General features: G+C 41.2%; 7 protein-coding genes across 13 annotated transcripts; 3 read left to right on the forward strand and 4 right to left on the reverse strand.

Moving 5' to 3' along the window:
- Window positions 1-3761: 3761 nt before the first annotated feature.
- LOC116928080 (filamin-A) lies at window positions 3762-31473 on the reverse strand. Of its 3 annotated transcripts, none has more exons than XM_045178812.1 (28): window positions 31455-31473; window positions 28974-29578; window positions 23254-23395; window positions 22989-23098; window positions 22784-22881; window positions 22579-22706; window positions 22333-22347; window positions 21778-21916; window positions 21631-21714; window positions 20804-21557; window positions 20511-20701; window positions 19748-20132; window positions 19455-19679; window positions 17930-18112; window positions 17515-17852; window positions 16129-16415; window positions 15897-16053; window positions 15636-15803; window positions 15441-15571; window positions 15212-15347; window positions 8225-8330; window positions 8014-8154; window positions 6856-7944; window positions 6496-6771; window positions 5711-5904; window positions 5410-5635; window positions 4922-5338; window positions 3762-4853 (listed from the first exon to the last, which is right to left on the reverse strand). In XM_045178812.1, exons 2-28 carry the CDS (start codon window positions 29431-29433, stop codon window positions 4669-4671), a joined length of 6765 nt encoding a protein of 2254 aa, XP_045034747.1. In that variant the 5' UTR covers window positions 29434-29578; window positions 31455-31473; the 3' UTR covers window positions 3762-4668. The 3 variants fall into 3 exon arrangements, with proteins under 3 accessions (XP_045034747.1, XP_045034741.1, XP_045034750.1); XM_045178806.1 differs by lacking the exon at window positions 31455-31473 and adding an exon at window positions 30702-30967; XM_045178815.1 differs by lacking the exons at window positions 22333-22347; window positions 31455-31473 and adding an exon at window positions 30702-30966.
- Window positions 31474-32655: 1182 nt separating this feature from the next.
- LOC116928092 (sarcolemmal membrane-associated protein) lies at window positions 32656-38698 on the reverse strand. Its single transcript, XM_045178821.1, is given in 17 exon segments — window positions 32656-33835; window positions 34769-34906; window positions 34967-35192; window positions 35268-35391; window positions 35455-35739; window positions 35950-36015; window positions 36288-36354; window positions 36416-36640; window positions 36701-36935; window positions 37004-37028; window positions 37031-37145; window positions 37278-37445; window positions 37506-37587; window positions 37648-37714; window positions 37781-37928; window positions 37995-38132; window positions 38201-38698. Coding segments are annotated over 17 exon segments (2373 nt in total). The 5' UTR covers window positions 38363-38698; the 3' UTR covers window positions 32656-33733.
- Window positions 38699-44475: 5777 nt separating this feature from the next.
- Window positions 44476-46386, forward strand: LOC116928100 (IST1 homolog). Its single transcript, XM_032935183.2, has 6 exons — window positions 44476-44644; window positions 44736-44849; window positions 44913-45019; window positions 45080-45471; window positions 45530-45955; window positions 46033-46386. The coding sequence occupies exons 2-6, from the start codon at window positions 44803-44805 to the stop codon at window positions 46216-46218; spliced, it is 1158 nt and encodes a 385-aa protein (XP_032791074.1). The 5' UTR covers window positions 44476-44644; window positions 44736-44802; the 3' UTR covers window positions 46219-46386.
- LOC116915629 (ras-related protein Rab-39B) lies at window positions 46382-48117 on the reverse strand. 2 transcript variants are annotated; one of them, XM_045178833.1, is made up of 5 exons: window positions 47717-48117; window positions 47337-47430; window positions 47230-47276; window positions 46930-47152; window positions 46382-46866 (listed from the first exon to the last, which is right to left on the reverse strand). In XM_045178833.1, exons 1-5 carry the CDS (start codon window positions 47822-47824, stop codon window positions 46694-46696), a joined length of 645 nt encoding a protein of 214 aa, XP_045034768.1. In that variant the 5' UTR covers window positions 47825-48117; the 3' UTR covers window positions 46382-46693. The 2 variants fall into 2 exon arrangements, with proteins under 2 accessions (XP_045034768.1, XP_045034772.1); XM_045178837.1 differs by having other exon boundaries at window positions 46930-47116; window positions 47266-47276; window positions 47717-47978.
- Window positions 48118-48157: 40 nt separating this feature from the next.
- Window positions 48158-49956, forward strand: LOC116915613 (nicotinamide N-methyltransferase). 4 transcript variants are annotated; one of them, XM_032920729.2, is made up of 5 exons: window positions 48158-48288; window positions 48742-48916; window positions 49095-49323; window positions 49388-49622; window positions 49688-49956. In XM_032920729.2, the coding sequence occupies exons 2-5, from the start codon at window positions 48775-48777 to the stop codon at window positions 49895-49897; spliced, it is 816 nt and encodes a 271-aa protein (XP_032776620.2). In that variant the 5' UTR covers window positions 48158-48288; window positions 48742-48774; the 3' UTR covers window positions 49898-49956. The 4 variants fall into 4 exon arrangements, with proteins under 4 accessions (XP_032776620.2, XP_032776628.2, XP_032776638.2 ...); XM_032920737.2 differs by having other exon boundaries at window positions 48199-48288; window positions 48722-48916; XM_032920747.2 differs by lacking the exon at window positions 48158-48288 and adding an exon at window positions 48319-48655.
- A 170-nt stretch (window positions 49957-50126) lies between these two features.
- LOC116936661 (luciferin 4-monooxygenase) lies at window positions 50127-52649 on the forward strand. Its single transcript, XM_045178845.1, is given in 14 exon segments — window positions 50127-50308; window positions 50368-50575; window positions 50640-51021; window positions 51090-51111; window positions 51113-51253; window positions 51323-51406; window positions 51408-51437; window positions 51439-51498; window positions 51568-51652; window positions 51718-51779; window positions 51841-51942; window positions 52007-52129; window positions 52196-52365; window positions 52437-52649. Coding segments are annotated over 14 exon segments (1662 nt in total). The 5' UTR covers window positions 50127-50167; the 3' UTR covers window positions 52489-52649.
- On the reverse strand, window positions 52643-57363 carry LOC116936660 (ATP-dependent translocase ABCB1). Its single transcript, XM_032943874.2, has 6 exons — window positions 56788-57363; window positions 56587-56722; window positions 56426-56526; window positions 55044-56367; window positions 54562-54987; window positions 52643-54501 (listed from the first exon to the last, which is right to left on the reverse strand). Exons 1-6 carry the CDS (start codon window positions 57096-57098, stop codon window positions 52927-52929), a joined length of 3873 nt encoding a protein of 1290 aa, XP_032799765.2. The 5' UTR covers window positions 57099-57363; the 3' UTR covers window positions 52643-52926.
- Between the last annotated feature and the right edge of the window lie 11649 nt (window positions 57364-69012).

The following is a 69012-nucleotide window of genomic DNA, read 5'->3' on the forward strand; positions in this document are numbered from 1 at the left end:
ACTCCTTCGTCGTTCAGCCGATAAAAACGGGTCAACCGGGAGCTGCTGAGTTATTTCCTCTACAAATGGAGACCAATCTCAGCGGCACAGCATCTAAAAAAAAAAACGAACGAAAGATTAGTGCGGACACCCCTGAAATCACCGCGCCATCAGCGCCATCTCTGGGGTACAGTCTCAAAAAAAGTGTCGGTCGATCCACCGATCGTTGTAGAAGGGTAGGGGTTCCTGTATCAGGGGGTGGGAAATGCGAGTATTGATAGAATCCCTATCGGGAAACTTTGATTTCTTCTTATTAAAAAATTAAAATAGGGGACTGCCGTTCAGGAAGTTTCCCGATAGGGTACGGCCTGGTCGCCAATTCGCCAATAATGACATCTCGGAAACGTTTGCTCTTCCGGCAAAAACAGACTCTTTATACATTGTCCTATGAGGCGTGTTTTGATCTAGCCGTTTAAAAACCATAAACAAATGACAGTTCTGTTAGCGCTAACACAACTGTTTTCGTTAATTTTTATGGTTTTTAACATGTAAATGGAAAACTATAAGACCAATAGAAAAATAAACCTGATTTCCGTGATTTTCATTCAATTCTGAATCTAAATCATGTATTTTAAGCCAAATTTGAAATTTGGCCAAAAATGAAAAAGTGGGAAGGGTATAGCCTTTCCACTTTTGCCAAAATCGGCCAAAAATGACATCTCTTGAAATTCTCCAAAAATCAGACGGTATAATCGAAATTGAACGCCGATTTCGATTTAGTCATTGGTTTTCTCTTTAGACTAGCCGTTTAAAAAATTAACGAAAACAGTTCTGTTAGCGCACCAACTTCATTTATGGTTTTTAACATGTAAATGAAAAACTATAAGACCAATAGAAAAATAAACCTGATTTCCGTGATTTTCATTCAATTCTGAATCTAAATCATGTATTTTAAGCCAAATTTGAAATTTGGCCAAAAATGAAAAAGTGGGAAGGGTATAGCCTTTCCACTTTTGCCAAAATCGGCCAAAAATGACATCTCTTGAAATTCTCCAAAAATCAGACGGTAATAATCGAAATTGAACGCCGATTTCGATTTAGTCATTGGTTTTCTCTTTAGACTAGCCGTTTAAAAAATTAACGAAAACAGTTCTGTTAGCGCACCAACTTCATTTATGGTTTTTAACATGTAAATGAAAAACTATAAGACCAATAGAAAAATAAACCTGATTTCCGTGATTTTCATTCAATTCTGAATCTAAATCATGTATTTTAAGCCAAATTTGAAATTTGGCCAAAAATGAAAAAGTGGGAAGGGTATAGCCTTTCCACTTTTGTCAAAATCGGCCAAAAATGACATCTCTTGAAATTCTCCAAAAATCAGACGGTATAATCGAAATTGAACGCTGATTTCAATTTAGTCATTGGTTTTCTCTTTAGACTAGCCGTTTAAAAAATTAACGAAAACAGTTCTGTTAGCGCACCAACTTCATTTATGGTTTTTAACATGTAAATGAAAAACTATAAGACCAATAGAAAAATAAACCTGATTTCCGTGATTTTCATTCAATTCTGAATCTAAATCATGTATTTTAAGCCAAATTTGAAATTTGGCCAAAAATGAAAAAGTGGGAAGGGTATAGCCTTTCCACTTTTGCCAAAATCGGCCAAAAATGACATCTCTTGAAATTCTCCAAAAATCAGACGGCATAATCGAAATTGAACGCTGATTTCCATTTAGTCATTGGTTTTCTCTTTAGACTAGCCGTTTAAAAAATTAACGAAAAACAGTTCTGTTAGCGCACCAACTTCATTTATGGTTTTTAAAATGTAAATGAAAAACTATAAGACCAATAGAAAAATAAACCTGATTTCCGTGATTTTCATTCAATTCTGAATCTAAATCATGTATTTTAAGCCAAATTTGAAATTTGGCCAAAAATGAAAAAGTGGGAAGGGTATAGCCTTTCCACTTTTGCCAAAATCGGCCAAAAATGACATCTCTTGAAATTCTCCAAAAATCAGACGGTATAATCGACATTGAACGCCGATTTCGATTTAGTCATTGGTTTTCTCTTTAGACTAGCCGTTTAAAAAATTAACGAAAACAGTTCTGTTAGCGCACCAACTTCATTTATGGTTTTTAACATGTAAATGAAAAACTATAAGACCAATAGAAAAATAAACCTGATTTCCGTGATTTTCATTCAATTCTGAATCTAAATCATGTATTTTAAGCCAAATTTGAAATTTGGCCAAAAATGAAAAAGTGGGAAGGGTATAGCCTTTCCACTTTTGCCAAAATCGGCCAAAAATGACATCTCTTGAAATTTCTCCAAAAATCAGACGGTATAATCGACATTGAACGCCGATTTCGATTTAGTCATTGGTTTTCTCTTTAGACTAGCCGTTTAAAAAATTAACGAAAAACAGTTCTGTTAGCGCACCAACTTCATTTATGGTTTTTAAAATGTAAATGAAAAACTATAAGACCAATAGAAAAATAAACCTGATTTCCGTGATTTTCATTCAATTCTGAATCTAAATCATGTATTTTAAGCCAAATTTGAAATTTGGCCAAAAATGAAAAAGTGGGAAGGGTATAGCCTTTCCACTTTTGCCAAAATCGGACAAAAATGACATCTCTTGAAATTCTCCAAAAATCAGACCGTATAATCGACATTGAACGCCGATTTCGATTTAGTCATTGGTTTTCTCTTTAGACTAGCCGTTTAAAAAATTAACGAAAACAGTTCTGTTAGCGCACCAACTTCATTTATGGTTTTTAATCCAGATCAGCGCACGCCTCATAGGACATGTATACGGAGTCTGTTTTGCCTTTTTTAGCAAACGGTTTCCGAGATATTATGGCGAATTGGCGACCAGGCCGTACCCTATCGGGAACTTCCTGAACGGAGTGAGGGCCCCTAGTAAAAAGTGGATCAAACGGCGTTCCGTAGTTGCCCCTTTTTATGTAGACGACCATGATCGAAACAATGGAGCTCACACGGCCTGTGAAATAACCTGTCCGTTGCCGGGCGACGCAACAAGCCTCGCCTTGAAAAATAACTTCGCGGCCTGATTTTTCCCTATCTTCATGACCGACGCGCCATCTCTCTGAAAAAAATCTCCAGAAATGTCGAGTCGCTCTTAGATTGCTCCGCATTCCTTTATTGTTGAGCCGATAATTGACAGGACCCCTTCGTTAATCTCCGCGTTATCTCCTCTACAACACGACGTCAAGTTTTGCGACGCAGCATCTAAAATAAGAAAACGTATAAAGGATACGTACGAGACCCTGAAATCGACTCGAGTTGGCTGACTAAACTGCTCCACACTCCTTCGTCGTTCAGCCGATAAAAACGGGGACTCAACCGGGAGCTGCTGAGTTATTTCCTCTACAAATGGAGACCAATCTCAGCGGCACAGCATCTAAAAAAAAAAAACGAACGAAAGATTAGTGCGGACACCCCTGAAATCGCCGCGCCATCAGCGCCATCTCTGGGGTAAAGTCTCAGAAAAAGTGTCGGTCGATCCACCGGTCGTTGTAGAAGGGTAGGGGTGCCTGTATCAGGGGGTTGGGAAATGCGAGTTTTGATAGAATCCCTATCGGGAAATTTACGCGAGAACGATGCACAACTATCAAAAATAAAGCATCAAATGTTTTATGGAGAACGGGCATTTTTACATGTAAAGTATTTATTTTTGAAGTTAACTTTCAGGTTGAAGATTGTTCTACATTTAGCATTTCCCTCGGTGGCAAAAGTCGGCAATAAAGTAAATTCTGGCCGATGCGGTCTGACACATTTTTCAAACCGTGAATGTATTTTATTTATATTCTCATACAATAAAAAGGGCGAGGGCTAGATAGATATAAAGACGAGGAGGGAGAGAGCCAAAAAAAGAGGTGAGTTCTATCAAAAGCAAAAAAGCAAATAATCAAAGGTGTCAAGATAAGTAAATAAAGAAGATTGACAACCGAAAATAAGAGTCTGAAACGGAAAAACGGGTGTTATCATGATAGCGATAGCTCCCCTTTTTTCCCAAAACACCGTTGAAAAAGAAAACAATAAACAAAAAGGAAAAAGAGAGATGACAAAGTCGTAATTCAAGGCAGTTTTCATACAAGACTAATCTTTGAAAAACAAGAAACAAAATCGTTTCAGAGAGTTTTCGCTACCATGCTCTAAGACTCCGAACTGGAGTTGAGAAGCACTACAATGGTCAAGCTATTGAAGAGAGAGAGAGAGAGAGAGAGAGTGGGCTTTTCATGGATATAGATAGGGCACTCAAAAGGCTGGCAAGGATTTAGTCCGGATGTGTTCGTTAGACAGTAAATATTCACGCGTCTTCAATCACTTATTATTTTGCTTTTGTTTTTTTTTCATCTGTTATGCTCACGATGGTGACGGGCTCAATAAAGTCCCTCGTTTTCCACCTCTGTTTTGTGTGCTATTTGGCAGTGTCTATAGCCAGTCGTTCCTGTATTCTTGCTCGTCTAATCAGCAGGTGAGTTGGCGATAAAGGAGGATTGGGGAAAGGAGAGGAGTAATTTAATTTTTTTTTTTCAACAATTTTTTTTTTTTTGTGCTTTTTCTTGGGCGAAATCTACTTAGAAATGATTTTTCGAATTTCGGGAAATTTCTCAGCAAACCAATTCAAATTCAATGTGCTTTTTAAAAACTCTTCCTACACTTCGACTTTGAAAGGCGATCCGGGAATATGATCTTCTCCCCACTTGACGATGATGACGTAGTCACCTCGGTCGCGGACGGCGTAAGTAACTTGGTAGCTGTTGTGGCCCAAGTGTTTAACAAAGACTTCCTCGCATGGGCCTTTGGGTCCGTAAACAGCCACGAAGAGCAAGTTGGCACCTATTCAAGAATGAATTTTGATTATAGTATTTTATGCTAACCGACTGGTAAACGAACGAAAGAATTACCGGCGTCAGAAGCTGAAATGCTGAACGTGTTCTGTTTGTTCATGTAGGCCTTCTTGAGACCCATGCCCTTGCTGGTGACTTTGGAGGCGTCAGACTTGAAGACGGGCAATGCCGCTTGAGCGGATTTCTTGGACACTTTGGTCACCGTTTCCACCATAACCGAAGATGTTTCTGTAACGCCCTTCGAAGCCAATAGTTCGCCTGTGCAGGGTACTCGGAATGGCGAACCAACAATATGGAAACCGTTGTACTTGACGGCGATAAAGTAATCGCCTGGTACCAATGGGGTGTAGCGGACTTTGTAGCCTTCTTCAACATCGGTGCAATCCATGGAGGCCTTTGACGGACCGTCGATGGTAACTGCTAATGTACCGCAACCGGCGCTGCAAGTGTTGACGATAAAGTCGGTCTTATGACCTGCGTTGAATGAAGCAGAAAAAATTAGTTTTTTTTTAATTTTTCGTAACGCTACATTTTCAGTGACGTACCAGTCAGTGACTTAATGAGTCCAGGACCAGCAGCGTGCACAGCAGCCGGATCGGCATCTTCTTTTCCGACTTTAAGGGGAAACGGAGAGCCAGGGATATGGACGCCGTTGAATTTAACGTGAACGTAGTGGACGCCGTTATCGCGCGGCAAGAAACGTACAGAGTAGATGTCAGTGTCGATGGCCGAGATGAAGCAATCGTCTTCGCTTCCGGATGGGGAAACCACCTAATGGCAATTTAAAATGTAATTCTTATTGCTCATTATTCAATTAGAGATACAAGGGACAATTTTTTTAGTTACCTTAGCGTCGAATTCTCCCTTAGCGCCGTTCTTGCGGACAATGAAGGCTTGCGGTTTGTTGGGGGCACAACCGGAATCAGGGAACTGTCCGATTTCAATTTTGTGTGCGTCACCCTGTTCCGGGCTGATGTAAACGCGGAACGGCGAATCGGGGATGTGCTTATCGTTGAACTTCACACCAACACGATATTCACCTGGAAAAAGGGGAAGCGATGTAATTTAGAAGACTAAAACCACAAAGGTCCATGGCAAATTTGTAAAAATAAGGGGGAGGTTTGACCATCATTTTCCCTTGGTATATCGTCTTGTTGAATGTACAGCTGGTGAGTGGTGCAATGACGAAACACTGACATGATTTGTGGTAAATAATAAACGCTCACTCTTCGTCACGAAGTATCACACAGTAACTGGTTCGTTTGAAGCAGAGGCCACGACTGATGTGGCCAATCAGATTGCAGCTCACTGTTTAGATTTTGACTCTCTTCGCTCGTTTTCAAAAACCAATGAGAAAAATGGCCCAAGTTTTGCACCTGGACTCGCTGGAGCGACGGACAGTATCTAATTATGGCTCACGAAAGAAAACGTCTAAAAAAGCCACAGTGTATAGAACGCTTGGCTCCATATATGTCGTCTGTTGCCGAGCTGAAGCCCGGATTCGCTTTAGATACTGTGCAGGGTGAGTCACCTGTCATAACATTTCAACCCCCTCCTCAATAACTACGTCGATGACCTCATTCAGAACGGAAGACGGACCCAGGTGGGATGTAAATGACGTTCGGAATTACCTGGTTCGGAGACGTTGTAGACAACGTAGCACGAGCCATCTTTACGATCTTTGAAGTCAATCTGAGCTTTGCTGGGTCCTTCCACCGAAATGGCGAGCGATCCGGCTCCAGCCTCACGGGTCCAGACATTGAACTCGCATGGCTGTCCTTGCTCACCACGTTCCAGACCTGGACCACCAGCATGGACCCTGTGGGATCCACCATCACGGAGCGGTCCTACAGTGAACTGGAACGGAGAGCCGGGGATGTGAACGTCGTTATACTTAACGGACACGGCTAGTAAAGAAAAGATGGTATAAGTTTAATTAAAAATAAGATGCCAATACGTATGTGTGATGAATGAAGGCCAATATGACTTACTGTGCACGCCCAACATGGTGGGAACGAAAGAAACTCCATAGCTTCCGTCTTCAGTCTCGCCGATGTCAGCTCCTTCCGTAACGCCGGATGGTGAAGTGACACAAGCAGACAAATCCATGGTCGAAACGCCCGGAATCTTGAAAGCCAATCTGCATTTGCTGCCCACCTCCGTCTGAGGCACAGCAGTCCTCTCACGTTTGATACGTTCGGTCTGGGTGTTGGATCCTTCACCGGTGACCTTCATGGTAAACGGCGAGCCATCGACGTGATGGTCGGCGAATTTAAGATTCATGATGTAATAGCCAGGCTCAGTGGGGCGATAAGAGATGTCCAGGGTGCCGTTCTCATTATCTTTGCATTTAATTTCAGCCTTGCTTGGGCCTTCGATGGACAGTGACAGACCACCATAGCCGGCCTTGCGGGTGTCAACATTGAAAGTGTTGTCCGTGTGGGTTTTGCCTTCGAGCAGAGCTTTTCCGCTGACCAAGACTTTCTTGGCATCACCAACCTCGCGTTCGCCCACTTTGATCTTGAATGGCGAACCCTGGATCTGTTTGCCCAGCTTCTTGACGGAGACGTAATGGTCACCGATCTCACGTGGGGTGAATGAAATACCAAGATTTCCGTTGGGAAGCATTTTCAAGAAGCAAGGCTCTTCAAGTCCTGAAGGCGCTTGGATGGAAGCGTTCAAAGCTCGGAGTTCCGCATCGGCTACTCGGCCAGCAGCGGGCAGCGGTACTTCGCTGTTGGAACCAACCGAAATCTGGTTACGTTTACGGCCTTCACCGGTGATTTTGGAAGTGAATGGGCTTCCGGTGATGTGTTTGTCGGCGTATTTGACCGATACTTTGTATTCACCGGGAGCTAGCGGCAAGTAAGAGACGGACACGGTTCCATCCTTGTTGTCGGTGCAACCAATGTCCGCTTTGCTGGGACCTTCAACGGCCAGTGAGAGACCACCAGAGCCGGCATTCTTGGTCGAAATGGTAAAGTTGCAGGCCTCACCGCAAACACCGTGAGTCAAACCGGAACCGTAGGCAGTTACCAAGCCGCTTTGCAATGAATCCACGAAAAACTTGAATGGCGATCCTTTAATTTAACGTTAAAATGTTACACAATCTCAAACAATCAATGAAAAGGGGATGAGATTATGCAAACCTTGAACGTGCTCCGAGTTGTAGTGGATGTGCAACTCGTGTAGACCCTCTTCATGGGGTTCGTACTGGATGCTAACCGTACCATCACGGTTATCCTTAATCAAAGCTTTGTCAACTTTACCGCTTGGCATTTTAACTTCACCTATACGTGTCAATCAGTTAGAGAATAATCTTTGCTTTTAAGATTAACAGTTATTTTTGATTGAGTATACCTGTTACTTGGCCGCCGGTGGTTGGCAAGGGGATATTATGTAGCTCGACCGGTCGATATTGTGAATTGCTTGGGCTTCTCTTGACCGGTTCGTCTCCGGATTGAGCCTGTTGAAAGCATAATTTAATGAGACAATTAGATTCAACTCAAAATAACAAAGTCAAATGAGTCCTTTTCTTTCGTCAAAAACAATAACATTGCAACATCAGGAAAACAACCATAAACAAAGCGTACTGCGTGCGTCTTATTTTTCCTCTTTATCTTATCACCATAGAGCTATAGTGTTAATATGTACAGTTTATATCTTTACGCGTCTATGTTACGATATCACATCCTTGTCCAGGTGTGGCATTGAGGTGCACGAGGGGAAAACGGCTTAACAAAGGCCTAACTTTAATGCACTTGTCAACAGTAATCAAGAAGTCAAGAGATGACTGAGTATAGCAAGTGCACAAGGTCCGTGAAATAGAACAACATAATTGTTTTAAGCGATTAGGAATTTTCAGGGCTCTAAAAAATCCCAATGAAAACCGGGTGGCCTTGTCTCGACTTATCTTTCGCTCTTGGGCCTATCTCAGTTTTTGATCTCTAAATGTATGGAGGTGAGGCCTTGAAGATGAAGGGAATAGGGTGGACACCATACTCGGCAGTGTGTGCGTCAACTCAGATGACGGGCAAGAAAGAAAAAAAAAAGGGAAAACACGACAAAAACAAACAATGAAACAGCCGTATGCAGTCAGCTTGTGCCTTCGTGTGTGTTCGGGCGGATGCCTTGTATGGCTACAGAAAAAACTGGGACGGGGCTGCTGTGTCGTATTTGTTACGGTGGTTGACTTCGTAAGGGTCACGTCATGCACAAGAGAAGAAAAAAAAAATGAACCGTAAGAAGAAAAAAAGAGATAACAGATCCAGAAAGGAGAGAGACACAAGATGTTGGGCACGCCCGATGATATAGTAGTCTCTTTCGCAACGCCCAATCATCCTTCTGCGCTCCAAATCGAGCCATAAAATCAACTCGAAAATGTTGATTTCCATTCCGTCCTCAATTAAGTTATTATTAAAGAAAAACAAATCTTCCTGTATATGTGGCTACACGTTATCCGTATACCTTGGCGTGACCGGAATCGAGTCTGTGAGGCCATGGCGGCCAGCGGATGCGTGAGCGGGCCTGGTAAGTCTCTTCGCAAAACGGGAATGTGGGCGAAGTTTCAGCGTTTAGCAAAAACAAAAGACACCGTCGGTAAATAATGGCATTTGATTGACGAACGGGTGAACGAGGGGATGAATTGACACGACGTCCTGCAGTTGCGGGAGAAGTGGCCGCCGACGGAGTTGGAGTGGCAGTCCGTCGCGACGTCGGTGACGATGTTACACGATTTTTAGACGGGCTGTTCAAATAACTCGATTTTGGCGACGCCACTCTGGCTGACGCCATTTAAGATAACGACACACACACTTAACGAGCAAAAATGAGGAGAGTAGTTCGAAACAAAACCAGCCGGCCTAAACGCCACTTGGGGAATGTGCACCTGGCCACTGAATCTCTTTGCCTATCAGCGCAAACAAAAACGACGGGTTTGCGAGACCGTCGGTACAAACAACTGAGAAAAAGAAAAGAGAAAGAGTTTGAAAAGGCTGTAAAATAGCAACCGAACGACCTCCACCCCAACTGTTTTGCATGTCTTTATAAGGACCGCGAACACAATTCTCGTGTTGCAGCTTTCAACTGACGAATAAGACCGTCACAACAACGTTAAGAGATACAGAGGTGATGTAAACACTCCATATAAAGAAGAAGTATAACCGCATCCTAGTTTTTCCATCAAAGTGAAGATGAACCAATAGGTCAAAGTGGATTCCTTCTCCATTCCACATTGCTACCAATACAATGGTTACTTTTAACGTCCTCTTCCGGGATTCATAGTCTGCCATAAACTCTGTGAATTCCTGACCGGAAAAGAAAAGGCATTACACGCATTTTTATCTTGCACCACTTTCTTTTATCTCAGCATTGCGCAGCCCCAACCTGATAATGGTCTGATTATTTCCGAGAAATGGAGTTGCGTGTTTATTCGTAAATTCTTCCATATCAATTCCACTTTGTTATTTATTTTGGGTAGGCGTCCTGTCAAATGGTGTGAGTATGTTACAATAGCGCAGGAATTCTTCGCTACGAATCGACCTTGAATAGTTTGGCGTCCTCTATCGTTTGCCAGTTTTTCGGCGGTCTCCTATCTGTGTATTTTCAGTCTAGAATAGACACTGTTTGTTTTGATACTGTTCGTCAAAGCAATCAGTTTTCCTTGTAAAAGCTATGCAGCAGCAGGCAAGAGGCCTTTATTTCTCCCACGATCTTTGCCTTCCATTTTATTTTATTTTGGGTCTTTCGACGTTGACGACGCCACTCGATCGATCAACGGCCGGAATGGTGATGGAGCAAAAAAGAGGGGACCATCGAAAGAGGAGGGAAACATTAAGCTCACTGTATATATATACAGCGTGAAAAAACAACAACATAAAAAAATGCCCCTGGCTACTGGTTGATAAAGATCCATCTTCTTTTGGCATACGCTTCAGATAAAGAAAAGGGGGAAAACAAAAGATAACCAGGCCTCATTTTAATCCTTACGATTAATCAGGTCTCTGTTTGAGCGATGGGCATGCACGGCATTATGACAAAGTAGATATTCGTCATTGTTGCACTTCCAGTGACACCTTTCTGGTATTTGGAATACCAAAGGAGTTCGCCAGATGATGGGGCGTTGGCTGATGGATCGGTATATACAGTGGAAATAAAAACAAGTTTTCAAGCCGAAATGGTATTGAATTCTGCCGTTCTAATGTACTCCGCCCCAACGCATAACCAAATTCGAATTTATGACTGTAGGTCGTACTCCCTTTTATTATTATTTTTTTTCCTTTCTTAATTGTTCCGCACCATCAAATTGATGCATTACAAGTCAAAAAGAGAAAGATGCAAATAGGGAAAACGCCTCCCTTTCGTTCAAAACGTAACAACGGGCTGTAGCTGTTGCTATTAAAAGGTGGGAAGCGCGCACCTTTCCATTTAAGGGGAAGCACGAATAGTCGCCGATGACGAAGCAACGTTTTCTCTTTACATGCACTGCCTATTCTATTTTTCTATTTATACGTTATCATAGATGCAAATAAGCTAAACACGCAACGCACAGTTTTCTTACCTGATCGTATTATAGTGTAAGGTAGCGGGACGGTTTGATCCTTGACCCACTATGGGATGAAATCGAATTGTAAATAATGGTTCCTCTATTCGATTGAATCGAACAAACGTTTTAAGGTTGAGTTTGCGTGAAGAGTCACTTAACACAGCAGCGGCAGCTGTGGAAGAGTGTCGCTTAGCGAGTGATGGCCTCGACCGTGTCTAACACCGACGGACGACTGGCCTTAGCAGCTGCGGATGAGTCGCCGACAAGGATACGTGAGTGGGAGGATCGAAAGTCCTCGGTGAGCTACGAGGATCCTTTCATTTTGACCCAAATGCCCTCCTCTTTTTCTCTTCCTTTTTTTCTATTTTTTTCCCACATCCCCAGATTTTTGTGTCCGCTCCGATGTACACAGCCATATTGTAAAAAGTCCTGCGACTCCTGCGCGTACGCCTCTGCGCAACCCATATGCATAAAAAAGCAACGGTGGTGATAGCATTTTTCGCTTGCCGTTCTGAGCTCCCAATCCTTCTTCCAACACACTATCACAATGCTACTATATATACTGTACATTTACGATCGATATATGCGAGGCGAATATTACGTATAATTTCTACCCCGGAAACGGACGGACAGACGGAATCAGCTGGTTCGTCCTCATCGAGGATATCAGACGAAAAAGGAAGAAAATTGAAGACCCCCCTCTGCTTGTCTATTAATATCAACTTACAACTATTTTCCTTTGGGTCATCAAAGCAACCATAAAAAAACAAGACAAGAATGGTGCCGATGAAAGTATTCGGAGCTCACGAAGAATCTCTGGAAAGAGACTAAGGGAACCAAAAAATGTATCATATCTGACTGTAATCGTGTAGTGTTAGATAAGGTTCTCGAGACGAAGAAGCAGAAGACAGAGATAGAGTTGCTGGTGGCAGACGAAGTCTACTGTTACCGAACGCAGAAGGGGCGGCCGAGGAACGTCGTGGTTCTTCACTGTTTTAAAAGTGGCGTGCTGCGGAAACAGCTGGCCGTACTTTGCCAAGATCTGTCAAGACAACTTGGTCTGAGCAAGGCAGCCGTGACCGTCGAGTTCGCTCTCGCTTGTTGCCACTTCCACCGATTCGACACAGTGGAGAGCCATCAACAAGACACAAAAAGTAATAAAACATGATGACTATCCCTTTCTATTCTCATGTCGGTCTCTTGTTTTTCAAAGTTCCCATTGTTTCAACCGATGCGCTAAATTTGTGCTCTTGCCCACGAAGCGTGAAAATTTAAAGAGATGAATCATGATTTCTAGAAATTGAAAGAAGAGCATGCAAAACGCTGCATTTAAACCATTTTGAAAAACAAAAAAACAAAAAACAAAATAAAACCTATCCGAATCAATCTTCTTTTCAAACCGCCCAGTTGTCAACACTGGGCAACATGGGAATACGGTAGGAAGCATTCCGGATGGTCGGTAAATCAAGCCGGGCTGTTTTAGAATAGCTCCCCGGATCGCCCGCAAGAAATCACGGTCGGCTTATGGTGTAAATATCATTTGACAGCTAAACCAAAAAACAAAACGCCTCGAGGAATTTCCAACGATTGCTGAGCTATTAACTAATATCTATTGAACAAACTACGTGCGGCCGAATCTATTTTGTTCCTATTTAGGGGATTTCGTCCCAAGCCAAATGAAACATACATAAGAAAAGGCAACGGCAATCTCCGTCTTTAGCATCGGCCAACTAATGCCGTAACAGTAACAAAAAGGGAGAGGATTCTTTTAGGGCAATAAAAGAACAAACGGTCACGGCTGAGAGATAAAGGTCGGTCTACAAATAAACTGGTCCAACACCAAGAAGAGAATAGCGTGAGTATTGAAGAAGGGAACGGTTGTTGCGTCCTAGCTGGTCAATGGCGTGGAGCAACAAGAATCCGACGGATTTACGAGCACTTGTCCAAACAGTTCCTGAACTTCTCTACGGTTGCAAGGCTCCGGGTCGCCAAAGAGCATGGGGGATATAACGAAGTCAACAGCAACTGAAGCAGTTTCCGTCCGACGAAGGGAAAGTGCGATTTAGCGCGGTTATTATTGAGATACATATATTACATGTTATTGCTCATTTCCATCTCGCCGTTTGGAAAACCTAAATTTATTGCAAGCGCGCGACCAGGAGGGCCAGTTTCCGTATACATTTGGCAAGAAATCGCTATACTATACAGACTTAGTTTTGTAGGCTGGATAGCGTGACACGGCAAACGAACTAACGTGCGTGTCGATCGAGGGCGGAGGAATACTTCATTTTACCACCGCCAAAGCGGATGAGGTCCGCCAACTGAGCCAAATGGATCGCTCTCTCGAGCCAGCACGACTTGTTTAAAAAAAAAAACAGTTACAAATGTTCTCTAATTTAGTTAAACCAGTAAAAGTGTCAAACAATTCCATCAATATTCAAATGAAAATCGTTCATTTTGACTTAGTTTTCTGGACGACTGGACGTAGCGGATTTTTTTATTTTCTGATTCTAATAGTCTCACAGGACTGGAATCACAATAGCTTGCAACAGAAATACACGGCTTTCCAATCACGGAAAGCAGCGTAAAAATAGACAGACGTGGAAGTTGAATACGGTCACAACAACAACTGGTGCGTGCGCACTAAATTTGCCTGTTATTGGCGAAGAAGGCGCCGGGAATTATTGGCAGTGTACAATTGCGCTGGCAAAAGGACTTACGCGTAAATTTTATTTGGCTTCCTTTCTTTTTTCTTTTTTTGCCACCCTATGTTTATTGAAACGAAAAAGGGAAAAAGAAAAAATGTGTTTTATGGCCACTAGTGCCGGATAGAGAGCTGCAGGGAGCTAAAAACGAAAATAGCCGGCTGACGTTAAGAGCTTCCTTGTGTGCGTGTTTGTGTATATACTTTAATGGAGTGTGGCTTTGCGTGGTGAAACACCCGCCAATGGAACTCGAGATTTTTGTCGCCATTTACCGGCCTTCCTAATGGGACCACAAGAGACAAACAAATCGCACGCGCATGTATAGAATAAATATTTCTTGAGAAGAAGGCAAAAAAAAAAGAGAGATAGAAGAAACCGCAATTGGGACGCACGTAACAAGCAAGTCTAAATTGAATTTTGGTCCCTCTCCAACCTATTGCGTATTCCCAACTTATACATGGCCGCATAGGAAAGATGTAATAATCAGAAAGACTAAACCGAATTTTTCTCGTTTCCAAATCACGTCAACTCAGTGTTAAAGAAAAACCCCCGAGATTTACGCTATGTTTGAAGCATCTCGTCTTGTGCATACAACTTTCAGTCACGTTCTCTTTCAACTACGGGCGTTCGTGACTTTGACTCAAAGATTCGTGCATCGTCCGATAAAAAAAAATTAGACGGTAAAGAACACGAATAGCACCTCATATCTGTTTGAGGTTGTAAAAAAAATGGGGACAAAATCAAATCTGCCTGACACTGACACGTTAGAGAGGCATGTGTTGTAGATGTAATCTCGCTCGTTGTTACGAGCTCATCTATAAATAGACCGCAATACTCTGAGCACCTGTCACAAGTCCTACTTATAAAATTCAGCACGCGAATAACTCCTCAACAACAAAAAAACCAATGTTAAGAAAGTATTGTCTCTAGAAGGTGGAAGGTGAAGGAGGTGAAATGGCAAGCCAACGACTAGTTCCAGGAAAACATTTCAACGACGCTAACGAAATACCTTTTGTTTTGGTTTGTTCGTTTTCTTTCGTCCCGTTCCCAATGACAGTTGAAATAAAGAAAAGAATCATTCCAAAATGTCGGACTTACAGTGAAGTTGTAGACACCATCCGGAACGGGATTGCCGCCAAATTTGATGCTCAGTGTGTACTCCCCAGCGTCTTTGACAGTGTAGTAAACGCTGAATGTGCCATCGCCATTATCGTCAATATCAATGTCCATATCACTGTAGTTAATTATGCACACATAAAGAAAAAAAACGAGTTACAATTATCGCCGTCACGCAGGCAGAAAAAAGTTCATATGTTCCAGTTATTACCTGCCGGATGTCCCGCGGATGCGACAAGTAACAGCACCATTGCCAGCATTCTTGGCGTTGACAGAAATGCAATATTCTTCGCCAATTGATAACGTTTGTTGTATACCCTCAGTGATCTTGCAGCTTTCCGCCTATCAATCACGATATTCATTTATCCTCGTGTATCATTTTTTTCCCCTACAAACGAGTACTCACCCTTCCAGTAGGATGGGCCTGGACATTAAACGGAGCGTGTGGAACCTCCTTGCCGCCATACTTGACGTTCACCTTGTATTGGCCAAGATCATCGGGCGTGTAGGTGGCCTTGAACGTACCATCTCCGTTGTCGGATACCTTGACTTTGCGCGGATATCCATCTGGGCCCTTTTTTTGTTTTTTGTTTTTGTTTCAAAGTAAAAATAGAACCGCAGCCGTTAGATCACGGGACCATAACAAACAAGAGACAGATGGACTCACCAAGACTTGAACTTGTAGATCCCCATAACCAGCTTCAGTCGTATCAACGACGAAATCGGCCGGAATTGAAGCCGGAATGCCCTTGCTGGACACACCTGGACCGGTAACTTTGACGTTTTTGGGCTCAACAGTTGGCCGGACTTTCATTTCGAACGGACTTAAGGAATATGGAATAAATGTAAAAGGCGTTATGAATGACGTAACCCTGATTGAAACATCTCCGTACACACACCTCTTGGGGATATCTTTGCCACCGTAGGTGACACGGACTTTGCAAGTCGAGTTCTCGGGCGGTGGCATGTAGGTAACATCATAAGTTCCATCACCGTGATCGATAATTTCCGGTTTCTGAGCCAACGGTCCTCGATCTGAACGGATATCGACGGCCAAAGGAGCCTTGCCGGACTTGGTGGCGTCGATTTTGAAACGTTGAGGGATGTTTGCACGGCAATTGTTCGGTTCCAGGCCTGGGCCGTAAGCCCGGACGGAATTAGCATCGACGTAGCGATCAACCGGTACCTGCATGGAACGGAAAAAAATAACCAAGAGAGTAAGACGCAAAGTTTTTGGATTCCGAGTTCGTAGAATTATGGAAAGATGTCAATCTGTAATCTCAAACACATCGTTTGAGTAACTCTGCCAACAACACCACCATCTTCTTCCTGAAATTGTTGGCAAAGGAAGCGGAAAAAGGACGAGGATTTTTTGTTTCGAATTACAAGTCCGGAACAAAAATCAAATGATTCGATTCGGTTACAAGAGTCATCCTTCATCGTAAAATCGCAAGAAAATAAAGTGAGAATGAAGATATTTATAGCGTACTCCCTTAAAATGTATACGAATAAAGTCAATCTGTCATTGTCTCCAATGAAATTGAATCAGAAAAGGTTCAGTGGACATAGCTACGAAACGATGCCAAAGACCTTAATTTTTTTTCCCCTGGAAACTGGTTTGCCCAAGTGAATCAGCCTTTCCTGCTTTCCGCTGCGTTCTAAAATTGGCCCTGCCTCCCTCTCGACACGTGTAACTACGTTTCAGACGTTCCTCGACAACACAATAATGTATACTCGATAGTAGCTGTTGGATGAGAGGTACTGAAAGAGACTTGACGAAAGATTGTTCATAGGAGAAATTCTCATTTCCACGAAAGGCGACGTCAGAAAAGTAGAGAAACGTGTTCAGAAGTGAAATTTTTTTGCTAGAAACCAAAACCCTAATATTCAACCAAAGTAGAAACTTTAAAAATCCCATTTGAATTTTCAACTGTCAGACTACAGTTATTCAGAGTTATTATTTTCCAAAACCTTTACTGTACATTCATAAATATGTTGGCAGCTTCGACGTTCCGACCCTGCCCTGGCAATTGGCCTTTTTTAATGAGCCTCCATCACTCAACGAACGTGTTGGCAATAACACCACGCAATTTTCTTCCCCCATTTTTTTTTGTGTGTTCTGGTTTTCGTCGTGAGCTTTGAATTTCCTACACTTCTCACTCGATTATGGCGCAGAACGTAACGCACCTTAAAAACTAGGCGTAATGATGGGCGTGTGTTGACATCACTTGCCATGCAAATGAGCAACGCTAATTGAAAATGGCCCCGTTGACGGGTATGCATACCTTGAACGGTGAGCCGGGAATGAACTGATCCGCGAATTTGATGCTAATGTCGTAGTCACCGGCCTCTGTGGGTATGTATTCGACGGTGCACGATCCATCGCGATTATCACGGCATGTCATTTTAGCCTCAGAAGGACCTTCAATGGCCAGACCCAATCCTCCCGATCCGGCACCTTTCGTTTCGATGGTGAAGATGTTGGGCTCGTTGACCACACCGCGTTCCAAACCTGGGCCGAACGCTTTAACTTTACTGGGATCGCATCCGCGGCGAGCGTTGACAGTGAACGGCGATCCGGGAACTGGGACACCATCGTACATGACATCGATTTTGTGGGGTCCTTTTATGACATTGAATTTAAATTTATTAGTTCATTAATTTAATTTAGGCAATGATTAGGCAAATGTTTCATTTTACCTTCTTCAAAGGGAGTGTAGGCAACGCGATTCTGGCCATCCGGCTGACTGGTGATGACCGGCTCGGAGAAAGAACCTGATGGATTGTGTACCAGGCACGTGACTTTGCCAGGTCCATCGCCAGGCTTCTTGGGAACAGCACGCGAATCCACAGTGAACTCGGTTGGTGAATCCAAGAAAACGGCTGCAAATCAAAACAGAATCGAATGATTAGCAAATGCCAACGAAAACATTGTCATTGATTTCCAAAGATAGATAAGGGTTTACAAAAAAAGTGTAAAAAAAAAAGGAGGGGAATCTAAAAACAACAACAACGGAAAAAACCGGAGACTGCACGCAATTCATGCATCAAATAAAAACAACGAACGACAAGACAAATCCCAAAGTAGAAAAATAATTCTTTGAAGGTTTTGTCATGACGTCTGATTGGAAACATGCTTCGGCTATCGATCAACAACATATTCAAAAAAAAAAAAAAAGAGTCACAATATACACGACGGGATCCATTTAAAGAATAAGATCCAGTCGAAAACAAAAAGGCTATACACAGGACACATACGAGGCTCAAATCAATTCGATGGAGTGGAATAAAAACTGGTTGCATTGAATTTCGAGATAATCACATGAAAAATGAAAGTGATGGGTGTGGTGGGGGGGGGGGACTAAAACAACGGGGATTTTCTTTCCCCCTTGATTCTTTCTCGCGATCATTTTGAGTGCAGAAGAATTTCAAGATGCTTGCTGGATGATCACAAGATGCACGCGGTTAGGGCGTCCCCTACCGTTGTCGCGCTGGATTCCGCTTCCGTAGGTGCGGACCTTGGAGACGGGGTTGTCAATGACACGGGCGATGAACGGCGACCCGTTGATGAGTTGATTATTGAAACTGATGTTGACGTGATAGTCACCGCTGGTGCACGGAAGATAAGCTACGGAACATGGTGCCGTCGCCATTGTCCCGACATTGAATAGCCGCTTCCGATGGACCTTCAACTGTTACACCTAATCCTCCTGGGCCGGCGCCACGAGTATCAACGACAAATTCAGCTGCCCGACCGGCCATTCCGCCTGAAAGTCCCGGTCCGTAAGCGCGCACGATATCGGCGGCGGCTGCGGGAGGAAGAACGCAGCGGACGCGATGGGGTAATCCGCCTCGATTTAATACGAGCTCGCCTCCGTACAGGATGTCGACAAGGTGGTCGCCCAACTCGGATGGAGTGTACTCAATCCAGTAGCCCGGTAGCGATGAATCACGAATCGGTGTAATGCGAGACTTGACTCTTCCTCCCGAAGGCGACGTAATGGCCACAGCGACGTCAGCCAGGTATCCATCGGCGGCCAAATCAATGACCCTGAACTGCTGCGGGCTGTTGACGGGAGCAACTGTACAGGCACGCATCATCTTCTACCTCTTTTTTTGTGTGTGTGTTGTGTGTGCAATATATTGGCATCTGACGGGCTCTTTTGACATCCATCCCCACCCGGCAAAATGAATAGTTTTTTAAAAACAAACAGCAGAAACTTACTTGGCTCGAGTCCGTCGATTTTCACTTTAGATACATCAACGTGAGGCTGGACTTGTACGGCAATCGGTGATCTAGGGATCAGTTTTCCAGCGTACAAGACGTTCACTTTAATCGGGCCGGGTGCCGATGGCGTGTAGGCAACGGAATAGGTTCCATCACCATTATCGTCCACCTGGACGGGTACTGGTTGACCCTTATCATTGGTGATGTTCACATTCAAATCACCTACAAAAAAAAATGTGTCCAGCTATTATCGAATTCATTTAGATAAGGTAGACAACATCCGAGCAGACCTGGTCCAGCATCACGAGCGTCGACATTGAAATGGGTTGGCGTGTTGGATTTAACTCCCTTCTCAACACCAGGGCCAAACACCTGGACTTTGCTGGAATCGGTGGGCGCCGAGACGTAGACGCGGAACGGACTGTTCTTAACGGCCACGCCACCTTGATTGACCTGAACGGTGTGTTTGACTCCTCTTTCGGGTACGTAATTGCATTCGTACAATCCTTTAGCTTTCTCGACTTTATTGACGGGAACCGGATGGTAATCGACGTCCATCACGCTAACATTGACGGGCACTGAAGTGTCACCAGATTTGCGCGTATCCACGGTGAACGGAGCCAGTTTGCCGGTCAAAACGCCCGTCTTTTCCAGACCGGGACCGAAGCATTCAACCTAGACAACAAGAAACGGAAACTGATTACATCCATTTTCGGTTACGATGATAGCGTGCGACTCTCCGTGATTTCCCGTCAATTTTATCCCAATGATTATGACAGGATGTTACTTGAGACAATTGCAAAATTAAAAAAAAAAAAACGAAATTATGTCGATAACATTCGAAACGGATGATTACACACTTGGCGCAGCGTAACATTATACGTCGAGCCATCTAAACATCGTCACATGGCAAACGACTGGGAAAAACATTTAATGACGCAACGCATTTTTTCAAAACACCATTTTTTTTTTCTTAAGAAAAGGAATACGAGATTAGTCAACGTATCAAAAGAAAGAAAAACTATTTACAAAACGAAGTAATGTTTATAGTACCTTATCAGGATAGTAGTTGGACTTTGGTAGAATGTTGGCCATGTAAGGCGATTTGGGGATGTCCTCGTTGTCGCACAGAATGTGAACGGCATATTCACCGGGAGCCACGGGATAGTAACGAACGTCCGCTGAACCATCGCCATTATCGTGGCATTCAATTTTGGCTTGCGATGGGCCTTCAATGCTGAAACCTGAAATTGAAATAATAAGAATCAATGTATACGCGCACTTGATACCTCAAAATGCAAATTGATGCAGTTGAGTGAGCGAGGAGGAGGAAGAAAATCAAGTACCAAGAGCGCCATTGTTGCCGTTGGTTTCGACAGTGAACAAGGCTGGATGATCGACGACGCCGCCATACAATCCAGGACCATAGACGACAATATCCGTTTCCTTGTAAGGGCCGACGTTGACTTCAAAGGGCGACTTTGGAATTTCTTGCCCGCCATAAGATACCATGACGACATGACGGCCCTCTTTGACCGGATGATAAACGGCCTCAGTTGTGTGCTCGTCGATTTTGCGCAATTTGACGGGTTCATTAGATCCGCCTGGACCGATGACACGAATGTCTAGCTGGCCCTCTCCGGCGCCTTCAGTGTGTACGCGGAAGTCGGCCACGTCGCGAACGCGGACGCCGTTCGGTTGAATACCGCGACCGGAAGCGCGAACTTTGCGAGCATCCGAGACGGGCGAAACGCGGACACCGAAAGGGCTTTTGGGGATCGGCTGTCCAGCGAAAAAAACATTAATCGAATGGACTCCCACGCTATTGGCTACGTATTCGCAGCGCCACACTTCCGGGCTGATTTGACGCAACTTGACGGGCACTGTGTTACGCTGGCCAGCCGCATCAAGGACGATCACTTCGGGTACGCCTTTTCCGGCATCTTTAGTGAAGATATCGAAATATGTTGGCCGGTTGACAATGACTCCTTCGGGTTCTAAGCCGGGTCCGGATGCAGTCACTTTGGATGCGTCACCAGCATGACCCTCAACTTTCACTTCAAACGGCGATTTCGGAATATCAAGACCGTTGTATTTAACCTAATGACATGACTTGTTATTTAAAAAAAAACCAAAAAAACTGACGAATTCTTTGATATTTCTCTGAACTTACGACGACGCGGTAAACGCCCTCCATTAGCGGCTTGTATGAGCAAGCGTATGACAAATTGCGATCGTTGTTGAACTTGACTTCAGCCTGGAAAAAATGGTGACACATCAAATTGGATTGAACTCGAATTGAAATTGGAATCAATCTTACTGGGATCTTTTGACCGCGAGGATCTTCCACCAACACTTCAACGTTGCCCTTACCGGCCGAAAACGTTTCGACGGTAAAATTGGCTGGTGCTCCGACAACGGGGCCGGTCGGTTCAACTCCAGGACCGTAAGCACGGACTCTATTGATCGCCACGCCCAAATAAAAAATTTGAATTATTCGACAATTCCAATCAAATAGAAACATGTAGTCATCTGCGACGAAAACAGATACATGCGGTCAATAAAGCCGAGGTATGACATCTATGACTATCAGTCGCAATCGAAACTGCTTTAAAAATGAGTGGTGATGAGCATTTAAAATGTATTAGCTTTAAAATGTTTTTTGTTTTTGTTGGATGCGCTTTAATGTGTCTTTCTTTTTAAGTGAAACAAATCGCGATATGTTGTTTGTGGTTTTTGGTTTGTTTTTGGTTTTCGGTTTGAGATTGGACAGGACGCGGACTATCAGCGGTTTCTACATGCCGATGACACAAGATGATTTCATGTGATTTCACGAGGCAACAGTGAGAATGGCAGACGAAATCATGGTAGGTACCTGGGAGGAGCCGGCCTGTGCTCACGCAAAACCCACGTATTTTCGCATTGTTTTATAAATTGGTTTCGTGTTTACATTTGTGTGCATGACGTGCGTAGCGAACGCGACGTGGCAAAATATCGCAAAAAAAAAGGAGAAAAAGAAAGAAAAAGATCATCAATTTTAACATCAATGGAAAGGAAAAGATCCAAAATGGATCGCGTTTCCAAGTTTAAGTCACTCAAGGCACAAGAGCACGTGATTTACCTGTTGGGATTGGCTTTGGGACGCAGCGGGGCGTTGGGTTGCAGTTTGGCGTTGGGGTACTGCGACAGGTAAGTCATCATGGAGAGTTCGTCCACATTAGGGTTGACCATCTCCTCAGGTTTGACCAACTGTAATTTTATACAGAGAAACGCCATGTTGGTTATGAAGGACGGATGAAAGTCAAGACAAAAGTCGTCTAACTCACCTGAGGGATCTTCAGCCAATCGTCAGCCAAACCCATGGCTTCCGTGGCATTCTGCAAGGCATCTTTAGGATCCCAATCGTTCCAGTCGGGACACAAACCTGTTATCATACGCAAAAAAAAAAAAGAAAAAAGATGAGTGGCTATAAAAACAAAGTAAACACGCAAAAGATTTAAAGGGAAAAAAAGAATGAGATAATTATAGTACCGGGAGCGACGCCGTCAACTAGGGCGCCGATAGCGCGGCCATCGTTCCAATCGTTGGTGAAGTTGGTAATGGGCATATCGGGAATCTTGCTCTGAATCCATCCCATCAGTCTGCCCAGTGGAATTGTTGGCATAAATACATCATAAATTATTAGGTTAATGACAGAGTCACATGATTATGCTTTCGTGAGATCATATTAATGCTAGCAGTATACGTGGAAAAGACAAAATATAACCCGGTTGATGGGACTGGTTTTTATTCGTACCGTTGTTTGGGCGTAGGTCCTTTACCATCTCGACTGCCATCATCGCCTTCCCACATCGGCATCGAGATAGAATAATGCAAGATGAGAGTCCATATTAGGCCAAGGATCAATTTTAATTTGCAATCGACAATGTCACTGGAATCTGAATAACACGAGAGAAAATGGCATTACATAACCACATGTCACCTATATTCTACTATACATAACCGAAAAACGAATAAGCATGTCGCATCACACTCATCCAAATCAAAGCCATTTATTTATTTTTTTTTTTTTGGATACGTCCGACATGCCCATAACGAGATATATAGAACTATCTTTGGGATTCCCATTCTGGAACCAAAGCAAAAAAAGGGTGGGGGGGGGGACCATCTACATATCTGAAGAACTACATCTTGCCCTTGCGATGACGAAGACCTATAGGGAAAAGGTGATAGACGTACACTATGCATAATCTAAGTAGGAATCATTGGTTTTCTTCAAACCCATCTCTACGAATAAATCCAATGCGTGTCGCTGTCCTCCGGACAAGGAAAGAAAGAAAGGTAAGAAAAAGGCAGGCAGTTTCCAAACGCAGTGGGTCACCTCTTAACTATCACCGGGTATAGCCATACAAGGCGAAAGCTGGACCTTTTTTTCTTTCTTTGACGTCAGTCTGTCGGTTAGACGGCCTTGCCATAGAGGGTACTCTATTACCTAATATGGTTTTGTTTCCCCCTCTTCTCGGGAGCTGAAAGAAAATTTTCTCTCCCTGTGCGATGACGGGATGACGACCCATCCCGTCGGCTGGGCTTAGTAAGAATTTAAAAAAAAATCAAGAATGGGAAAAAAAAGGCGTCGATCTCTTCCAATCTAAGGTTACGAAAACTATACACTGCTAGAGGGGTGGCCCTGTCTTGACGTTTACCGAGTGGTACAGTATAAACGCAGTTTTAAAAAAAGATTATCAGCGTGACATGTTGGACCAGCCAAAAAAACAAAAATGCGGACCGTTGCGCAATAACAAAAACACGGTGAACAACTAGTCAAGTGGGTAGTTTCCCATCGACTTCCAAATAAAGGAATGAAGAGTGGGCGAAAAGTATAGCGTTCGAATCGTAGACAGATTCGATGGTGTTATGTATGCGGCCAGAGGATGGTCGAAGGTTCGGGCGGGACCACGCGTACATATTTCAATCTGAAAAGCCGGAAGATGTTTCTCGCAGCGCACAACAAATCAAGAGAAGACAACAACAACAACAACAAAATTAATAGACCGGTATTTTTTAATCGTGTTATCTAAATTGGAATATTTCTTTTTTGGTTCGCCTGCATACATCGAAAGAATAATTGCGGAGGACTCAATCTGAATATGGTCAAGTGAAATTTTTAGATTACGTATTCCAAAGCGACGAATTTGTAAACAAAACCCAAAAATCCAAAAGAGGAAAACCATTTTGCCATTGTCCGATTGTTGTTTTCTTTTACTGTAGAAGTTTTTGGCCATTTTTATTGTTATTTTCAATACAGGTATGGAGTTGAATGGTCCATTGACGGCAAAGGATTGAATCCACGGCCTGTGACCTCGGTCCATTTATTCTAAACTGTCGTGGAAAGGTGGACCGTTGCCTAAGCGGCCCGTTTCTTGCTTAACCCGCAACACTTTCACCCTTTTTCCTGTCCATGTTTGAATGAACGAATAAGCCACTCCTTTTAGGGCAATTCTCTCATCCGCACCATTATAATAATCTTCACCCAACCAATAGATCAAGTTAGCGTCAGTGGAGGGAGGATTGCGCGTCTGGCTGTTTTTTTTTCCGCTGGTCTATCAACGAAGCCGGGCGACGTTTGGGTTTCTTCATTCGGCAACGATTGGAAGAGTAAAAGAAAAAATACCAAGAAACGCGGAGACGAAGAAAGAAAAAAAATGAATAATAGAAAAAGAAACAAGTCGCAGGTGACGTCGTCTACCAGCACACATATGTGCCTGGCAGAGAAAGATCGAATAAGGTCGGTTGGGAAAAAGAATCTCTTGACCTTAAAAGGCGATGGAAACACAAGTCAGCAAAAAAACAAGCCACGAAGTAACGTTTTTCTATTTGACTGTAATTTGTTATTTTTCTGGCTACTCTTCCAAATGCTACTAAAAAAATTACGAGCAATACTCTTCGATAAGCAGACCATCAACAGTGCTGATCGTGACGGGCTTGCTGATGGCCCACTTGAAACATTTTGGCCCGGGCCAACACCCGCCCGCTTCTAATCCAAAAACGTGGAGAAACGCATCGAAACTCGCCGATTTTCCAGTGAACTCGTCTAGCAGGAAACAGAAACTAAAAAAGGGTAGACTGTACTAAAGCGAACGTGACCGGCGACTGGGTTCCATATTTTATTATAGCAACGCGCCATCTGAGATGAAGTTGGTAAAAAACGATTACCACTCGGCGTCCGTTTTCGTGTATAATTCTACAGAGTCTTATATTTCGTTTACGGACAAATAATACACCTGGGCTCGTCTGTGTGACCATACTAGTGGTTCGTGTGGTGGTGTGTTCCATGTAAATTACGAAATCAACTGATGGTGTGATTTTTCTTTTTTCCCTTCCCAAAAAAAAAAAACAGCAAACGAGCTACGCAGGATAAAAAGGAGAAGGAAAATACCGGCGTGACTCGAAGATTCGTTGCGAAAAAGAATGTGTATATATATATATAGATAAAAAGGCAATCGTTTCGGCGCCATCGTTTGAGAAACAGCAGAGAAAGTTTCTAATCTTGCGCTAAACAGTGTCTCTCTCATAAGCGATTTGAATAATCTGGAATAGAGTCAATCGTGCGGCCACATCCCCAACCACTCAAAATGCGAAAGAAATAAATTTGCAGCAATTTCAATGGGAGGCTGGAATAAAAAAAAAAAAAAGAAGGCAGATACCAATAAATTCGTAAACAAAACAAAAGAAGGAAATGAGATAACCCTCCCTTGTAAATAGTCTCGACCTGCATATTACCAGTATAACAATGAAACGAATTGTACAATTGAATGGATACTATGTAAAAGAAGAAACCAAGAAAAGAAAAGAAAAAAAAAAACCAACAAGCAAAACCACCAAACGCAAAATAAAAATGTTTCCTTCGCATTTTGTGGTACTACCAAATGTAAATAATCATGGACCAGCAGGGCCTGTCTGGGATGTGATCACACGACCATAATGGAAGCCCACGCAAGACGGGCATGGGTTGTCCGAAATTACATTCAATCTATTACGAGCCATTTGTCATCATATTTTACTGTTTAACAAGAAAAGAAACGAAAGAAAATTTTCTTTTCCTTCCAATTGATTTTTTTTAATTTTTTTATTGTAAAGCACAGAAGTTGAAATTACATGAGAACGCAGCGCGAGATTGTAATCGACCTCTTTCTGTTTCGCCGCAATCCACGTCGTAGGAATTTGTGGTTTTATTATACGGTGATAATAATTTTTCTTCTTTACCTCAAAAACCACAATGTCATAATCAAAGCTCAAAACTGGGGCTATTTCACGTCTTTTGTTTATTTGGACTGCGGGCTCCATCGTTTAAATCTTTTGTCTCGTCCAGATGCAGAGATGCATTCCGAATTATACGGCTACTGAGCATCTTTCTGGTATTATTATTACGAGCGGGGCAATGTTAAGAACTGACGTTGCGTGCATAACGGGACACGCAAACGAAAGGTGTATGAGCGCCTTAAAGTAGGTTACATGCCGGCCAGGGCAGCTAAAGACAGCCTCCCTTCCTCGCTGCCATAACAAAGTAGACGAGCAAGATATAGAAAAAGGAAAGAAAACCAAAAAGAAGGAGAAAAAGAGAAACATCACGAGAGAGAGACCATATATGGCCAACAGCAAGCGACTCACGCAGCTCTTTTCTCTTTGTTAAACTCCGCCCACTGTACGCAAACTGAGGGCTAAAAGAAGTGGAAGAAGAAACGAAGGAGAATTTTGAAAGAACGAAAAGAAGGAAGGATTAGGAATCTCTCTTCGGGCAATAATTCAATGGCACCATCGAACGCCCACTCGAAAACAAAAAATCGAAAACAAAAACAGAGAAATGCATTAAACCCAGCCAGCGCTGCAGACCGTCGTTATAGGACATAAATGGATGTTTGACAATCTCGAAGGTTTGACGATGCCATACGGGAAGTTTTTTCACACATCAACAGAACGCAAGGCAATTTAAGAAAATCCCGCAGATTGACATTGCAATGTTACCATCGATGCGTCAACTGACCCTTTTTTCTTCTTCTTCTTCTTTACCAAAGGCTCTTGGAACGGTACCAACAGTGGCTAGAGGCTTTCCTCTGTGTCTGTTAGTCCGAAACAGAAACTTTCCCTTTTTTTTTCTTGATTTTTTATTTTGGTTGTTGTTGATATTCAACGGCGTGTGTTTTATTTCCTGACGAGCTTTTGTTACAGGCGCATTTTATAGTGTGTCTTCTTGCGCTCCTAGCAGTCGGACGATCGTGATGGAATAAAAAAATAAAATAAATAGAGAAACAAATTGATACGCCAGGATGATACGGTCCATTTCAACCATCTAGTGAGGTCCAATCACGGGCATACATGACTGGAAAAACTGGTGATGGTAAGAGAAGAACGATGCCAAATTCAGTAGACGGTGTCTAGTCAGAAATCACGCAAGCATTTTTTTAGGGGCCTTAGATTTTTTTTTTCTCCCTTCTCCGATATGGTCGACAGTTGGTTCAGAGACTCCCTTTAGCTCTCTCAGAAGCTGCCATTACAACACTCGATCGGGAAACGATGGTGATGATCTATTCAATGATAACGCTGGGCGTCTACTACAAAATCCCTCCCGTTTTTCTAAACATCCAAAGTTTCTTTCTTTTTTTTCTTTCTTCTGGGTCTGGGTTTTTTTTGTTGTTGCTTCCATTCAAATACCATCCAGTTTTTTCCCCCTTGCAGAATGCGCAAGCGCAAGTCCACCGGGTGACACAAAAGTTGAACAATACAACATTCCACTGGTATTGCGTGGACCCTTCAAACGGCAATCGAAAAAAAGGGCGGACTTGGAAAACTTGTAAAATTGGCGGACTGCAATTAAATTACAGACAGTTCCAAATAGGCCTCATTGCAGCTTAGATAAGAGGTACACTATAAAAATATACAGGCATCCTGATAAGAGAAATTTAGGGTTCTTTGAGACCCCCTTACAAAATATGAGTCGTGTCGTTGCTGTTCTACAAGACACACGTGTTGACGGGACCTTATAAAGTAACTAGTGCAAGAAAGACCTGAGGAGGAAAAAAAAAACGCTGCCATCATCATAAAATACGAAGGAGAAAAAAGGATATGAAGAAGACGTGGTTGAAATAACACATAACACAAACGATGGGAGCGCGTGAAGTTTGGCAGATGTTTCCCTCGGTTATACCCAGTCACGATTTCACCTCTTTTTTTTTTTTTAACATCCCAGAGGGTCAGAGAAATGTTCCGTTTCACTTCTCTTCCTCTCTTTTTTTTCTCTCTCTCTACCTCAACGTTATGGCAGTGGATGTGACATCGGGTACGGATCCTTGTCGAATTGATTAGAAAAACAGTAACAAAAGAACGCAAATTGACGAAATAAACGATGACGCGTTACAAATCACCGACAATATGAAGATGGCCAGCCGGAAACGTCAAGAGAAAAGAAAGTGGGACGAATACACGAGGAAAAATAAATAAGTAGAATAAAATGGGACTTGCCAATATTGACGATGCGGATGCCTTCGTCATGTTCCAGGAATTTCAGAGCCACCGAGACATTCTCCAGTTTTTGTGAACGGAAGGTGGGCTTCTTGGTGTGCTTGGGCAGCTTTTTGCCGGACAAGACTTCGACGAGAGCAATTAGTTTGAGCCCGTCTGACAAGTCCGTCTCCAAACTGCCGATGAATTTATCGACAGTTTTCAAATGCTCGTTGGCCCATCGGGTGAATGTGTTTTGCTGGATGCGCTTCCACTGAGCGTCCTCCGCCAGGTCTCGTTCCGTTGCCACCATGACTTGATCGTCTTCGGCGCTATTGCTGCTCTGCTGTTGACAAACTCCTTCCTGATGTTGAAGTTGCTGCTGTTGGTGCTGCTGTTGTAACTGGCTAATGACGGACGAGACCACCTGCTCGGCCTGGCTGTCGCGGGCCAAACTGACATCTCCTCCCTGTTGACTCATGGTGTAAAGCCTGTAGCTGCCGCTTTGCTCCCGCCCGCCGGGCTATTCAGATAGAGGCCAGAAGACCAGCGTCACATACAAGGACCGATGTTTTCGGTCCCGATCACGTTAAGAAGTTGAGCGATTCAATCGCCACCTGTTGTCTCTAATAGCAATCGATTGTGAAAACACATGTGTTAAAAACATTTTTGGCTTTAGGAATGAAACAAATACGTGATACGTCAAAAACCTATGACAAATGGACGCCAAATGAAGTGCCAGAAAACTAGTTTCGACTTCTGGCACAAATGAAAATTTATTGCAATTATTTGTTTCATTTCGTACGGACGGGAATGGAAGAAAAGATGAACAGATTGACGGGTGTGGTACGGTGGCATTCGTTTATTCGTCGTGAACCGTGCTGTCTGGCTTGTTTTCCCCTACCGAAAGAATCAGAGCAGCTGTTGTAGTGTAGCTCACTGCTAAATTTAAAAATTTCGTCATTGCCGACTACCGAAAACTCAGCATCCGAAATAAGCAAGAAGTTAAATGATCTACTTTTTAATTTAATCACCACCAGCAGACAATAAACAGCTACCACGAGAAGCAACAACAAAGTGATCAATCAATGCCATTCAAAGCCCGTAGGTAAAAAAAAAAAAAAGTTTAGTTTATTTACTACGAAATTATGGTCTCTCCCCGAAGACACCTTTAGCTGGTCGTGTCTGCCCCGCTTAACGATGTTATTTTAAACGGTGTTTTTTTTATTTTCGTACAAGCCTTAAAAAAAAAGAGAACTATTCGTAGGTGGTTTAGACGTCATGAAAATGAGATTTGGGTCATCAGGCAGGATATTGCATTTTTTTGGTCAAATTCTTCGTTTTTCTTTTTTAATTTACCATTACCAACTTGTCTTCATTCCGCTTCCCCCACTTTTCAAGCCAAAAAAGGATTGGAACAAATCAGTTCTCTAAGATTGCGCAGACCCCAAAGCTGTGACATGTCCATCCCTTCCATCTAACTCCCCCCTCCCCCAATATGTAAAAGAAAGGAATGTCCATAGATGGCGTTACCAGTGCCAAGCGACACGAATCCCGAAAGTCGACAGGATCGTCCCAACTGGAGCATATCAACAAACAGCACAAAAGTTGATATGATTCTACTTGCCTTGAACAAATCCATTAATTCCCTTTTCTTCCCGATTAGCTAAACGAAAATCGTAGCGCTTGATGTCACAACAGGGACGATTCGAACGACACGAATGACAAAACAAAATGAAGATGGCTTACGGATTGGTGACGAATCCTTTGTTGGTTTGCTAAGAATATCCTATTTTAGCCCGTTTTTGCAAATCAATCCCCCGTTTTGTTTGGATCGTTAGGTTTTTAGCGAACCAGAACGGCCGTTTGTATACTGGCTTCGGCACGGCTGCGATGCTCCCGACCAACTGGACCAACACAGACGTCGCAACGGCTAATAACGCACGCGTTTACCTTCACGGCACGGCACGATGAGAGCGAATGAGAGAAACAGTGGCGCGTGTGTCTGTGTGTGTCGACGTGTGTTGTAGACGGGAGGAGAGAAAGGTTTTTTGGGGTTTGTAGGTTTGTTTTACGGGGTGGTTCTGGGGGAGGACTAAGGCTGCGCCGTCGTTCTTATAATGTTAGCCGCTCTGGACTGGGCATGGGATTCGTTCGCCTCTAGGACGGATTGTTTAAAAATAGCCCACGCCATCACTGTTTCAAAAATTCTTCGACGTAGCATGCGGCGGCGGAGGAGATGGGAGGACGTCGTCGGTAGGAGTGAAGAGAGACATTCCTCCCACACCGACTGACAACGGGCTCGAGAAGAACGAAGGTTAGTTAGTAGTACACGGGAAGGCGGTCTGGATGAGGCATTTAAAAAATAGGTTTTTAAAGCAACCGGCGGGAGGTGACCCCACAGTCTACTTATACGGGGATGATTCATCACGGTTCGAAATCGTATTGGTCTGACGTGGAAGCTAACAAAAAGAACGCATACACATTCACACAGTCACATACCTCAAACTGCGATGTGAATCAACTGTTGACAAAATCGTTAGAGATGTTTCCAATCATACGCCTTAAATGGTGCACGGAATTCGGCGGACGAATCCTTCTGAACAATATCACAAACACCACGGACGTTTCAATTCATTCACATGTTCACATGCAAGATGCAACAATAGACCCACAGAAGAAAAGAAAAAGGACTAACCGCTTCCAGTCGATCCGTAACGTCTCGCGCACTTCTCACAGCCGACTGCGACAACAACGAACAGCTTCGTCTTTCATGGTGCAGAAGACTATAAAGCCTATAACTTTTGAGCTCGATGATGTGTACCCATTCCACACCTTTTCTTTTCTCTCTCCCATTCTCTACTTTTCCTTATTTTTTTTAAAGCAATAATACATTATTTACGATAGTAGAACTCAGTTTTCAAAAAGAAAAATGGCACCCTCTCCAAAAAGAAAAAGTCTATTCTACCCAGACTCTTTTTTTTTTCTTCTCTCCGATTCTGTCTGCACGCGCTAGCTTATTCTCTTTTTCTTGCCTTCTCTTCCTCCGCTGGAACGGCCGATCCTTATATAGACGCGTCGGAACTACAGAGAGGGAGAGAGAACGCAAACTTCGTTTTTGTTCATGTTTTCTATGTTGAAAAAAGGTGAAAAAAAAAAAAGGTACTTACACTCCACACGCTCCACTGCTTACCACACACACACACACACACTCTTTCACAGCAACAACAACTGTGCACAGTGGGCGGCCAGATTTCCAACCGCGCACGATTGCCCAGCTTTTCTTGGTCATCATTTCATCAAGTACCACCAAATAGGAAAGCAAGTCGAATTCTTGGTAGTAAACGAAAACAAAAACTGAAAAAATTATATGAATAATTTAACAGAATCACACTGCGCCAAGCCGGGACATATGAAACGTGCTCTGCTCGGTTCAAGTAGTAAGAAACAAAACCGACCGGCATCGTTACTATACACATGAAAACAACCAGCATGTGCTGGCACTCACGGATATAATGTGAACAGGCTTTTTTTCCTCTACTCATTTCCATCCTGCACGAGCGAGAAAAAAAATACATTAATAAATAGTTTGACCAGTAGAAATATTGAGCAGCTCTCATACATTACCCTACCCGAATCTGGATTTCATATGCATAGTTTTAAACCAAGAAGAAGCAAAAACAAAAAATAACAAAAAACCAAAAACAAAAAACAAAGTATTGTATTGTCTTGTTAGTTGTTTTGTTTTTTTTTTGCTCTTTCTCTAATTTTGTTTTCTGATTTAAAGTACGAGTTAAATAACAGGACACAGGGCATCGAGACAGGTGGGGTAAAGAAAGAAGTGATGGGGTGTGTACAATATCCGTTGAAGACTAGACTACAAAACAAAGAACATGTTTGTTTGTTATCAGTTTGGAGGGGGAAATAAAAATCAACTCCTGCTCCAGAGTCTGCATCAGTGTAGCGGAATTTTCATGGTTCCGTCTCCATGTTGCCAAAGCCCGGAAGAAGGAGAAAGAAAGGGAGTAGCACAGAATAAATCAGTGATCCATCAATCAATAATATATACGATCCTCTCCTTGTTTCTTTTATCAAATCGAAGACGCGCGAAGCTGAAATGAATGTCGTTGACGAAATTTATACTTTTTTCTCACACGTATAAGAGAAAGATATCGGCGATAATGAGCTCGTGGATAGACAAGAGGTAGAACGCAAGAAAGAAAAAGGAAATTTCATTCGGGAGCCTATTATTGCACCCCCAACTATGCCGTAAAACTATGCAATTGAAAAAAAAAAACAAACAAGAGGAACAACATTCTTCGGAGGGGTGCGTATTTTTGTGTGACAGTGGGAAACCATAGATAGAGACATAGCTAAATGAAAAGAAAAAATAACTCTGCACAGGTCCTGTTAGGTTCAGGTGGAGGATTCCGGCTCTTCGTCCTCACCCTCCCCCATCGACGTTGTACGTGTTACACACAGAAAGGAGACTAAGCCATTTTCTGTAGCGCTGACGAAAACACACACACTAGTTATGACATCACTCTTTTGTCATATTGATGGCACTTGGTAAAATAAAAAGCTGCTGCTGCTAGCAAAATGTTCCAAAAGAGAGAAAGAAACGAAAAGCACATTGTCTGCTTATTCCGCCATTTGCGTAGGAAGAATAAAGTGGGGACAAAAAATAAAAAGAGCTTTCAACGACAAGATGGGACAGGAAATAACAATTGATGATGTTTGCTGTGTTATTGTCTCTTTCTTCCTGTTGTCCGACTAATCTCTCAGGGTTCGAAGGTGGCCGTCAACCGTGAGAAGAAGCGGTAGAAGGCCAGGAAGAACGAGATGAAGAGTACGAGCAAGGGCATAAGACATAACGCCGTCGCCTATAAGAAACGCGCAGATACACGCACAAAAAAAAAAACGAGGCACACGACGAAAAAAAGAACACAGACAGAAAAAAGAATAATAACCAATGAATCAGCTTTTTTTGTTCTCTATGTATCCGCCAATGGCATCAGTTTCTTACGTCAACGCGGTGTTAGTTGAAACGGCAAAATGAAAATTTAACGAATAACGTGAATCGAAGCAACAAAAAGAGAAAAAAAAATGTTCTGAAAGATTTTTTTTGCGTTGTTTTTCTTTTTGGCCACGAACATCGAACTAACAAAACAATAAATTCATCTCTAAAATAAATTTTGAAGGCACATAAACACAAGTCGACGGGCAAGAGAAAAGAAAGCCAATAATAAGAAGGTAACAAATACCGCTGAAAAAAAAAATGAAAACGAAAGCCAAGCGAGAGAGGAAAAGGAAAATTCAAATTAAAGTCGAATCGAACTATTTGAATAGTTCAAATAGCTTCTTATTTGCTTTGTTTTTCCGATTTTTTTCCCCCTCATTCTCACTTTGTTCGTTCCCTTAAAAAAAAAAAAAAAAGTCGACATCGGACCAGAAAAACAAAAATAATGTCTCAAAAGGCACACACGTTTTGTTTTCTAAAGGAAGACAAAAGGAAGAGAATCGGTGTTTCCCCTTTCTCTTAACTTTTAAATCTCAATTTCAATCCGATGGCCTGAAAGCTATGAGGACCGCCAAGACAAGAACGGCCAATGGGACTACATACATCCAGCGGCCAACCTAGAAAATGCATTCGGCATTCAAACGAAAAGAAAAATAAAGAAGAAAAAAGAGAACGAAAGATAGAAATAAATATCAGCATAGTCAAACCAAAGAAAACGAAAGGAAAATTATAAGTAAAACGTGTGCACAAAAGTGAAAGAAGATTTAGATCGAGAATTAAACGATTTTGGACTTACCGTTTTCGACTGAGAAGATAGCAATGAGTAATTGTCCTTTAACTGGGAAAATTCCTCCTCCAGTTGTTTTTTCTCGCTTTGTACATTATCGTAGTGGCGCTTTAATGTTTCAAGTTCCCTCTGTACCTCAGACAACTGCTAGAGATGAAATGAAACACATGTTCGATATTTCTAAGTTTTAGATTTTGTTTCTTTTACCTGAGTGGTTGTGGATTCATCGGCAATAAGGTCGTCAGCCGAATTCAGTTCCCGAATGCCTGAATCTCTCATTTCAGGATCACGGGAGCTAGGGGGATTATTGACTGGACTGCTAAATCCGCTGGCCACACCACTGTCTCGATTCTCGACGCTGAGCGCAAGCGATTGGTAGGCCCGCTGCCATTTCTGGCGTTCCTCGATTTGTTCTATCCTGGACACTTCCATCCTGTCAAGTAAAAACGGCAAATGCAAACATGTAGAATAAGAGCATTCATAGAAGACAATAAAAATGTAATATTACTCTTTTAATTGGATGGTGAGGATAGCGACTTCATCCCTGAGATATTCCATCTCGGACGTCAGACCTTTTTGGTTAGCAGTGTGTTGTGCACGCTGCTCTTCCTTCTCGTAATTGCTCAGCCGCACTGAAATCATAATTTTAACACTGAACATGCAGAATATTTTTTTGAAAAAAAAAAGGGTCTTACGTGTCAGTAACGAAATGAGGTCCTTGTTTTTCGCATTTGTTTCTCGAAGTTCTTGGTACTCATTGTTTAGTGAAACGATACTGGTACGGACGAGCTCAGCCAGCGCGGACGGTTCATCGGTGAATTCCTCATCTTGCTCGGACGAGCCTTTGAGAATATTGTGCAGATTTCTAAAGTATTGTTGTAGGTGAGCAGCAGCGGACCAGCCATCCTGTGCCTCCAGCTGCCGCCTCTCAACTTCTGACTCGAGTACTCGGCACTTGGCGCGCGTTTCTTCCAAAAGCTCTGCAATAATAAAAACACGAAATATTATAGATACAGTCAATATGTGGAGACCAGCAAATATAAAGCTTGGCGTGATCAATTTGGCTGCAAAAAAAAGGGTGGGGATTGAAAATATTCTATGTTAGCAAATGACAAAGCAAAGAACAGATGGCATGCAGCAAGAAAGCATTACAAAGCTGAAATAGTGCCACAAAGGGTTAGTTCAGTCACCTTTTAAAATTACACTACAACATGCCAATTGCCTGCGGTAAAGATAACAATCCCACGTGCATCGACCTACACAATCGCCAAACAAATAAATCAGGTATCTAAACTGGTTACAGGCATATTGGCCAAGCCCTAATACTCCATTATGTGAGGGTTTATGCATTAGTTGTGTAACGGGTACGTAAAAAGAATTAAATAAAAGGTCATGGACATTGAAATGCAAGGTATCACAATGAATTATAAGAAGGGCCATCCAATTCCAGAATGATAAGGCAACGAAATCCAAAACCAACAGAAAGAAGATACGATGAAGGATTGAAAAGGGAGCACGCATTCAATACCTTGTAGACGATCAACTTCTTTTGACTTGTATCCAATAGGATCTGGGACGAATTCTCCATTCAGATTCTGAGCCATAGAAAGAAAGCCAATAAGAAAAGATGCAGGTAAACGGTAGATGTTGATTTACTTTTGCGAGTGATGTTTTAAGTTGTGACTCAAGTTGGACCACACGTTGTCTCAACGTTTCAGTTTGATTTTCTTTGACATTGTTACTCTTATCTTCAACTTCATCTCCGCCGATTTCATTTTCATCTTTCTTTAGTTCTTCTGCTACTTTCATTGAATCAAGACGTAGTCTTAGATTTGCGAGCTGCTCTTTGGTGAAATCGATTTCCGCCTGCCTGCTCTCCACCTGTTTTACAAATAAGAACGTTATACATGAAATTTCAAATGAAAAGATTTTAAAAATTACCTGGGCTAAAAGAACCGTTTCTTTTTCTTGAGCTTCACGAAGTGCGTCTTGTCGCGACTGCATTTCCTGTTCATGACGAAGTTGTTGGTTGTCTGCCTCCTGCAATTTTCTCTTGCACGATTGTAACTCGTCTGATTCCTTTTCGAATTTCTCAGCCAGTTCTAATATTTGTTCATTCAACTTATCATTTAATTCTTTCATATTGTCGCGTTCGTCTTCGGCATTACTCAACGATCTAGTAATTTAGAGAAAAGATATCTAGTGAATTATTATCTCAACTACGAAAACAATCACGCTACTTACCGTTCGGTTTCCTGCAATTTTTTAATGTCTCCATCTTTTCCGTGAGCACTTTCCGCAAAGATTCTTTAGAAACATCCTGATAAATGTTTTTCTCGTCATACAACTTTCGGATCTCCTCTCGTAGTTTATCCTCGTGAAAGTTCTTTAGAAAAAGAACGGCAAACGACAAACTCATTCTTTACGTAAGCTTTATTAAATTATTTTTTAAGTTTTATTATATATCCTAAGAAATTTCTATTCTATATTAAAAAAAAAAAAAAAGGAAAGAACGTACTTTCGATGAAACGACAAGTTGATTTTCAAGCGATTCTATCCGAGTTAATAGTCTGTCTTCCTCCATCAATGCTGTCCAGCCCATTTCAGCTGCTTCACGCGTAGCGCTCACAATACGCTGCAAGGATCCTAATTTCGTTTCTAAAACTTGTTCTCGAATAACCGCTTCCTTGAATTCGATAAAAAATTTTAGAAACGAGATCGTGACAGGCGTTTCCCAGGTAGATACCTGTATCCATTGGTTGAGTTGGTAGAGATCTTGTTTGCCAAGTTCACAACTATCTTCTTCTTCTTGGATGCCTGTTGAAGGACTGGAGGAAGAAAGTATACATTAACTATAAGACTCAATTTGGAATAGGAAACTTACAAACCTGGCTTTGGCTTCTTTGCCATCAGGTAAATATAACTTTACAGTAGCTACAATACAACCATGAGTAACTTAAAAAACAAAATTTAAAATGATTGAAGCAATCTGTGAAAACATAATAGTTATGATGCGAATACCTTTTCTTGAATTTTCCATAACATCTACCCCAAACTGTACTATATCACCAGAGCACACTTCTCTTGGTACTGATTCCTCAGATCCCTTACTTAATCTTTGATTGTTCACAAATGTTCCATTGCTACTTTTGGTGTCTTGTAAATAAAACTACAGAAAGAAAGATATGGGAATTATTAAACTCACTTGGAATGGAGTAAATTACTTGGAGAATACCTTTCCATCTTTATACCACAACAATGCATGATTCCTAGATAATACTTTACAATCAAATATGGCATTGTTAACAGCAGGCTTCACTCTAGCCACTGACCGCCCAACTTTCATGGCACTCTCCAGGCTGAGATTTCTCTCCTGCACAAAAAAAGTTTCTTAATATTCAAAATATCCCAAAGTCCACCTGGCAGAGTTTTATGTTTTACCTGGAAAGGATGTGAATTTGGTCGGCAGATAAGTGTAGCTCTAGGAACCATCTTGTTGGATTCCTGTCCCCCATTTTCGGGGGAATCTTTGAGGGTCACATTGTTTTCGTCCAGTGCGGAGAGAGAGACGGATCGGGGTAGGTCAAATTCGATCACAACCATCCGGCCAGCCTGTAATTAATGAGTGTCGAACTCCGGGAAGAGCCGCCCTTCCTCGTTTCACTATTTTGAAAATAACATGCAGACTACTTCAAGAGAGAGGAGTGTGAAGTTATTTTCACTATCGTTTTTCAACCTGAATATTGTGCACTGGTTATTGATAAAACCTAAAAAATCAATGGGGTTTTTCACCAACACTCAGTTCGACAAGATTTCCTCAAGTACATCCCTAATCATTCTTAAAGTTACGGCCTAAAACTCACGTATAAACCACTCACAACTTTAGTAAACTTGATTTCTCCCTAAAGAAAGTGAGCCCAGAAGGGAGGGGTTTAAGGGGGTAAGGTGGCGCTATCTACTGTAAATATTAATTGAGCGGAAGTTGGTCGTGACATCTCTTGTAAGAAAAAATCGAATCTAACAACTTGAAATATAATATAGCTTACAGATGCTTTTGTTATGATATGTCATTATGTAATTGTTATTTCGACCGCTAGAATGCGCGGGCATGCACTAAGCGCCGAAATTATTCCCATTAAGCCACGCCCCCATTGTATCCCCATAAATAGCGCCCTCACTCATTTTTGGCGGTAGTTGCTGTTAGAGAACCGTTCGGATTAGAGCTACGGTCTAGGAGATCTTGTTTGTAGAACTCAAGTGTAGAATTGCAATACAAATTCGTTACTTTAGAACAGTTTTGTTTAGTGCTTCTTAACACTTTGACTTATTCGAGGCTATTTTGTTCTATATTTTTGCATAATATCAGCTGTTGCTTATCTTTACGTGTACGGGCTTCTCTTTATGAACAAATCATATGAAGCCCATGCTCGATTTGACATTGCAATCTCCAAGAAAATTAACACAAACAACATTTAAAAAAAAAATTTACTTGAAATATGTGTGAAATATCTGCCACAAATGGACAAGCAACAGGAATCTTAAATTTTGTTTTTGCAAAATAGCATTTTCGAGTAAGGGGTGATGGTTTGCTACTAAGCCATAGGCAGCACTTCCATAATGCATATATAAGTAAACTCCAAATTCAGCAATTTCAACTCGCTAACCGATACAAAATACAAACCTTTAAGATGGAGTACTTCAGAGAATTCACAATCTTAAGTTTCTCTATTTTCTTTTGTTATTTGTATTGGAATCAGCGTAGGATTCCATTGTCCTGCTCGTGTAAATGTAAGAAGACCTGCATAGCCGACGAGACAAATAACCCAGAACAACCAGATCAGAACAACCAGATCAGAACAACCAATCAGCGTATTGTCCTGCTCGTGTAAATGCAAGAAGACCTGCATAGCCGACGAGACAAATAACCCAGAACACCCAGAAAACTATGGAATCGGACCCACTGACGACCGAGCACCGTCACCGGAAAGGTGTGGAGCCGAATCCGTTCAGCCGAATCCATCACCAGTACGAGAAAGTTGCGAAACCCCACAGAATAATCGCGAAACGATACCGGAATGTCAGGAAATATACTTGAAATTCCCCCACCCATTATCGACAACGAACTTGGTTTGAACAAGGAGCAAACGGTGGCTATTAGCGAAAATTCAGCGATTCTTCCCTTTCGTCATCGGTTCGACGAAATAACATCAGTGGCTTTTGAAGAAAATGAATTGACGGATGAAGAAAACTATGGAATCGGACCCACTGACAACCAAGCACCGTCACCGGAAATATGTGGAGCTAAATTCATTCAGCCAAATCCATCTCCAATACGAGAAAGTTGCGAAACCATACCGGAATGTCAGGAAATATACCTGAAAACCACGCAATTTAGTCGAATCGACAACGAACTTGGTTTGAACAAGGAGCAAACGGTGGCTAGCCAACGACAGCAATGTCGTTGGCAAAATTCAGCGATTATTCCCTTTCGTCATCGGTTCGACGAACTAACATCAATGGCTTTTGAAGAAAATGAATTGATGGATGATGACTCAAAGGAAGAAGAAAGCATCCAAGAGAGTGCGTGTAATAATTTTAGCGAAGTTTTGTGTCCGGCCACGGGAAAATGCTGGTGAAAAACCAAACCAAAATGATTTTTCGTCTTCAAACATAAAATCAAAAATGTTTGGTCAAAATTGAAGAAAATTTGGACTCGAAGACAGTCTTCAAAGCCGAAAAAATATCGACCTCCGACTTTTAAACCTACCACTATGGAGTGAAACATGGGGTAAAAAAACAGCTTTATCGCTGACTTCCCAAGAACTGAATAGACAAGAATCCATCCATGAAATATTGCAAGGCGAGATCCATTTTATCGAAGATCTCCTGATGATACAAACGGTTTATCACCAATCACTGGTACACCTTGGCTACATTTCCCGTAGTGAGGCAAACCTAATATTCGGTTGGATCCCGACGCTTATTTCAATCCACACAGAGTTTAGAGACAGAATTTTAAAAGCATTAGGACCAAATAGCTGTTTCACATACTTTGGTACGTCCGTCCAAGACGTCCAACTGTTTCACTGTTTTGTCGACAATATTTTTTCTGCTCAAAGAATTCCATAAACACGTGTTTATGGAATATTTTTGAACAGAAAAAATATTGTCGACAAAACCGTGAAACAGTTGGACGTCTTGGACGGACGTACCAAAGTATGTGAAACAGCTATTTGGTCCTAATGCTTTAAAAATTCTGTCTCTAAACTCTGTGTGGATTGAAATAAGCGTCGGGATCCAACCGAATATTAGGTTTGCCTCACTACGGGAAATGTAGCCAAGGTGTACCAGTGATTGGTGATAAACCGTTTGTATCATCAGGAGATCTTCGATAAAATGGATCTCGCCTTGCAATATTTCATGGATGGATTCTTGTCTATTCAGTTCTTGGGAAGTCAGCGATAAAGCTGTTTTTTTACCCCATGTTTCACTCCATAGCTGGGTAGTTCTTTGTCTAGTAGGTTTAAAAGTCGGAGGTCGATATTTTTTCGGCTTTGGAGACTGTCTTCGAGTCCAAATTTTCTTCAATTTTGACCAAACATTTTTGATTTTATGTTTGAAGACGAAAAAATCATTTTGGTTTGGTTTTTCACCAGCATTTTTCCCCGTGGCCGGACACAAAACTTCGCTAAAATTATTACACGCACTCTCTTGGATGCTTTCTTCTTCCTTTGAGTCATCATCCATCAATTCATTTTCTTCAAAAGCCATTGATGTTAGTTCGTCGAACCGATGACGAAAGGGAATAATCGCTGAATTTTGCCAACGACATTGCTGTCGTTGGCTAGCCACCGTTTGCTCCTTGTTCAAACCAAGTTCGTTGTCGATTCGACTAAATTGCGTGGTTTTCAGGTATATTTCCTGACATTCCGGTATGGTTTCGCAACTTTCTCGTATTGGAGATGGATTTGGCTGAATGAATTTAGCTCCACATATTTCCGGTGACGGTGCTTGGTTGTCAGTGGGTCCGATTCCATAGTTTTCTTCATCCGTCAATTCATTTTCTTCAAAAGCCACTGATGTTATTTCGTCGAACCGATGACGAAAGGGAAGAATCGCTGAATTTTCGGAACATTGCTGACGTTGGCTAATAGCCACCGTTTGCTCCTTGTTCAAACCAAGTTCGTTGTCGATTCCACTGGGTTGCGTGAATTTCAAGTATATTTCCTGACATTCCGGTATCGTTTCGCGATTATTCTGTGGGGTTTCGCAACTTTCTCGTACTGGTGATGGATTCGGCTGAACGGATTCGGCTCCACACCTTTCCGGTGACGGTGCTCGGTCGTCAGTGGGTCCGATTCCATAGTTTTCTGGGTGTTCTGGGTTATTTGTCTCGTCGGCTATGCAGGTCTTCTTGCATTTACACGAGCAGGACAATGGAATCCTTCGCTGATTCCAATACAAATAACAAAAGAAAATAGAGAAACTTAAGATTGTGAATTCTATGAAGTACTCCATCTTAAAGGTTTGTATTTTGTATCTGTTAGCGAGTTGAAATTGCTGAATTTGGAGTTTACTTATATATGCATTATGCAAGTGCTGCCTATGGCTTAGAGGAGTTGGAGTTGTTGGAGACATAACAAATTGAAGGGATAAAACAGCTTTTTGGACTTTAAACGAGTGGGCTGATTTTTTAGGAAATGATGAGAAAGAATGCCAAAACTAAAGACACCGATAAAACATGTCGAGTAACAACAAAGAAACGAAAAAAGAACCGTAAAGTACCCAACATTTTAAAAGGGGGCGAGTTTTTGAACTGCTTCTACATTACGTCCCCGATAATGTGATAACGTATTCAAAACTCGCACTTCCCTGTAGGAGTCAGATCCTTTACATACGCCTTTCGTTGCCTTATGTGGCTCGTTCTCGGTTTTTCATGAAAATGAATGAAAATGGCAAAACCAGACATTGAGTTAGGTTTAAGTTAGATTTAAGTTAGGTTAAGTAGTAGGTTAAGATCTTGAATTGAAGCGTAGGGTGTGTTGGGTTACATGGGTCTAATTCGATATTGTTGGACTACGAAATGTAAAAGAAGTTTAAAAACTCACGTTGCCGTTTGTCGTCTGTAGACGACCGGCCTCCTAGACTAGTGAACCTAGCGGGGAATCATGGAACCACTTAGTAAACACCAGCCGTTTTCCCCTACAGAGAGTGATACGGCGATCGTGTACAGTATCCTGCACAAAAATCCGAACACCAATTTAATTTTTTAAAGCCACCTATTGGCGGGGTAATGGGTTTTTTTTTTTTTTTTTTTTGGGGAGGGTAGACGGGGTGATGGACACGACAGGGGGGGGTTCTAGACATTTTTTTTATGCCTTAAGGTATTACGCTTTAAGGCAAGTTACAGGTCGGGACATTTTTGCAACCCCCAGGGTGGTGTGTTTTTTAAAACGACAGTTGGAAATTTAGGGCTTGGGCATGGTAATGTTGCTTACCGAAACAATTAAGCTTATGTTCCAGCTGCCTGTAAATGTTTACGTCGCTGTTAATGGCGTAGGTGTAGCGTTTCTGAATGTGGTGCTGGAGATCGGTGTTCGATTCCAGATGAGGTGATGAGTTAATATTGTTAACTTACGAGAAATTCTCGTTCACGTATAAAATAAATTTTCATCGAGCAATATATGATTTTTTTGTTTATTAAATAATTTTAAAAATAATAATCTCCTTCGTTCTAGAGAAATTAATATTCCCAGCAAATTCGAATAAAGAATATTATAATGATACCATATATTTTGCAAATCCTTTTTAGGATTCGAACACTGATCTACGGCGTCGCAATCAGAGGCTCTACACATATGCCATCGGTATCGATATAATTGTGCACAGGCAGCTTTATAACTTATTTGGGTAAGGAGTATTACACAGCCTAAGTCCAACATTTCCAACTGTCGTTTAAAAAAAACACACCACCCTGGGGGTTGCAAAAATGTCCCGACCTGTTACTTGCCTTAAAGCGTAATACCTTAAGGCATTAAAAAAATGTCTAGACTTACCCAACCCTGCCCTATGTGTCCATCACCCCGTCTACCCTCCCTCTTAAAGAAAAACAAACAAAAAACCCTTTACCCCGCCAATAGGTGGCTTTAAAAAATTAAATCGGTGTTCGGATTTTTGTGCAGGATACTGTACCTTGCTATTATATCGCGGTCCGACAGTCTACAATAGATTTTTTTAGATTGGTCATAGACAACGAAGTGGAAGACCACGAAGGGGGCTAAGGCTGAGAGGTCGAAGAATGCGCGGGGCATGGTGCACATGCGCTGAGTATTTTTGCATATCGTGTGAATTTATTTCCTATTTTTAGTGGTTGGGTAACCAAATTTAATAAATTTTTTTTTTTTCCCCCGAGACAAAATTTTTTTTTTTTCGAATTTTCGAGATAGGGAAAATGGGGGAAAATTAAACATTTTATGAACGTAGGTTACCCAACCACTAAAAATATGAAATAATTCACACGATATGCTGAATTTTTGTGCTTAATTTACATGTGCATACCAAAGTGATACCGTGCATGATTTAATTAAAAATTACGGTGTGTGAAGCATTGGATCAGTAGGGAAACCCAAAATTATTATCTTAGCGGACTCAGCGCCACTATGCGGCATCTCACGCGCATCGCTACAGAGGGATATAGGCGTTAGCGGTCTTCCACTTCGTTGTCTATGGATTGGTGTTGTTTTTTTTTGCTGCAGGTTTTGTTCTCAATCGCTCTATTGTGCTTTGAAGTGGTTTTGGGTTGTATTATTTTAAAATAGCGCTCTATTCCTGTCTTGCCTTTCGTTTTTGACAAGCTTAGTGTATTCTTTTATATTTTAATTTGAGGTAAAAAGATTTTGTTATTCGTGTTTTTTTAATTAATGTCATCATTCGTTCGCCTTGTTTGTGGATGACTCATACGTCTTACGAAATTTAGGAGTTCACGTCTTAACATCTCCCACATATCTTTGCTATCGTGTGTTGGATCCCAAGGAATAAGCATCATGTTTGACAGTGGACCCAATTACAGCAAATTAAAAACAAACCTGAGGTTAATTCTAGTTCTTTGAATGTTATTGTTCATTTTGTGAAACAGCTTTCTTCCAACTTTAAGATTGGCTGTCAACCGCCTCAAACTTCTGGAGAAAAAAAACACAGAGTTGGCATTGAAGGCTCGCAAGGAAATTGCAGATTACATTGCTGCTGGTAAAGCCGAAAGAGGTTTGTTTTATGTTTTATCTATGTTGCTGCTACTTTAGTTGACATTGTTTATTTTTCCAGCCAAAATTCGAGTTGAACAAATTATTAGGGAGGATTATCTAGTTGAGGCTATGGAAATCCTAGAGATGTATTGTGATCTTCTTTTAGCCAGATTTGGGCTTGTACAACAGATGAAAACTTTAGATGAAGGATTGGCTGAAGCCATATCAAGCTTAATTTGGGTAGCTCCACGAATGCAAGCTGATGTGGCTGAATTGAAAATAATAGCTGAACAATTGGGCATTAAATACGGTAAACCGTACAGCTTGGCTTGTCGCGATAACGCAATAGGCACTGTTGCACCCAAGTTAATGCATAAGCTTAGCGTGCAAGCACCGCCCAAAATTCTGGTAGAAAAATACTTGATCGAAATCGCTAAAAACTACAACGTTTTCTATGAACCAGACCCGCAGGTAACCAACTAGTGTTTTAAGAAATAATATCACCAAATTATGCAAGCTTCAATAACAGATCATGCGAGAGGCGGCTGCTGCTGAGGAAGCGCTTCTGATCGACTTTAACGCAACTGAAGCTGGAAAAATGGGAGGAGGTAATCTCGGATGGGTCCATCCAGGTCAAGCAGCCGGGGCTACTGGAGGCCCACCGCAAGGATGGATGCCACCACCTAATGCAGGCTTCGCTCCTTTTCCTGGTGGCGCATATGGACCAATGAGTGCCATGTCTCCACCTCCACCTTATGGATACCCATTGCCACCGAGTTACCAGCAACAGGAAAAACCACCGATAGCATCAGCTCCTCATCCCTTGATGGACGAAAAGAAATTACCTTCGTTTAATATTCCTCCAAATAATCTAGGAACAAACAGTAACGCATCATCAAAAGATAATTCACCTACTGGTAATAGCAATAGCAAACCGCTTAATACGAACTTACAGGTATAGCTTAGCCAGGGAAGGTTGATTACCAAACGTGAACATTACACAATAAATGAATAACCGTTAAATGACTACAGATAAACCAACATCCGAAACCGAGTCCACGAACAAAGATAAATAGTCCGTCACCAGATATGGACCTTCCTGATCTGCCGTCCGTTCCTCAGGATAACTTAGCTGCACCAGGCGAAAAAGACGCGGATGATGACATTGATTTTGACGATCTTACCCGTCGTTTCGAAGATTTAAAGAAAAAGAAGTAGCCCGAATTTGTCATCAAAGCTGCCTGAAAATGAGTAATTTCCAGATTTGGCGTAACTCGATATCTACAGGACAATGTAGCGTCTCCTGGAAAATGAGTTATTGTTTACACTTTCGGTGTGTGCTTGTCAATCTTGTTACATTTATCAATATAAATTCCTTACGTTCAATATTGATGTTATATTTTATACGCCATTTAAGCGTAGTTATTAAAGTCTCGACATTGTTAAGAAAGAATCACGAAGCAATTGGGGTTTCAAAGACTACATGTTCGGACAAAACATGATCACGTGGTTAATAACAATCGGAATCTTGCTGTGGGGCATCTCCACTAAATGGTTAAGGGAACTTCAAAGTAAGATTGAGCCTATAAAGTCGTTGAATTATTTTCCTGTACAAGTTTCCCTATAGAAGAACGTCATGTCATGTAAATGTACAATGTCTAAAAAAACTTAAGGAAGAAAATAGAGAAATAGTTCAGCAACACGTTGTCCTGGCAGCTTCGGCTTCTACTAGACCGTAATCTCGGCCAGCTCTTCGATAACCAGCTTTAACTCCATCCCATCCGTCGTGGATTGAGTATTCTCCTAGCTGAACGCGGTTATAAATTTCCTGGCCAACAATACGAAACGCTTCTTCCACATTTTCACCTATGCATCAAATGGGTTATTACAAAATAATAGTTTATTACTTATTACTAAGGCTACACATACCTGTTTTGGCAGAAGTTTCAACAAAAGGCATTTCATTGAAGTTTGCAAACCTTGCAGCTTCTTCACTTGACACCTCTCTTTGGTCTTTCAAATCCAGTTTACAACCAACAAGGATAAAAACAGCTCTGTGTGGCTCAATATGTGATTTGGCTTCATTCATCCAGACTGGTACATTTTCAAAGCTCTTCTTACAGCAAATGTCATAAACTAAAAGTACTCCAACCTATATATGTATGGGAGTTGAGAGAGGTATTCTAAATATATATATATATATATATTTTTTTTTAAATTCTGATTTACCGAATTCCTGAAATATGACTTTGTGATTGATCGAAACCTTTCTTGACCTAAAATAAAAGCAAAAATAATTTAAATTAACAGTCTTTTTTGTTAAATTTTTGTCATACCTGCAGTGTCCCACAACTGTAGCTTTATCCTAGTACCATCTTCCACCTGCAGTAATCTTGCAAAAAAATCAACACCAACTGTGGGATCTGAAACCTGAAAAAAAAAAACCATCAAGATGTCATATGTTATGGTACTATTGTCAAACTTATTAACTAATGACTGAAATTGACTAATACATCATAGTGTTTTTTCCTACGTACAGCTCAATTTGTATTACCGTTACAAAGGAAATATAACAGTAGGAGATTTCTTAAGTTTGAATTGATAATGTATGGAAATAAATGAATTGGTATGGACAGACATTCTTAATGACCAAATACGATTAGATCAACGATGAAATTGCGCGCAATTTAACAATAAACGTAGCCAGATGTAATACCTCTGCAAATCTTCCATCAGTAAAATACTTGAGCAGTGAACTTTTGCCAACAGTGCTATTTCCAATAATTATGATTCTGAACTGATAATCGAAAATAGGCTCCACCATGATGATCGTGACCACGTAATTCCTCAGTGGCAAATTAACTGAGCTATGAAATATTTCTATGTCGAGTCCTCACACCAAAACAGGCTTACATGATGTATAGTACAGTCTCGATAGTAAACAACGGGCTATTACCCCACCACGCTCAAGGACTCGCATTTGCGCCTCACTAAATCGTTATATCGTTTTGGCCTTGACCAACCTAAGCTTTAAAAAAATACAAATTCTTCTAACCTAATACTACTTTCTCCTTTTTCACCTCATGGCTTGACTTGAAACGTAATAACACAAAAGAGAAAAGACGTAATTCGATGGTTTGCCAATGTAATTTATCAGCATGGCAATCCTGCAACTTAACCAATAGTTTCGGTTCGGCAACGAAGTTGTAAGACAGACAGTGACGTTCCCATGTAACCTCCAACTTGGAGAGAGTTGCTGAAATTTTCTTCAAAAGTATTACATAAGAGGTATACGCCTATTTCCTGCGTCACATTTTTTAAATGTTTGTTAACTTAAGAGAGAACCATAGGTTTTGCAAAAAGTGAAAAAGAGGCTTCGATACTATTTTTTTTTGCGTTATTATATTATACAAACTGATAACTCTTGAACATGTGTAATTTATGACAAAGCAAAATAATCTGTCAACAAGAATACTAAAGCTAAACTACACTTTTGGAGTTTCTCTCCAAGGTATAGCTTTCGAAAAGTCAAAACTGTTGCATAAAAACCTTGGAACATTGATTCTAGCAAGTGAGGAACTATAGGAAGGCCTTAAACTGTTTTCAAAAACGTCATTCAATCAGATTTTCTATTCGCAAGAGACTCTGACTTTAGGTCTATGGATTTTTTGTTTTCTTATCTTTTTGTGGCGTCCGTCTTCCGTATTGTTTATTGTTTCAGTTTCTCCTGTTGCGTTCCAGAATTATTTGCAATAGAGAAAAAGTCTTGCCGAAATGGTCGAAAAGGAAAACAAGTCCTTAAGCTCGGTGTATCAGGAGAAATTCCAACCTGATTATTACATTAGGCGATACTATTCGGGTTTAGATGCTGGAAACGAGTTCTGTCTTCGCAACCTGCATCAATTTTTTAAACAAGGTAAATTGAAACGTAGAATAGCTCTAGCCACAAACACCCGCGTAAAACCTTGTTATGCAGCGTAGTATTTAAATCATTAGAAAGACAGTTTGACTTTTATGTGTATAAGAAATTTAGTAAGCATATACTGTATGTCTAAAATTAATCGATCTACTCTATTTATGAAAAATCATTCCAGCTGAATCGAATAAAAACACGGAAGGCGCTGCGAAAAAAGTTTTAGAAGTCGGATCGGGGCCTGTGCCGATTTACATAATTTCGGCCAGCCAATGGACTGACTGGATTGTTTGTAGCGACTTCCTGGAACAAAACAGACACAAATTCAACGAGTGGCTATCCACCGGACGTAAAGCTGACGAAACTTGGCTGCCTTATGCACGTTACGTTGCCCATTTGGAGTCTGAGAAGTAAATGAGCTATTCTCATTCCATGACTAATGCAAATCAACGTATGCTTTTAATTATGTTTTAGTGCCGACCAGGAGTCTGCGTTCTTGGTGCTGGAGCGTGCAAGGCGTTCCATTCGGTCCATACTACCGTGCGATGTTCTCCAGAGCGATCCGTTGTTAGGAAAGGCCGACACTTTATTTGACGTCATAATATCCGTGTTTTGCCTTGAATGTGCTGCGTCTTCCGCTGAAGAATATCGGATTACCATCACGAATGTTGCTCGACTCTTACAACCCTCTGGCCACCTCATCATGATGGTAAACTAAAATATTTTTAAATGTCTATGAAATGTTTCCTACATGTTTCTTTTTTTCTAATTTAGGGTGGACTGGAAGGCGAATATTATTTTATTTGCGATAGAAAAATCCCTAGAATTAAACTCACACGGGAAATGATCGATTCGGCCTTGGAAGACGCTGGTTGTAGAATTGTCACCTGGGAAGAATTGCCGCGAAGCTTACGGCCTCCGGATTTGCCCATTGATTATAAAGCAATGTTTTTTTGTGTAGCAAAAAAAAAATTACTGATGTGAGTTTATGAAATGGAACTCATGGGAATTTTCCGAAGAAAAATACATAGCTTAATATACAAGCTTTTGTCAAGGATACTTATTGAAAGTGGGTAGCAATTGTCTAATACCAAAGGCAATGTCCGTTTATTCCAACAACAAAACGTATTCTCGTATGGGTAATGTGATTATAAATGCCATTGGCTATAAATGACGTGACAGTTTTTCAACCAAGTCAGTTGAGCGGCCGATTTGTGAGAAGACCTTTTTCTGCTACTGTACAGGAAAACTTAAATGACTCAAATCAAAAATAAAATTCTGTTTCCTAATCTTAACCGAAATCCAGAAGATGAATTTCCAAAGCAACGTGTACCCGACTATCTCATTTCTAAGGTCGAAAAGCTCATACAACTTCATGGCGATTTAGAGCTCTTCGTAAGTTGATCCAAAGTTTACGAAATAATCCAACGATAAGTGGCCATATTCATCTACAGGTTGACTGGAAAACGGAAGCTAGCGTGACTGCCAGTCAGCTGATCGAAGATGCTTACAAAATCGCTTCACAGTTTAAAAGAAGAGCCTATCATCCTGGAGATGTGATTTCGTGCTTAATCCACAGCGATGTCCACTATTTTAGCTTCCTTTTGGCGACATGGATGTCAGGCTGTGTGTTGTCATCTTTACAACATTCTTTCTCACAAGGTCTAGTAACAAGAGCTAATAAATAAAAACTTTACTTATATAGCTTCTTATATGCACATTGCAGAGCTGTTGATTAAGCTGATACGATCTAGCCATAGCCGCTTATTGCTGTGCGATGTGGAAAGTGCGGAAAGGTGCCGAGCTATTAAAACTGAATGTCCGGAATTAGAAGAAGTCTTCGTCCTAGGCCAGTTCGAGGGCTGTACTCCTTTCAATCGTCTTCTCGACGATGAGGCGTTTCCTCGTGGTAAGATAGCAATCAACTCCACAATTTTAAACGTTAAATTTGTCTAACAACAATGTCATTTGTCAGATGAATTTGAAAGATCCGAGCCCTACGACCCAGACGAAACGTTATCGATGGTATTCTCAAGTGGAACAACAGGGGAACCAAAAGGAATTCTATTAACTCAGCAGAACATCTATAGTTATCTACTGACAGCTCGGTGTGTAGTAGAAATCAAGAAGCCTATCATGTAGATCTCCGCAGTTTCATAGTTTTCCATTTGATCAGACCAAAGGCTAACAGACCCGGTAATGAGAACTCTCTTCGTTCCGAGGATAGGTAACGTCATGGGCCTCGTTTTCGGTCTTAGAGATGTGCTCATCTACAGCAAAACGTATTTGATGCCAACCTACAAAGACGAATGGTTATTTGACGCCATCGAACAAATCAAGGTAGGCTACTCAAGTTGGAATAGTTTTTTGTTAACACATCATGTTTTAAACTGATTTTAAATTATCAAGCCGGAACGCGCTTTGCTTTATTTTCCTCACATATTGGCAATAACTAAACATCCGAAATCAGAAACGAGCAACTTGTCCAGCATGAGAGGCCGTCTTTACTGCTGGAATGTCAATTAAGCAAAAACTTGCAAAGAAAACTATTTTTGAAACTACCTTCGCTGAAGACCTTCTTTATGGCAAGTTCATCTTGTGGAATATACGCCGGAGATAATTTAGTTTTAAAAATGGGTTTATTCCTACTTTAGTTTTACGGCATGACGGAATTCGCCATTGGCACAATGCGTCCATTCTACGATTACGAGGAAAACGATCATCGCCTTGAAGAGTTAAGTAAGTAGAATAACGCTCGTGGATAACATTTGATAGAACCTATAAAATCTTTACTAAATCCTTAGGCAAAAACCATGTGTTGAAACCAGATTCAGTTGGGCACCTCTGCCCAATGAATCTAATGAAGGTAAAGTAAATGAATAAATGATATTAAAAATAAATATTAGAAATGGGTCGAACAATGTCAGGTGGTGGACGAAAACACTGGGGAAATACTGGGACCAAACCAAAAGGGTGAATTATGCTTCAAAGGTCCTTCGTTATTTAAAGGATATTGGAATAATCCAGAGGTATAAACATATCCATTTTAAATGGCAGAATGGGCAGACGATTCAATTCAAATATCCTTAACAGGCAACATCAGATATCGTAAAAGATGGTTGGATCCACACAGGTGATGTTGGCTATTACGATGACGACGGAGACGTATTTTATGTCCAGAGAAGCAAGGAGCTGATCAAATACCTTGGTCACCATGTAAAGAGAAAAATTACATTATGAAATTATACAGGACATGTTCATTGTCTTGCACGATTTTGACAGGTGATTCCATCCCAGCTAGAAGCGATCCTGAAATCGCATCCGGCAGTCGAGGACGCTGCTGTTGTGGGAATCAAAAGCGAAGACTATGGTGAATTACCAATGGCTTATGCAATGAAAAAGCCAGGTCACGATAAATTGGATGCTAGAAGACTAGTAAACTTTTTGACACGGTAGTATACGCAATAATTTTGGAAAGCCATCTTATTTGATTTGATTGTTTATCGATCATTTGATTTTGCAGATCACGTTCACGACGAATCTTTGCTGCGAGGAGGACTCGCGTTCATCGATGAGATTCCTAGAAACGTCATGGGCAAAATAGTTCGTCACCAACTGCGGGATCGAGCGGAATCTGAGGCTCGGAAACCTTCATCCTTTCGCTAGATAAAGTAGATTTTTTTTTTTTTTTTTGTTGACGGATCGATTAAAAACCACGACGTAAGGCACTTAAAGTCTGAATGCTTCCAAAGAGAAATGTTTATTTTCATTCTCAAATTTTTTGAATACATCAAGATTAATTTGTCAAAACATCAGCGTCAAATTAATCGAGAACGGAAAAGTTTAATAGCATCTTTAACTCACTAGCTATTTGGGACTACAAGAATTGCATCTTTAAGGCCCTCATCTTTCAATGCAACGCTAAAAGGTTCAGAATTTTAGTGATCGTTGATCGCATCTTCGCACCTTCGTCCTCCTATAGAGAGAACGCTAGTCAACTTTCTTCAACGACGTCATTGACTGAGGCCTTGAAGAGTCCACAATTGATGATAAATTCCTTTTAATTGAATTAATTCTCCATGTTTTCCTTGTTCTCTTATTTGGCCTCTATCAATCACCAATATTTCATCGGCATCCTTGATAGTGCTAAGACGGTGAGCGACGATAATACACGTCCTGCCTTGTCCGGCTCGTTCCAGCGCATCTTGAACCACTTTCTCGCTTTCCGCATCCAGAGCTGAAGTCGCTTCATCCAGTAAAAGAATTCGCGGATGTCGGATCAGTGCTCGAGCAATTGCCAGCCGCTGTTTTTGTCCACCACTTAATTGAGCACCTCTTTGTCCAGCTATGGTCTCGTAGCCAAGCGGTAAAGATTGGATGAAACTGTGGATATTCGCATTTCTAGCGGCTTCAATAATTTCATCCATGGCGACTGATCGCGTCAAGTCGCCGTAAGCGATATTTTCCGCAATAGTTCGGTTGAAAAGGACAGGTTCTTGTGAAACGATACCCACTTTAGATCGAAGTAAGTTTGCTGAACTGAGACTAATGTCTATGTCATCGACTAGAATCGTTCCGGACTCAGGCTCGTAAAAACGCTGGAGGAGCTGGATCAATGTGGATTTCCCGCATCCGCTGTGGCCGACAAGAGCCACTGTCCGGCCAGGTTGGATGACGGTGGATAAACCTCTTAAAACTGCAACGTCTGGCCTCGTCGGGTAACGGAAATGCACGTCCTTAAATTCAACTTTACCTTCCCCTTCCAAATGATTTGATTCCGGTGATGTGTTGTTAGCTGTTTTCTCATCCGGTGAATTGCATTCGATGAGTTGGAAGATCCGTTTAGCTGCCGTTTTGGCACGGCCGTAATTTGGCGTGAAAGCCAATGTTTGTCCAACCATTTCCATACCAAAGACGAGAGCTTCACAGATTTTAAATACTTCTTTGTAAGGTAGGTCCTCGTTTTGAATTAAATAACTTCCGTACGACATGCAGACCACGGAAGCGAAGCCGGACATGTTGCACGTCAATCCGAAGATGACTGCACGGACGGGTGTTAATTTTTTGGCCACTTTGTAAGGTTCACGAAGAGACGCCATGTAATTACTATTGAATTTTTCTTCCAGACCAAGACTAGCTACTGTTCGGATATTGGAAATGGCTTCCGTAGCAAGCCGAGTGGATTGTTCCAGCGCCTTTGCTTTAGCAGCTATTTGTCCCATGTTCATTTTGACTTGCAGAACGCCCGATAGCAAAACAACGGGCACAAATACGCCGCTAACTAATGCCAGTTTCCAGTTGTAGACTAATGACAATGTCAGCGCAAATAAAATACTGACGGTAACTTGGACGAGGAGGCCTATCCTGGCACCGGTGGCTCCCTGGATAGCCGAAGCATCTCCGGACAATCGAACGCAGAGCGAACCGACGGAATTTTCCAGCTGATCAAACCATCCAATCTTTTGTTTTAGGATGGATTGGAAAATGAGTTTCCTCACACGGAAGGTGAGTTTTTCTCCAGCAATGGTTAGCATAAATGTCTGCATAAAAGCACCGATACCGGTGCCAAATGCGATACCCAAGAAAATCTGAACGGTGAAAATTTCGTCAATTTAATCAGTTGCGAATTGAGAATATATCAGTTTTACCAGTGCAAGGATATCGTTCAAATGTTGGGCCTCTTCTTGTTGTAATGATGGATCCAACAAACCCATGAGCTCACCGTAAACCATAGCGTAAACAGGAGTGCTCAATCCTAGTAAGGTTGATCCGATCACTCCTAACGTAATGTATCCCCATTCCGGTTTGTTCAATTTAAATATTTTCCAAATGGAAACATCATCGTCCTTAGGTTTGAGTGGAAGAAGATGCTGAACAGAATCACCGTTCTTTTCTGGCACTTTGGCCTCAGCTTTTAATTGCTGTGCCAACGAACCTGGAACCAACCCAAGTTTCTCCGGAGGATTCACGTTTTGATCGTCGTAATCTTCTGGCGTAAAACTTTGCTCTTGCGATTCAACCAAATGATAATAAAGTCCTCTTTTGTTCATAAGAGTATCATGGTTTCCCTCCTCCTAAAATACAGTTTGACATTCAGATAAATTCCAACCTGAAACTATACCGAATTCACCTCAATCACACCACGGTTGAATACCAGAATGGTATCAGCATTGCGGATGGTGGTGAGTCGATGCGCAACGATCAACGTAGTCCGTCCCTGCCGAGCTTTGTCTAAAGCTGATTGAACGACAGCTTCACTTTTCGTGTCGAGTGCTGAAGTAGCTTCATCGAATAATAAAATTTTCGGATTGCGAATGAGAGCACGAGCGATTGCAATGCGTTGTTTCTGTCCGCCACTGAGATGAGCGCCACGTTCTCCCACCAGAGTATCGTAAGAATGGGGCAGAGATGCAACAAAATCATGAGCGTTGGCTTGTTTTGCAGCAAGTTCGATATCTTCCTGAGAGACGTCATCATAATTTGGATGTCCATATCGAATGTTGTCACGGATACTCATGCTGAACAGAACAGGCTCCTGTCCGACGACGCCAATGTTTTCACGCAACCAACTCACGTTGAATTCCTTGACGTCATGGCCGTCGATTGTGATCTTGCCTCGAGTGGGATCGTAAAATCGTTGTAGTAATTGAATACAAGTGGATTTTCCGCAACCACTTTGGCCGACTAGAGCCACTGTTCGTCCACTTGTTACTTCGAAACTGATCCCGCGTAGAACGGGCACATCCGGACGTGAGAAATAAGCGAAATGTACGTTCTCCATTTTGATGTGACCTTCGATGTTTGTCAATCGTTTTCCAACGGATGAAGAGCTATCTATCACTGGTATTTGATTAAGGATTCGAAAGACTTCCGCAGCTGCAACGCGAGCTGCTGAAAACGTTTCGAGAAAAGGAAATAGTTTGCCGACGTTTAAGGCAGCGTACAGCATGTTGAAGAAAACAATGTTGAGTATTCCAGCATCGTATTTGCTAGTGTTTTCTCCATTACAACTGGATTGCAGGATGAGCTTTATGCCGTACCAAAATGTGAGCGCATAGCTGGCGTAAGTGAGGACCCAAACTAAACCGCTTCCAATTGCCGTGGCCAGCCCTCGTTTAATTCCTGCTGTTCGGGCGGGTTTAATAGAAGCTTCAAATTGTTTGGCTTCTTTTACTTGAGCGTTGAACATGTTTACTGTTTTAATGGCTCCAATGATTTCTTCAGCTAAACTTCCAGCCGAGGCGTAAGCTTCGGTTTCTTTGGCTGTTAATGTCGATTGAATTTTGGCTAAAATTCCAGCGGTGATAGTCAGGACGGGCAAAGCGACTAATGTAATCAATGCCAATTCCCAGCCAAAATAAAAGGCGGTTACGAGGCAGCTGATGGCAATTGAAGAGTACGAGATGAAAAGTCCCACTTTCTCACCGATTCCATCTTGAATTTTCGTCAAGTCCCTACAGAAGAATTTGGGTTTAATTTAAGGATAATCTAAATAGAAATTGTTAGACGTACTCTGAAATACGAACGGCCATTCCGTCTGTCGTTCTCGTGTCATGCCAACTGATTTCCTGGGACAAAATGGATTTCACGACGCAGCCCCGTAATCTATAAATCTGATACAAACGAAAATTATATTCAAAATAATTTGAAACATTAAAATAATGGATACTCACTTGATTTTCGGCTGAGATGTTTAAACATGTGATAAAGATAAAATTAAACAAAACCGAAAACAGTGCGAGACAAGTGGTGCCAATTGCAAAGACAGCCACAGAGTCCATAATATCATCACTTTCATTCGTAAACAACCTGCGATCAACAGAATAACATTATTTAGAATACATAAACGTATTTGGAATGGAAATAGAAATTACTGAAAAACCGGGCCGTTTGCAGTTGCGTTGGGAGGAAGAAGACAGCCCGAGGTGTTGGTGATGTCACTCGTTGCACTCGTAGTATAATTTGCACCGGAGTCAGAAAATGCAATTATAATATTAGCCAGATCTCCCCAAAGTAACACCATTAACGGAAGGCAAACTCCATTTAACATTGCAGCCAAAACGGCTGCGTACATTAGAATGACGTCCGTTTTTGTTGCAAAACGGAAGAGTGTCGAAAAATTGACGGAAGTCGCTGAAGCGTCTACCTTTCCTTCCGTCGAACAGCATTGAAATCGACGTAACATGATTGCTACGTTGTGTAATACCTTAAGCGGGAAATCCTTAACAGGTCGATGGATCACATAAACTTAAAAAAATAATTTAACCGGTGAGCGCATCTGATTTTTTTCAGCTCGTCCTGATTTTGGAACGTACATGTCTAATATTTTGTCAAGACTAAGGCACATGTGATGCAACATTTGTTGCTAGGCAGTAGCGTGCAACAAAGTGGGGCAGGCAGTGCGAGAGGAGATTCTTCCCACTTTGCAGGTTTGTCCCACTCTGCGGGTCCCCATAAAAATAGCATTGATAGGATTCAGCAACCTAGGTAAGATTACTAGGTTGTATAATAGTTTTGCTTGATACTCGATTTGCTGAACCAGGATAATTGCTTGAAATATAAGGATTGGCTTTAGTCCCCGCGACAGGGTTGTTAAAAAGACTGTGCTTCGATCACTGATTAAGAGATCCCGAGGGTTCGTTTCCGTGCAAGCTGCACCATTTCCCAGCAATTTGAAGGAATTCCCACTTAGCGAGTCTCTTACTTTGTGTCACGCATTGTACAATCTCCAGTTTACATTTAGTACATAAACATGTTGTTTAGCCGAGACATAATCTGGTTCACAAATGTAGTTGTTTAAGCCTTCTCTGTGCTCAAATAATAAAATGATAATAAATTTTTCATCGGTTCACTGGACTTTGACTCTGAAATTTATAGCATAGGCCGATAGGATAAGCTTTTTTTTCATCCATCTGATTTTTCTTATCGCCTTTACGTAACATTTTTTACATGAAAGTTTATCTTGAATAAACAGTTGATGCGTGACATGAATTTTGTTCTTTCTGCAACAAAAAAAAAAAGATTAATCAATACTCTACAATAGGAGGGTGGGGGGTGCAGAGATGATTTGACGCAAAACGTTGGATATGCAGTGCACGAACGGCTATGGTGAAATTCCCGCTGATTACCGATTTCAAACGGGTTACCGAAAGCTATCGCCATCTAGTTGTAGCTGTTCGTACTAGTCTTTCCGCTGTTCGTTTATTCCTAAGACAGAACAACACAACGAACTGATGGTCTTTAACACTTGCGCGTGGACTTCCCAAATCAGCGTAAAATAACACACACACCTGTCCCTAACATGAATAAGTTCTGCTGTGAATGGAGAAGAGATTAAATATTTTTAGTGAACCAAATAAGATGCGGCATGTTGTCCAGTTTGAAATTGATTTGTTTCTACTGCAGATTTAACGATGGGCTGTCGAGATTGCTCGTCCATTTCGACGTCAGCTCATCAACCGGTAGTGTATATAACTATCGTTTCCAACGGTGCTTTTTGATGACTAACTAGCGGTAACACCAGTTACACCCAACTCAACAACGCCTTCTTGGTGGAGACATGCGAACAGCCTCAGTCGTTAATCACCTGTGTGGATAAGATTTGCTGGAAACGCTCAGTCACGTCAGATTGCCCCTCGCTAATAAATAAAAATCCCACTCTGCAAGGTGCTGATGTTCCAGAACATTTAACGTTGCCATCCAACAATGGCGGACTAATCTAAAAAAAATTTAATATAGTTTGGCGGACACGTTCAATTTCCGCGGTATATCGTGTTCAGGGAAGCAATGAATATGCAAAGCTTAAAGCTGTCCCCCATACGGCTCTTAATTTTTCTGTACATAAGAAGAAACGTCATTTGGTTTTTAGCAGTTTCAAGTAACACAATACGACTCTTTAAAGGCCCATTTCTTTTCCTGTCAACTACATGGAGAAAGAAAGAAATCCGTATGCCGGACAACGAGTTGTTCTGGGTAATTTATTATGCGCCAAAGTTTTTCTGGTTTCCTTTCCAGTTGGGGTAAAAGAGGCTGTATTGTCTTTGTGTCACTTTGACTAGTGGCCTACTTGCATGGGGTAGAAAAAAATAGTGCCAAATGTGTAGACACAATCAAGTAACTTATAATTTTCACAGACGAAAGATTTCGGCTCGAAAACGGTATAAATCAACTCCATATGGTTTCGTTCGTCAGTTTCGACTTTTTGGACCAGTAAACTCGTCTTCCAAGTTTTTGCTGTGCTGGTTTGAATAAAAAAAGTAAACTTTTCAACAGTAACAGAAGGACTGTATTATTATACGGAGCTCTGAGAAAAAAAATAAAATACTTCTTTTTTTCGAGTGTCCTGTTCAAATAGTTATATGGGTCTCTTTGGAGGGCTCACTGAAATCACGGCCGAACTCGCAAGCTTTTGAATAAATCAAATAACCAGCGCCCATTTTTTGTGTGTGTCCCAACGTAGGCTATATAGTCATGTTGACAGAGACTTCTCGAATGACTGTCAATAATACAAGAACTGCACAGACAACGAAGCTAAAACTTTTGCTATAGGATATATCTCTTTGTACAAGTGCGCATACATTGAAATACTTAAAAACATTGGCTGTTTTTTTTTGTTTTGTTTTTTTTTAAGTCCCCCCTTTTTCCGTTTGGAATACACACGCACTTCTCATTTTAGTTCCTTTTCCTCCCTTTAAAAATAAAAATTGAAAAGCCTCTTCACATTTTGACTGACAAGAGAGACAGATTGTCTGTGTATGTGCGTCGACTGATTATATTCGTCTTTCTTATAGATTTCTTTCTTCCCACACGATCTGTGACCTCAACTATTCCAAACACGAAAGTATTTTTTAAAAACATATTATCTATTCATTTTTTATTCATTTTTCTTTTTTCATTTCTCCCCCATAGTCTGTCTAACAGATATTTAAATGCGGTCAGAGAAGGAGGCAAATATCACGAACCGATTATTGGATTATGAAAACGTTTTTTTTTTTTTCCGGTTATTTCAAAGCTGTTTGGAATCCTGTCATTTGCCAGTCGCTTTTGGCGGAGTATTCAAAAAGAAATAGGATTGTTATGTGTGTGTGTACGCGCAGCAGGGTTGGGCTGACAAAAGGAGGCGGTAATGACGTGCATTGTGATCGACGTCAGACTATGTGTGTATGTATATTTACACACCATATAAGAGCTCTTGCGTTATCTAGCTGCCATTCAAATAAGCCGGATTGCGTCAAGTCCTTTTGCCTATCGAAAGACTAGGGAAATAAAATATACCAAACAGAACTTGATTTGTTTGATATTTGTCTTTATTTAACAGTCTAAAGAATTCAATTGATAATAGAAAAGAGTCGAAAATAAAGGGTCTAATACGGACGATGGAACAGGCTTCCGCAGTAACCCTCTTCTGGTGCATAAAAATCTATACGTATTATAATGGCAATTTGGGTATTTTTGGTCTTTTATTTTTATCAGTTCACACGGGAAAGCTTCTGAGCAGCTTGTCAACCTCCGACTGCGTCAGACATTTAAATACACATTGGTATATTACGTCGTTCAAGCTCAAGAGACATACTATATTCAATTCTTTTAAACTTCCTTTCTCTCTATTTTCACGCAGCAGCATCAGTTTACAGCGGGAGATAACGCCGCTTCTTGTTGTGTCATTTTTTTTCTTTTCAAGCTCTCCGCTATAGCATATTTATAATGTTTCGAACATATCCATTGATTTGAAAATCTCCAACCGACAACAAGTTTCGTGCTGGGTCGGCGGCTCTCACCAAACTTTTAAATGTAGCCGCGTGAGTTGCGTAACACTTTTATTTTAGCGAAGCTTCAGCTATGTATCGACGCTACTTCGTTTGAATGGTGCATCCATTTAGGAAGGCCAGATTGGAATCTTACTATATACACATCTATTGTATATTTATCCCTTTTCTTTTTTTTTTTTATCTTTCGGGGCAAAAGAGTTTTTTTTTTTTATTCCTTATGCGCTATCTTCCTTAAGGAGCGGATCCTCTTCTTTTTTTTTAGTACATGTCGTTGCTTTTCATCTTTTTTTTGTTGTATTCTCCGTTAATAGAACGCCCGCTGCTGACGCGGCAGCTCCTGGAAGAAGAAAAAAGAAATGAAAATAAAACAAGAAGGAGGAATCCATTATAATCTTATGCTGCCTTCTTTCTCTATGGATTTTGGTCGTGTATATACATACGTTTGTATGCGTGTACAGCGTTGACAGGATGGATATATATTGCACCATATAGAACATGTTCTCTTTAGTCCCGAAGGATACCTCCATGTTGTGCCTATTCATCAGGGAGTAAAAGAATATAAAATTACCACACTCTAAAAAAAAAAAAGAGTCTCGTTTAAATTTTGTTTTAGGGGGGGAGGGCGGACTTTAAAGTTCTTCTTGTAGCACACGAAGAATTCTTAATAAACATTGGCTGTTTCTTGGCTTTCGAATTTGAAGTCACATCTAAGCATATGCTCTTATGTTAATACATACAATATGTGTGTATATAGAGCGTGAATATGGTCTTCATCTACACGCGTAAGGGACTGTTGGATACATAAGAACGGACGATATACAAACAAAGACGTTCGTGTCCCAACTGAATTGATTCAATGTGGTCAAACTGGTGGTGTTATCTGTTAAGAGTTTCGTTGTGCATTGTCAGTCAAACAAGGCAATGACGAAAGCAAGGCACACGTAATGCGATGCTTCAAAAAAGAAATGCAAAGATAGTCGTCCCATTCAACTTTTGTGACACGTTCGTGATGTTGTTTGTGTATTTTTCAACAGATGTCCACACACGGACCAGATAGCCATTCAAATGCACAGAACTTAATTAAAGACTATAGTCGTCATAGTCGTAACGACATATATAGAAGAAGATGATTGAAGACATTGGGGTTCACTTTTTGAAACGCACAATTGGGTGAAAACATGTCCGTACAATAGAAATGGAATTCCGATCTGGTCAGCTGTTATTGGCTTCACCACCGAAAACATCACAGCTTTATACTTGTACCTCCATTTGAATGAAAATATAGTCTCTGATATTTGGAACTCTTCTTATTTCCATCACGCTGTGATGTACTTGAATGTCGTCCTACGGAATTCAGAACTGTACCCATTTTTTTTCATGATCGTCTCGATCGTTAACTACTGTTACTTGTATGCACATCCCAACATACTATACACAACAAGGAAAAAAAAATATATCACGTGGAGAATGACGGTGACGGAGTACTCTGTAGGCTCTCCCCCAAAAAAGGGATGACCCTTTTCTCAGTAGGGGTAGCTATAGATGGACTAAAGAGACAACAGGAACAACAACAAGAAGCGAAAAAAAAAAAGGGAATGCTAAGTGAACAACAACAAAAAAAGATGGCAAAAAGCGATTTAAAAAAAAATGACGAAAAGGAAATAAAATTAAAATAAAAAACAGCTTGCACTCTGTTTAGACCCATGTTACGAGGTCGGTTTGTTCTTAGATATTCTGCAGCAGGAATGAAATAATAAAGCGAGCTGACACGATGACTCTTGGAATATCACGCTGCGCAGTCGTGTGCTTATAGATCGAAAAGAGGGCGCGGCCTATAGGCCTGGATCGTCTGGATGTCATCATAGACATTCCTTCCGATTTGTTGGCCTCAATTGCGGAGTAGTCGGAGTGACATCACAAATAAATAACAACAACATAGACACCATAAAAATAAAAAAGAAAGGTCTGTTTTCTATACGCCCACTCTCTGCGTGTACGACTTTGTTATTTCTCGCTGGCATTTCGGGGGCATAGCGGGAACGGCACACAGTTATAGATGGTTTATAGATAAACAGCAAGAACTTAAAGTAGCAAAAATATATGGCGCAAGTCTGTGCGGAAAAAGAATAACAGATGACTCTTTTTGATATGATTCTCTTTTCAACCTTTCAAACAGATAGGGAATCACGGCCCGTTCCGCTTCATGACAGACGCTTGCACATCCTCTGTGGAGTCTATATTCTTTTGAAAGCGTCAGATGTTTTTCTATGTCGTCGCGGTCCGCCGTCATGTTTGTAGAAGTTGAGCATCAACTGAGGAATTTATTGTCCGCCCGCGCGAGCGCGGATTCCGGCTCTCAGATAAGGGGATTCTTTTTCTTTCTTCCACTTTTTTTTTTTTGCCACTTATATACTGCGTCGGCTTATTCGTATAGACCTACGTCACATATACACACACAACAACGAGAAGGCTGTTATTGTTGTTTGTCTGACTTTGGGCAACAACATTTTTCTTCTTCTCCGAGAGTGTCGGTGGTGGGAAATAACGGAAGAGCCAACGCAAAAGAATGCTGACATTACGCATACCTGATTCTTCCCCGTTGCTTTGGAATCTTCTTATTGTAGCTTAAGAATCTATCCATCCTGTATATTGGATATACATATATTTTTTAAAAGTGTCTTTTAAAGGTGAGAGAGTTTAATGAGGGCCACACACACAGCCTTCCTTCGTGGCTGTTAATCATCTTTTGACTCGGTGTGTCATAAATTAAGAAACTTATTTCACGATCTTTCAAAGGGTTAAAACAAATGAACTTGGCCATCAATTTGTCGAGAACAGTTCGGATTTCAAACAGCCGGACGAAGGAAGTTCATTCATTGACCAGAGCTGAATTATTATAGTCACACAGAACAAAAAAAAAGGAAGGAGGAGCAGCGGAAATGTGGAGTGTCAAAAGGCTCTCATATTGCAGCCGGAAATGTCTTTTACTGGGCATGGGCTGCTGGAGAAAGAAGAAACCGAAATGAAAAGAACACGCCAAAAAAAAAAAAAGGAAAGAAAAGAACAAAAATATCTGATGATGATATCTTCATACCCTTGGCGTGTTGAACAAATTAGCCACCGGAGTGGATGACGGAAGAGACTGAAAAAAATATATATAAAGAGGAGCCACACGCATTTCTTTGCGTGGATGCTGGAAGAATGCCAGCACATGAAAGACACATAGGAATAAGTCATCTGCTGTTGTTTAGCTCGTTCCATCAATCAGCAACGGAGCAGCAACACACAAAAATCATTTCCTTTTTTTGGGTTTTCATTTTCTCGTGTGTCTAGTCTATAAGATATGATGAGCATTATCTTACACGGCTCGACGACACGACCGAGCTATGTTTTACATTCGGGAAAAATATAAAAAACGATCTCTATGTATACCCGTCCATGTTTTCTTTGAAGACACGATCGCGTTGTCTTTGAAATTTGCCCGTCATTCGGAAAATGCAACGTCGTGTGGTTGTTATATACGACGCTGTGCCACATTGATGGATGTGCCACATCCCGAAAACGAATAGGAGAAAAGCATCAAATGTCATTCACGTTAAACGGTAGACGGGTATACTAACCACGGTGTGATATATGAGTGTGAAAGTTGTTTCACTCTATTGTTTGTGTGTGTGTGTATAGCTGCTCCCTGACGTTTTCCTTTGTTTTTCACCCAAAAATTGTTTCTAAATGAAAATCTTTGGGCTATTTGGAAACGGGACGTTATGCGTGTTGTGTTTGTGTGGGTGAAGAGGACCTTATATATCCTCTATAATATATAAATTTATGTTTGCTATATAGTTGGTGATGCGGACTGGTGATAGCTCCGGCTCAACTAATGGTGAGATGACCCCTTATTTATTTTATTAGTCGAAAAGAAAAGGCACTCTATGGCACACTGGCTGTTGCCTCTCGTCTTTCTTTTCTTTTTTATGTATATATATATACACTGTCCCTTTGAATGTCAGGTGCCTCCTGGTTTCAAACTCCGGCAGCCTCCATTTCGTCGCGTCCCTTTTTGTGTTTTTTGTTTGGCTGATGTTTTTGAGCCCATCGTGTTTTTCTCTTTAGATAGAGTGACCAGTTAAAATATATACGTATATATATATATAAAAAAGGCTCGAAATTTATTAGGACCTTTCTTCTTTTGCTATCTATTAGAGTTGGGAAGACTCCTTCTTTTTATTTATATACAACGACTGTAATAGGGTTAGGAGCCATCTTATAAAAAGGGAAACAGAGAGAGAGATAGATGGTATAGCTCAATGTGTCGAGGGGGGGAAAAAAAGAGTGTGTGTGTGTGTCCAGTATATAAGCGACTCTATGGCCGACAAGTACACGAGAAAAAAAAACAAAGTTGGGGTGAAAATGTAATAAAAATAAAACCCGTCAAGTCGTGCTGGCCAGAATCAGCTGTGTGTCAACCGCAGGTTCCGTGTGATAAACCTATTAAACTATATATGTATATACACGTAGATGTAAGCCAAGAGTTAGTAATAATTCCCTCATATTAAAAAAAAAATGTTTCTTTTTTTTCTTCTGAGCAATTTGAAACGGTTATTCGATGGTACGGTTGTCGTTGACCTGCCAAACTGATCTTGACAAACCGTGACTTGATTATCCACAACAACCGAGACGAAATAAATTTATTTATTTATTTTTATATTTCGTTTCCTTATTGATCCCAACATTCATCCGTTTTTATTTCGTTCCGATCTGTGCAGTTAGCAATCAGTGCGTGAAACATATTTTTTTTTTTTTTAGAACATGAACCGTAACAAGAGATCCAAATCGCGCGCAGTCCTACAAATATATAATTGGCTGTGCACTGATCACAAGAGAAAATATTTCTTTCCCCTTTTTGATTTTCAAGATTATTTTGATGACATTTCCTTTTTCTTTCTTCCTGCGTCGTGACGATCAGACGAAAAAAAAAATTGCCGTTGAATTTAATTCGCCCTGAAAATGAGGTGATCAAAAGGGAGGTGCCACTTGACCACAACAATGAGATATACCTCGTCAACTACATAAGCAACGCAAAACGTGACTTCCTGGACAAATCTATGAAAAATAACAACAGAAGTAAAACATTTAGAAATTTTCTTGCATAACGGCGAATTCCTTTTTATTTTTTATTCGATTGTTAAACAACAACAAAAAATAGAAGAGATTAAAATCAGTTGTTTGTCTCTCCGGAATTCCAAAGATTATTTTTTTCCTCCATTGTTTTTGTCGAGTGGATCCGGATATTGGTCGGGTGGTTGCGCCACTCGACACGATTCCGCACGAGTAGCATATTTTTATTTAATTTTTTATTCATATTTAATTTCACGAAGACGGGGATTTCCGTTTTGGCATGAAGGCAACGGGTGATGAACGACTGTGAGCAGCCTAAGGACATAAACAACTATATAACAGGGTGTATCTAACAAAAATGGCTGCTCAATAAAGTAAACATAAGCAGTTGGATGAGCAGGAAGAGAAAAAGGGGTTGAATGGGGAAGCTTCTTTTGTAATGTGAAGAGGGACGAGAGACTCCGGTTCAACTTCATTGGAGGGCATAGCGGGAAGATATGCCTGGCTGCTAGCCGATGAAAGACAGGGGGGGAGAACTGACGCACAAAGATGTAGCCATCTGATATATATATATATATAAAACTCAGAGTAAGAAAAAATAAAATAAAGAGTACAGAAAAACGAGAAAACAAAAGATGGGCCGTGCTGATTATTATGGGGTTCGGACTGGGGACCCCATCAAAAGTCGTCGTCTTTTTTGCCGAGCCTCTCCTTCTTCTTTTTTTCCCGATCCTTATCGGATGCCGAGCATGGTCGGCTCCCAAAGTTCTCATCTCGATCCATTCCAACCTATCAAGCGCATATTCTCATAGAGTCCCCCCCCCCAGCTTTTGTTCGGGGGCTGTATGTAACTGCGATGCTTGTTGGAAGTTTCGTTTTTTTGTTTGTCGGGGGGTCTGCTGTGTCACAAACATTCCTTTTTGTTGGCTGCTGTCGCCATCGAGTGCACACACGGCCGAAATGGACTCTGTCCGATGTAGTAGACACACAATCCCAACAACACGCAGAGTGTCCTCGATTTTTGAATGCATTTGATTTGATTTTTGGCTTTGCTCTCACCATTGCGCATTCACGAATCGGATAAGGACACAGCGTTGTCAGTACGATACAACTCAACTGGGCTGTCGTAATTCTTCTGACACACACACACACACACGCACGCAAACATATTTTTCTTTTTCTACTCGTCTTCACTTTTTTTGTGTTTTGTTTTACTACCAAACGCAGTGGGTGTGTGTAAGATCCGCGTTTTTATTCTTTCGTTGCGCTTTATGATTTTTTGTTTTTTTGTTTTCGCAATTTTTTTGATTTTCGTCTTAAATCAATTTCAATCCTGTGGAATTTTTGAATACATTTTATTTTTTTCGACATTCTTTCTTTGTGATTGATGGTCGGGGGGATTCACGCACGTTGATCGTCATTTTTCGCCATTTTCTCTTCGTCCTTGTATGAAATTTGGCTATGCGCATCGATTCGAGCAATAAAACAAAACGGAATTCAATAAGAAAAATGTATTAATAAAACAAAAACAAAAAAAAGAAAACGAATCAAACAATTTCCCATATATATAATGATGATATAATATACTGCCTATTGATTTATAGGTTATGTGTGTGCATAAGGCCATGGAGTGTTTTTGCGGTTCGCCCCCCCTCTCGAAAAAAAAAAAAGGAAAATTATTTAAAAGAAAATAAAAGTCTATCATGATAAGCATCTTACAGACGAGGGGAGTGAAATATTAAAAAATCAAAAACCTTTTTTTTTGTTTTGTTTTTTCTTGTGTTTCTCAAATTGTTTTTCTTTGAAATTTTATTTTCGCATCTTTCTCTTTATTTTTACGACGTGGCACACAAAACTCAATTCCCTTTTACACACAAGTCTCGGACAATAAAGCAAGGGGAAATAAAATAAACTTTCAATGTCCATATAGCAAGTTGGGTGTGTGTGTGTGTACATTACCAGTAAAAATGTTCTTCGCGTGTTTCCGACGTTCCCCATACTTGTTTTACAACTAACCGAAGAAAAAACAAATAAGCACGTTATAGGCCTACATATTTTATTTCTCCTCTTTGGTATGGGACTTGGGCGACATTGTGCGTGTCACTATATATACCATGTCTTGCTTAGCTGCCTCATGTCCAGTATATAGGTCATCTATATACTATCCACAGTCATAACGAGAAACACCTCACACACACACACACAAAATAAAAGGTCTCCATTTTCAGCCAGACCGGCACACATTAAATATATACTATTGCATGTGGCTCATTTTCTTCTTGTTTTGTAGGGAACATATTGTACAGCTTGTCCGTCTTCGTTTGGTCATTACATTTGAGGCGGGTGTTAGTGTCAGATAGACACTTCCATCATCCAACAACTGGAGCATGGCTTAGGTTAATGGGCCCTATAGTGAGCCGGACGGGCCTTATTGGTGCAAACGACAAACACGAAATGCTCCTCAACAAATTCGTGGGCGGCCACGCAGATTGTTGTTGTTTCGTTTGTTTTGAATAACTCACAGCCCCAACGCTTGTCGTATTTAAATGTCCGTCTCCATTTTCAAACGTCGTATAATGCGAACAAAACGTCAGCGAGAATGGAAGCGTATGTCTCTTGTTTCCCCACTTGGTAGGTGGCCCTTTGTATGTATATAAGAAACAAACGAATGAAATTAAGGGTTGAAATGATTGCTCGTTTCGGTTCGATTACTCTGATCGGATTGGGAATTTTTTCCGATCTTATTTTCAAGGTGAATACTTTCATTTCTTATAGATTTTTTCTTTTTTTACAAGCTAAAAACTTGACTCACGATTTGTGTGTGTGTGTTCCAGCGGGAGACAGGATATCAGACGCGGGCGACGACATAAAAGAGTCGACGGGATGAAAGCCGATGAACCTTGGCAGAATTCTTATATTTCCATCCCCGGTGGTCTCGTCCTTCCGCCATCATCATCGTCTCTTCTATATATTCCATCTCGATTTCTTTTATGTATTTTTTTTCTATTTCGATTATTCTATAATTTTTTTTTTTTTGTCCCATCGGAATTCGTTGTACTGATCTGCTTTTTTCTTGCGCTGATCTACAAGACTGTGATGGTATTAGTTCCAATGTCACGACGCCTCTCTCCTTGTTGTGTTCGCTCAATCCATCGTGACTTGTGCACGACATCCATCCATTTTTCTTCGTATTCCCTTGTGTGAAGTATAATCTAT

Source organism: Daphnia magna, linkage group LG1 (genome assembly GCF_020631705.1).
Source record: "Daphnia magna isolate NIES linkage group LG1, ASM2063170v1.1, whole genome shotgun sequence".
Lineage (NCBI taxonomy): Eukaryota > Metazoa > Arthropoda > Branchiopoda > Diplostraca > Daphniidae > Daphnia > Daphnia magna.

What these genes read in the sequence shown, in the direction of transcription:
- LOC116928080 (XM_045178812.1), bottom strand. Translation starts at nt 29,433, where the DNA reads ATGAGTCAACAGGGAGGAGATGTCAGTTTGGCCCGCGACAGCCAGGCC. An exon ending in CATCCGCATCGTCAATATTG is followed by an intron (nt 23,396 to 28,973) that starts GCAAGTCCCATT and finishes CGTGTTATTCAG; the next exon opens with ATTCCAGTGACATTGTCGAT. An exon ending in AGTTGACGGCGTCGCTCCCG is followed by an intron (nt 22,882 to 22,988) that starts GTACTATAATTA and finishes GTATGATAACAG; the next exon opens with GTTTGTGTCCCGACTGGAAC.
- LOC116928100 (XM_032935183.2), top strand. Translation starts at nt 44,803, where the DNA reads ATGTTTGACAGTGGACCCAATTACAGCAAATTAAAAACAAACCTGAG. An exon ending in AAATTAAAAACAAACCTGAG is followed by an intron (nt 44,850 to 44,912) that starts GTTAATTCTAGT and finishes TCCAACTTTAAG; the next exon opens with ATTGGCTGTCAACCGCCTCA. An exon ending in TGCTGGTAAAGCCGAAAGAG is followed by an intron (nt 45,020 to 45,079) that starts GTTTGTTTTATG and finishes TTATTTTTCCAG; the next exon opens with CCAAAATTCGAGTTGAACAA.
- LOC116915629 (XM_045178833.1), bottom strand. Translation starts at nt 47,824, where the DNA reads ATGGTGGAGCCTATTTTCGATTATCAGTTCAGAATCATAATTATTGGA. An exon ending in ACAGTTGTGGGACACTGCAG is followed by an intron (nt 47,277 to 47,336) that starts GTATGACAAAAA and finishes CTTTTATTTTAG; the next exon opens with GTCAAGAAAGGTTTCGATCA. An exon ending in AGTCATATTTCAGGAATTCG is followed by an intron (nt 47,153 to 47,229) that starts GTAAATCAGAAT and finishes ATACATATATAG; the next exon opens with GTTGGAGTACTTTTAGTTTA.
- LOC116915613 (XM_032920729.2), top strand. Translation starts at nt 48,775, where the DNA reads ATGGTCGAAAAGGAAAACAAGTCCTTAAGCTCGGTGTATCAGGAGAAA. An exon ending in GCCCATTTGGAGTCTGAGAA is followed by an intron (nt 49,324 to 49,387) that starts GTAAATGAGCTA and finishes ATTATGTTTTAG; the next exon opens with TGCCGACCAGGAGTCTGCGT. An exon ending in CTGGCCACCTCATCATGATG is followed by an intron (nt 49,623 to 49,687) that starts GTAAACTAAAAT and finishes TTTCTAATTTAG; the next exon opens with GGTGGACTGGAAGGCGAATA.
- LOC116936660 (XM_032943874.2), bottom strand. Translation starts at nt 57,098, where the DNA reads ATGTTACGTCGATTTCAATGCTGTTCGACGGAAGGAAAGGTAGACGCT. An exon ending in GCAAACGGCCCGGTTTTTCA is followed by an intron (nt 56,723 to 56,787) that starts GTAATTTCTATT and finishes TGTTGATCGCAG; the next exon opens with GTTGTTTACGAATGAAAGTG. An exon ending in TGAACGATATCCTTGCACTG is followed by an intron (nt 54,502 to 54,561) that starts GTAAAACTGATA and finishes TTCACCGTTCAG; the next exon opens with ATTTTCTTGGGTATCGCATT.